The sequence below is a fragment of the Cynocephalus volans genome, chromosome 3 (assembly GCF_027409185.1).
Source record: "Cynocephalus volans isolate mCynVol1 chromosome 3, mCynVol1.pri, whole genome shotgun sequence".
NCBI lineage: Eukaryota > Metazoa > Chordata > Mammalia > Dermoptera > Cynocephalidae > Cynocephalus > Cynocephalus volans.
Genome location: NC_084462.1, coordinates 14,342,191 through 14,414,279, shown reverse-complemented (window position 1 = coordinate 14,414,279; position 72,089 = coordinate 14,342,191). Strand labels below are relative to the sequence as shown.

At 43.0% G+C, this 72,089-nt stretch overlaps 1 protein-coding gene across 3 annotated transcripts; it reads right to left on the bottom strand.

The window, feature by feature from the left end:
- Nucleotides 1–45,876: 45,876 nt before the first annotated feature.
- Nucleotides 45,877–70,634, bottom strand: ZNF274 (zinc finger protein 274). 3 transcript variants are annotated; one of them, XM_063092037.1, is made up of 8 exons: nt 70,613–70,634; nt 70,084–70,161; nt 69,195–69,321; nt 68,363–68,458; nt 54,148–54,630; nt 51,132–51,220; nt 49,795–49,921; nt 45,877–49,278 (listed from the first exon to the last, which is right to left on the bottom strand). In XM_063092037.1, exons 2-8 carry the CDS (start codon nt 70,114–70,116, stop codon nt 48,377–48,379), a joined length of 1,857 nt encoding a protein of 618 aa, XP_062948107.1. In that variant the 5' UTR covers nt 70,117–70,161; nt 70,613–70,634; the 3' UTR covers nt 45,877–48,376. The 3 variants fall into 3 exon arrangements, with proteins under 3 accessions (XP_062948107.1, XP_062948109.1, XP_062948108.1); XM_063092039.1 differs by having other exon boundaries at nt 49,846–49,921; XM_063092038.1 differs by lacking the exon at nt 70,613–70,634 and adding an exon at nt 70,401–70,530.
- Nucleotides 70,635–72,089: the final 1,455 nt, after the last annotated feature.

Sequence of the window (72,089 nt, the reverse complement as noted above, 5' to 3'; positions counted from 1 at the left end):
TATGTGTAGTAAGCCTTTCACTGAATCCTCTTAATTTTTAGAGATCACTTTTTAAATAACCTTGTTTTATAATTATCTAAGACACTTTTGTGGTTCTATGGCTGCTACCACCTCTATTCCTTCCATGTTGGTAACCATTTATATAAATTTTGGATCGTCCTTTCATTTGAAAAATATATAATTTTTTAAAATAAGCAAATACATTCTGCGTGTGTCCCATTCCCCTCTTTCTTAGGTAAAAGTTCACATGTCACACATAGTGCCATGATGCACCTTGTTGTTTTCACTTAACCACGTGTCCAGGATCACTCCCTGGCAGCATGTTGAGATCTCCCTCATTCCTTTTACAGCTGCCTGGAGTGCCATCGTGTAGCAGGACTATAGTTACTTCCACAAGCTCCTATTGATGATATGTAAGCCGTCTCCAGCTTTTTGCTATTACAAGTAGTGCTGCAGTGGATACTCTGTGCATACATAATTTTGTATTTTTGCCAGTGTATGTTTGGAATAAATTCCTAGAAGTGGGATTGGTGGGTCAAAGGTAAATGTATATTAACCAGGTGGATATTCAGTTACCCCTTAATCTGTGTTATTATTGTTTTTATTACCAGCTTCTCTTCCAACTTTCCATAATTTATGAGGGCTAAATAATAAGCAGTAAAGTCCAGAAATATCCTGAAAAAGGAGGGCAACGAGGGAGGGCTAGCCCTACTAAAATAGTAAAATATATTACAAAGCGTCTGTAACTTCAAAACTAATAGTGGCACATGAATAGACCAAAATAACAGAAAAGAAAATCTAGAAATAGACTCAACTGCATGTGGAAATTTAGTGTCTGGTAAAAGGAGCACCTCAAAATAGTTTTTCCCAATTCTTCTTCATTGACATTGTTGTACCTTTTTGCATCCCAGCGACAATGTGTGAGACAGGCTGTTCCCCACAAGCCTTATCAGCAAGGAATCTTTGCCAATCTGGTAGGTAAAAAACAGTATTTCAATGTAAGTTTAATTTGCATTTTTCTAATTGAGTCAGAATTTAACTATGAGCATCTTTTTTTTTTTTTTTTTTTTTTTAATTTTATTTTGTCGATATACATTGTAGCTGATTAATGCTCCCCATCACCAAAACCTCCCTCCCTTCTCCCTCCCCCCCTCCCCCCCAACAATGTCCTTTCTGTTTGCTTGTTGTATCAACTTCAAATAATTGTGGTTGTTATATCTTCTTCCCTCCCCCCCCGATTTGTGTGTGTGTGTGTGTATGTGTGTGTGTGAATTTATATATTAATGTTTAGCTCCCTCCAATAAGTGAGAACATGTGGTATTTCTCTTTCTGTGCCTGACTTGTTTCACTTAATATAATTCTCTCAAGGTCCATCCATGTTGTTGCAAATGGCAGTATTTCATTCGTTTTTATAGCTGAGTAGTATTCCATTGTGTAGATGTACCACATTTTCCGTATCCACTCATCTGATGATGGGCATTTGGGCTGGTTCCAACTCTTGGCTATTGTAAAGAGTGCTGCGATGAACATTGGGGAACAGGTATACCTTCGACTTGATGATTTCCATTCCTCTGGGTATATTCCCAACAGTGGGATGGCTGGGTCGTATGGTAGATCTATTTGCAATTGTTTAAGGAACCTCCATACCATTTTCCATAGAGGCTGCACCATTTTGCAGTCCCACCAACAATGTATGAGAGTTCCTTTTTCTCCGCAGCCTCGCCAGCATTTATCGTTCATAGTCTTTTGGATTTTAGCCATCCTAACTGGGGTTAGATGGTATCTCAATGTGGTTTTGATTTGCATTTCCCGGATGCTGAGTGATGTTGAGCATTTTTTCATATGTCTGTTGGCCATTTGGATATCTTCCTTAGAGAAATGCCTACTTAGCTCTTTTGCCCATTTTTTAATTGGGTTGCTTGTTTTCTTCTTGTAAAGTTGTTTGAGTTCCTTATATATTCTGGATATTAATCCTTTGTCAGATGTATATTTTGCAAATATTTTCTCCCACTCTGTTAGTTGTCTTTTAACTCTTTTAATTGTTTCTTTTGCTGTGCAGAAGCTTTTTAGTTTGATATAATCCCATTTGTTTATTTTTCCTTTGGTTGCCCGTGCTTTTGGGGTCATATTCATGAAGTCTGTGCCCAGTCCTATTTCCTGAAGTGTTTCCCCTATGTTTTCTTTAAGAAGTTTTATTGTCTCAGGGTGTATATTTAAATCCTTAATCCATTTTGAGTTGATTTTAGTATACGGTGAGAGGTATGGATCTAGTTTCATTCTCCTGCATATCGATATCCAGTTATCCCAACACCACTTGCTGAAGAGGCAGTCCCTTCCCCAGTGAATAGGCTTGGTGCCTTTGTCAAAGATCAGATGGCAGTAAGTGTGTGGGTTGATTTCTGGATTCTCTATTCTATTCCATTGGTCAGTGTGTCTGTTTTTATGCCAGTACCATACTGTTTTGGTTATTATAGCTTTGTAGTATAGCTTAAAGTCAGGTAGTGTTATGCCTCCAGCTTTATTTTTTTTGCTGAGCATTGCTTTGGCTATTCGTGGTCTTTTATTGTTCCATATAAATGTCTGAATAGTTTTTTCCATTTCTGAGAAAAATGTCTTTGGAATTTTGATGGGGATTGCATTGAATTTGTATATCACTTTGGGTAGTATGGACATTTTCACTATGTTGATTCTTCCAATCCAAGAGCATGGAATATCTTTCCATCTTCTTGTATCCTCTCTAATTTCTCTCAGCAGTGGTTTGTAGTTCTCATTATAGAGATTTTTCACCTCCTTGGTTAACTCAATTCCTAAGTATTTTATTTTTTTGGTGGCTATTGTAAATGGGCAGGCTTTCTTGATTTCTCGTTCTGCCTGTTCACTATTGGAGAAAAGAAATGCTACTGATTTTTGTGTGTTGATTTTGTATCCTGCTACTGTGCTGAAATCATTTATCAATTCCAACAGTTTTTTTGTAGAGGTTTTAGGCTGTTCGATATATAGGATCATGTCATCTGCAAACAGGGACAGTTTGACTTCATCTTTTCCAATCTGAATGCCCTTTATTTCCTTCTCTTCTCTGATTGCTCTGGCTAGTACTTCCAACACTATGTTGAATAGGAGTGGTGAGAGTGGGCATCCTTGTCTAGTGCCTGTTCTTAAAGGAAAAGCTTTCAGCTTTTCCCCATTCAGGATGATATTGGCAGTGGGTTTGTCATATATGGCTTTAATTATGTTGAGATACTTTCCCTCTATACCTAACTTATAGAGGGTCTTTGTCATGAATGAGTGCTGAACTTTATCAAATGCTTTTTCAGCATCTATAGATATGATCATATGGTCCTTGTGTTTGAGTTTATTAATATGGTGTATCACATTTATTGATTTGCGTATGTTGAACCAACCTTGCATCCCTGGGATGAATCCCACTTGATCGTGATGAATAATTTTTCGTATGTGTTGCTGTATTCTGTTTGCTAGTATTTTAGTGAGGATTTTTGCATCTATATTCATCAAGGATATCGGCCTGTAGTTTTCTTTTTTGGTTATATCTTTACCTGGTTTTGGTATCAGGATGATGTTTGCTTCATAGAATGAGTTTGGGAGATTTGCGTCCGTTTCAATCTTTTGGAATAGTTTGTAAAGAATCGGTGTCAATTCCTCTTTGAATGTTTGGTAAAATTCTGCTGTGAATCCATCTGGTCCTGGGCTTTTCTTTGTTGGGAGCCTTCTGATAACAGCTTCAATCTCCTTTATTGTTATTGGTCTGTTCAAATTTTCTACGTCTTCACGGTTCAGTTTTGGGAGCTTGTGTGTGTCCAGAAATTTATCCATTTCCTCCAGATTTTCAAATTTGTTGGTGTATAGTTGTTTATAGTAGTCTCGAATGATTCCTTGTATTTCAGATGAATCAGTTGTAATATCGCCTTTTTCATTTCTAATTTTTGTTATTTGAGTCTTCTCTCTTCTTTTTTTTGTTAGCCATGCTAATGGTTTGTCAATTTTATTTATCTTTTCAAAAAACCAACTTTTTGATTCGTTGATCTTTTGAATTGTTTTTTGGTTTTCAATTTCATTCAGTTCTGCTCTGATCTTAATGATTTCTTTCCGTCTGCTAACTTTAGGATTGGATTGTTCTTGTTTTTCTAGTTCTTTAAGGTGAAGTGTTAGGTTGTTCACTTGCCATCTTTCCATTCTTCTGAAGTGAGCATTTAATGCAATAAATTTTCCCCTCAATACTGCTTTTGCAGTATCCCACAGGTTTTGGTATGATGTATCATTGTTTTCATTAGTTTCAATAAACTTTTTGATTTCCTGCTTGATTTCTTCTTGGACCCATATGTCATTAAGTAGAATGCTGTTTAATTTCCATGTGTTTGTATAGTTTCCAGAGTTTTGTTTGTTATTAATTTCTAGTTTTAATCCATTGTGGTCTGAGAAGATACATGGGATAATTCCAATTTTTTTGAATTTATTGAGACTTGATTTGTGACCTAATATGTGATCTATCTTGGAGAATGATCCATGTGCTGATGAGAAGAATGAATATTCTGAGGTTGTTGGGTGGAATGTTCTGTAGATATCTGCCAATTCCAATTGGTCTAGAGTCTTGTTTAGATCTTGTGTTTCTCTACTGATTCTTTGCCTAGATGATCTGTCTAATATTGACAGTGGAGTGTTCAGGTCCCCTGCTATTATGGTATTAGTGTCTATTTCCTTCTTTAGGTCTAATAGAGTTTGTTTTATAAATCTGGCTGCTGCAACATTGGGTGCGTACATATTTATGATTGTTATGTCTTCTTGATGGATCAGTCCTTTTATCATTAAGTAGTGTCCCTCATTGTCTCTTTTTATGGTTTTTAGTTTAAAGTCTATTTTGTCAGATATAAGAATAGCCACTCCAGCTCGTTTTTCTTTTCTGTTTGCATGGTAAATCTTTTTCCATCCTTTCACTCTTAGTCTGTGTGAATCTTTATGGGTGAGGTGGGTCTCTTGTAAGCAGCATATAGTTGGGTCCTGCTTTTTGATCCAGTCAGCCAGTCTGTGTCTTTTAATTGGGGAATTTAAGCCTTTAACATTAAGAGTTGTTATTGAAAGGTGTTGATTTATTCCTAGCATTTTATTGGTTGTTTGGTTGTCTTAGGTGTCTTTTGTTCCTTGCTTTCTGATTTACTGTTTGGTTTCTTTGTTTGTTGGTTCCTTAGGTTGTAGATAGTGTTTTTGTTAGCTTGTTTTCTCTTCATGAATGCCATTTTTATTGTACTAGCGGGTTTAGATTTTTCTTAGGTTTTTATGGCAGTGGTAGTTATTTTTCAGGAACCAAACCCAGTACTCCCTTGAGGATTTCTTGTAAGGGTGGTCTTGTGGTAGTGAACTCCCGCAGTTTTTGTTTGTCTGAGAAATATACTATTTGCCCCTCATTTCGGAAGGATAGCCTTGCAGGGTAGAGTATTCTTGGCTGGCAATCTTTGTCTTTTAGTATTTTGAAAATATCATCCCATTCCTTTCTAGCTTTTAGGGTTTGTGATGAGAAGTCTGATGTTAACCTGATTGGGGCTCCCTTATAGGTGATTTGACGCTTCTCTCTTGCAGCTTTTAAGATTCTCTCTTTGTCTCTGAGTTTTGCCAATTTGACTATGACATGTCTTGGAGAAGGCCTTTTTGGGTTGAATACGTTTGGAGATCGTTGAGCTTCCTGGATCTGAAGATTTGTGATTTTTCCTATACCTGGGAAGTTTTCTGCCACTATTTTGTTGAATATGTTTTCAATGGAATCTCCATTTTCCTCCCCTTCTGGAATACCCATGACTCGGATATTTGAGCGCTTGAGGTTGTCTGATATCTCTCTCAGATTTTCTTCCATGTCCTTGATTCTTTTTTCTTTCTTTTTGTCTGCTTGTGTTATTTCAAACAGCCCATCTTCAAGTTCAGAGGTTCTCTCTTCAACTTCGACAAGCCTGCTGGTTAAACTCTCCGTTGTGTTTTTTATTTCGCTGAATAACTTCTTCAGTTCAGCAAGTTCTGCTACATTTTTTTTCAGGACATTGATTTCCTTGTATATTTCCTCTTTCAGATCCTGTATACTTTTCCTCATTTCATCATGATGTCTAGCTGAGTTTTCTTGTATCTCATTCAGTTTCCTTAGAATTATCACTCGAAATTCCTTGTCAGTTATTTCAAGGGCTTCTTGTTCTATAGGATCTAGAGTATGAGATTTATTAACTTTTGGTGGTGTACTTTCTTGATTTTTTGTATTTCTGGTGTCTTTTTTTTGGTGTTTATTCATTGTGGCAGGGGGTTTCACAGTCCACCGGTTTGAGACTAATGACTAACTAGGATGTTGCTGTGGTTGCCAATTTGGTATGGCTCCCGCCGTGACTGCTCAGTTGGCCTCTAGTGTCTTGTGTGTGTGGTTGCCTCAGGTCTTGGGCTTCTCCGGGGATCCACCTTTCTGGTCAGCTTGTACTCTGCTGGGCTGGTGGATCACGTACCACAGGGTGTGTGATCTCTGTTGAGCTTTCACTTCCTGTACAGGACTTCTCCCCGCTCCGTGTGCTCTGGCCCAGGCTGTTAGATCGTGCAGTGGCGACCCCACCGGGTGTGTGGTTTCTGTCGAGTCTCCGCCTCCCTGGCCGCACGTCTCCCCCCTCTGTGCACACTGTGCTGGGCTGGGGAGTGTCTTCTGCACCCCTCGTCTATCAGCTGGGCCTTCAAGACCCTGCTCAGCACCGCCTCGCCCAGGAAGTCTACCAGGTTTCTGCTAGGCACAGACGACCGGTCTCTCTGGGTGCCTTTGTAGCACTGTGTACATCTTTCTCGGGTCTTGTTCACCTTTGTATCCCCCCGGTATAAACCGAGTCTAGTGCCCGCCTGCAGCCTGCTCTCCGGCAGATTCAAGCGGACCTGGGAACTCTCCTACCACACTATTCCCAACCAGAAATTCGTTAGGCTTTTTTCCAAACTGGTGGTCGCAGAGATGTTATCTGCCTCCCAGTAACAGGAAGTTTACCGGGGCCGGAGTCCAGGGTGTGGTGGAGTGACAGTGGGCCCGCCCGTACTTCCTAGCCCTCCCAACACTGGTCGGGACGCCCCACACCCCCAGCCCCGCCAGAGAACCGCGGAGGGAGTGGGAGAGGAGGCCGGCCCGCAGGGTCCGGAAAGCCCCGCGCCAGGCCAAGCAAATGGGCTCAGTGATGGCCGAGCAGGGTGGAGCTGCCCGCACCTGGGAAAATGGAGGCAGCACTGGGGCACTGAGTGGCCTGGTGGTGCAGGCAGGAGCCGCATGGGCATCCACCCCCCGAACAGAGCTGTGCCAGGGATCACTCACAGTGCTGTGCCAGGTCGGGCGCTCGCTCTGTCTCTGGTTTGTTGCCTTCCGTGTTCTTGGCGCTGCCGCCTCGGGCTGTTCAGTCGCGGCGCCGCTCGGGCGCTCCCAGGAATCTTCTTTAATGCCGGCCTGAAACCTCGAATCCTGAATAGGGCAGCTGGCCGCCTTCAGTGCGGCCCCAGCCTCCGGGATCCTGGCTGCATCCACAGCAGCCCTGGCGCCGTGTTCCCTGTTTCAAGACTCGCTTTTGCAGCTAAGAATCAGTTCTTTTCCTGCTCCACACTTCAAAGCTGTTGCCTGTAAATGAGGCAGCCTCTCCTGCCGGGGGCAAAGTGGCGTTGAGCCCCCACGACCGGCCAGCAGCAGCAGTCCTCCCTTAAGAGATGGCCAGAGGAAGGTCCACAAGTTTCCCGGCTGCCTGAGGCCCAGTGGCCACCTTTTCCACCTCAGCTACTCCGCGCCAGCCGCCGCAGCCGCCGCCATCTTGAAACTCCCACTATGAGCATCTTTTAATGCAAAGTTACTTCAAAAAGTCTCTGGAAAAAATAGAATTAAAAGATATGAATCCATAAACTTTTTGAAGTTACCCTTGTATGTTTAAGAGCTATTTCACTTCTCATTCTGTGAACTGTTGATATATTTGCCAATTTTTCTATAGAGTTGTTAATCTTTAGCTTCAGAAGTTTTATTTATGTATTAGGAATATTAATTGAAAATTGCAATTTTTCACAGTTTGTATTCTTTTAATGATGCTGATAGTATTGGTTTTTTTTTTATATGAAAGTTTATTTTTACATCATTAAATTTATTGGTGTTTTCCTTTTTTGCTTCTGGACTTTGATTCATGGATAGGAAATGTTCCTAAGTTATGGGAGAATTTGCCCAAGTTTCTTGTAAAACTTCAAATTTTATTTTTAAATCTTCTATCCACTTGGAGTTCATCCTGGTGTAAGGTGTAATGGAGGCCATATTATTTTTTTCCATATGACTGCAGTTGTACTAACTAATCTAATTTAATAGTCTACCTTTCCCCCACTGTTTTGATTTTTTTCCTTCCCATTTCATGAGTTTTTCAAACCTGCTTTTCAAACCTGCTTTTCTTTCTCTTGATGTTATGAATGGAATTCTGGACTTTGGCCCTCCCCAGTGCAGCTGAAAGAACCCCAGTGAGAGAAGAGTAGGGATATTTATTCACTCTTCCACTAGAGCTGGAGTGGCAGCTACTCTGATGGGGAATGGCCTTGCAGAGGTAAGAAGACTTGACTTCAGATGCTGCTGCTATGTCTTGTGTGAGTAAACACTAACCTCTAAAGACAGTTTCTCATTCTGATTATCTCATTACCAGTGTGTGGCCCTGATGATATACTTCTGTTAATGTCTTTGTTTCCCATAACAATGTTAAACTTTACATAAGCCCTGTATTCCTTGAAAACAGCAAATGGTTAAAGAAATCTACCCATCTTTTGTGTTCCTGGAAATGTCTCACTGCAAAGAACCACCCTTCCCCACTTGACTTAGTTAAGACTTTTGGATAAACCCCTTGTTCACCTAGAATAAGATCTGATACTTTCCCACTCTTTTTCTGCATGATTTGTACACAGGATTAGCTGAACTGTTTGTCCCCACTAATCAATGAGAACAAAATGCTTGTTAACTTGATGCAACCAAACTTTAGTTACTTTTCTCTTCTCCCCACAGGACCCTGAACTTTGATGCACTCTCGTCCTGGGCCAGCATCAGAATGTGGAACAGCTCTTTATTAAGAACCTCTTGGAAAAATTAGCTGACAAAAAAAAAAGTAAAAGTAAAAAGAGGACTTCTGGTCAAGATGGCAGAGCAGATGGTACCCAGCGTCACTCTCTCCCACAATCAAACAATATACAACTATTTAAAAGCAACAACAGCCGAGTCGGGGCCTCTAGAGCCGAGGGGAAGAAAAGGAGAGATCTAGAGAGTTCATGAAGGTGGAAGAAGCTGCAATGAAAGAAAGAAAGGACCGCTCCGACCATTTTGAGCCCCAGCCACTTTGAGTCTGGCCCTGGTAAGCATATGGAGCAAGAGCTGACAAAAGCCGCAGCTGTGCCCTTTGAGTGAAGTTGCTTGAAGGCTGCAGGAGAGAAGAGGGGCCTTGGTGGCCCTCAGCCCAGCTAGACCACTAACAGGTTCCCATAGACCCACAAGAGAGCAAGGGGCAACAGACAACTGGAAAAAGGAGCCTCAACCATGCCCCCTGACGTCTACATCCAGCCCAGCAATGACCAATGAGCCACTGCTGAAGCACCCTGGGCTCCCAAGCCTCAGCCATGTCCCCCTGATGTCCACACCCAGCCCAGCCACGACTGAGCCACCGCCAGAAGCCCCCTGGGCTCCTCTGCCAGAATGAGTGGGGTGCCATGGGACTTGACCACACCCCCCTCACCCTTTCTCATTCTCCCACCCTATTCCCCCTCCCTCTTCTTCTCTCCCCCTCCACCCCAACTGTTCCACAAGAACCTCTTAGAATGTAAAAATAATAATAGTAAGTAAATGTTTAAAAAAGTAAAAAGACATTTCCTAATCAACTGTCTGATCCTTGTTCTTTCTATTATCCCTATAAAAGCAAAATCTTTTTCTGCCCAACCTCTGAGACACTTGCAGATCTTGAGGTCAGAGCCTCCTCTCTATTACAATAGGCTTTTGGAATAAAGTCTCTCCTTATTAAGTACAGATTTGCTTTTATTTGACAAGGTCTTGATCCTGGGGAAGTTTTTTTTGTTAAGCTTCAGAAGAGGATTGCTACCACATCTTATTTCTCCCCCATGCTTGGGTGGAATTACAGGCCTCTGCTAGGTTTCTTTTTAAACTTATATTTTAACTTATATTTAAGTTGTATAACAAAATTTTTTTATATATATACACAGAGTTAAATGATTACTACAGTCAAGCCATCTGCTAGATTTCATATTTAAACAAAGAGTTTGAGAATTCGTGTCTCATTTAAAGTAACACCTAACATGAACCTTGGAGTAGGTGCAGAGAATGTCGTGAAGGGCTTCTTGTTGCTGAGGGTTTGATTTCAGTGAATAACACGATCCTATCAATTTAGTATAGGGAAGAATCTTCTGGTCCTTTCTGGACCTACTAACTGATACCGTGCAGGACAGTAAATGACTCCTCACATCTCCTGATTCTGTCAGTGTTCTTGGTAGCAAATGACAGAAATTGATAATGGCAGATTTGAGCAGAAAAGTGTTCTGTTGGAAAGATTTCAGGCAAGAAAGAGCTAGAGAAGTAGGCTTAGAAAGGGGCTGGAATCAAGAGAGAGATCCTCTGGCCAGGATGTCCTTTTTAGCCTTGTTGTTCCAGACACACCTCCGTATTCTGGACTTGATACTTTAAGAACCTACTGTGATAAGCAGAATAATGCCCCTACACCCCTTATATCCATGTCCTAACTCCTGGGACCTGTGAATATGTTACCTTGTATGACAAAAAGGACTTTTCAGATGTAATCAGAATCTGGAGATGGGCAGATATTCTGGCTTGCTCAGGTAGGCCCAATATAATCACAGGGTCCTTATAACTGAAAGAAGGCAGGAGAATGAGGATCGGAGAAGGAGATGTGGCAATGGAAGTGTTGGAGTGATACGATTGCTGATAGGGGAGGGTACCACAAGTGAAAAATGAGGTGGCCTCTAGAAGCTGGAAAAAGGAAATGGAGTCTCTCCCAGAGCCTCCAAAAAGAATGCAGTCCTGCTGATACCTTGATTTTAGCCCAGTTAAAACCATTATAGATTTCTGACCTACAAAACTATAAGATAACAAATCTATGTTGTTTTAAGTCATAATGTTTGTGGTAATTTGTTACATCAACATATATAAAACTAATACAGGATCTCTAGGAATGGGCCCTTGCATGGATATTTTTCAAGCTCTCCAGGTGATTCCAACGTGCAGGCAAGGTTGCACACCTCTGCAGAAGTCTAAGAAGAGCACTGACTGGCAGAGCCCCCATATTCCGTTGAATGTCTACTGTATCAGACACAGTGCATGCAGTAAATACTTAAGATACCCACAACACCTGGTGAAGAAGTTTTTCTTTTTCTCCACTTTAAATGTTAAGAGGTTGAATTTATTTATTTATGTTTTTGGCAGCTGGTCAGTACCGGAATCCAAACCTGTGACCTCAGTGTTATAAGGCTGCACTCTAACCAACTGAGCTAACCAGCCAGCCAAGAGATTGAATGTAGAGACAGCAAATCCAAAATTGTCCAATTAGGAAGTGTTACTAACAGGATTTGAACTCAGCTGTTTTTGCTTTGCTATACTGAGTCTTAACTCCATTAAACTTTATTTTTCCTTAAATTAATAGGCTTTTTTAAAGAACATTTTTAGATTTACAGAAAAATTGAACACATAATACAGAAAGATCCCATGTTATCCGCCCCCCCCCCCAGTTTCTGTTATATTAACATCTTGCATTAGTGTGGTACATTTGTTAAAATTAAAGAACCAATATTAATACATTTCTATTAACTAAAGTCTGTAGTTTGCATACATAGTTTACAAGGTTCACTCTTCATGTTGTATATTCTGTAGGTTTTGACAAATGTATAATGACAAGTATCCACTATTACAGTATTACACAGAATAGTCTCACCACCCTAAAAATCACCTGTGTTCCACCTATTCGATTTCCTGGGCTGGCCAGTTAATTCAGTTGGTTAGAGTGCAATTTTATAACACCAAGGTCATGGGTTGCATCCTCTACTGGCCAACCAAAAACAAAACAAACAAACAACAACAAAACCCAACAATTTTCTCTCCCTCTCCCTGAAATTCTGGTGACCACTGATCTTTTCAATGTTTCTATAACTTTGCCTTTTCCAGAATGTCTTATAGTTGGAATCAATCATGTAGTATGCAACTTTTCAGACTGGGTTCTTTCACTTAGCAATATGGTTTTAAGGCTCTTCCACGTCTTTTCATGATTTAATAGTTCATTTATTTTCAACACTGAAAAATTCTACTGTACGAGTGTGCCACGGTTTGTTTACCTATTCACCTACTGAAGGACATCTTGGTCATTTCCAAGTTTTGGCAGTTATAGATAAAGCTGCTATAAACACTCGTGTGTTTTTTTGTGTGGACATAAGTTTCAACTCATTTCAGTAAATATCAAGGATCACAATTGTCGGGTTGTGTGATAAGAGTACGTTTAGTTTGTAAGAAACTGCCAAACTGTCTTCCAAAGTGGCTCTACCATTTTGCATTCCCACTAGCAATGAGTGAGAATTCTTGTAGCTCCACATCCTCATCAGCATTTGGTGTTGTCAGTGCTTGGGATTTTAGCCATTCTGATAGGTATGTAGTGATATCTCATTGTTGTGGGGGGTTTTTGTTTTGTTTTTGGCAGCTGGCTGGTACTGGGATCTGAACCCTTGACTTTGGTGTTAAACACCATTCTCTAACCAACTGAGCTAACCAGTCAGCCCTTTTCATTATTGTCTTTATTTGTGGTTGTCTAATAACATGGTGCTGAGCATATTTTCATATGCTTATTTGCCATCTGTCCAAGAGTGAGCTAAGAATATAATGCCCACCAAACCGAGAAGGTATCTTATGACTGAAGAATGAAGCAGGCAACTCTGTATGGTTTACAAGGAGTTTATTATTATTGACAGGTGACTTACTTACAGGGAGTGGATGAGGTGGAGTATCAATCTGGGCACAGCACAGCTGCTTTCTCCACAACCCTGGGTGGGAGAGGAGTTGAAACTTATTAGGGACTTAGAGACAATGGTGGAGCTATGCCAAAGAGGGAAAGTGTGTGGGAGTGGAAGGTTCCCAAGTGCCTTGCTGCCACCTGTTGCTTATCCTTGGTGTTGCTGGCATAACCCTCTTTATCTTACATAAACATAGCATTCTGTTCCTTTCCCTGCCTCAGTTGCTAAGCAACTTGTGCAGGGGAAAGATTGTAACAACCGAAGCCAGATTTTGGAAGGCCATGAGGATAGAGAGAGTTCTGACCAGCATCCCTACAGCCATCTGTATATCTTCTTTGGTGAGATGTCTGTTCAAATCTTGTCCATTTCTTAATTGGGCAAGTGCTCCTCAAGTACTCAACTGCTATAATTTTTATTACTATTTACTTCAAACATCACCCATTCTGGAGCAGTTCTATTTCATTGGCTCTGTGTTTCTGGTTTCTTTTCCTGGGCTCATGGGACCTCGCAGATGAAAAACTGTTTTCCACTGTGCATTCAGTGAAATTCAAGTCTAGTCATTAGAACATCCTTAATAGCTGGAATCTTGCCAGGTGATGAGAGGCAAAGAAGTCTCTTGCCTTTTGAGCCCATGGTACAGTAGTTGTGCTATCGTCCTATTTCTCTGGGTCCACAAAGAACCTCTTTTCTCTCTTGCCACCTTGCACTCTCCCAACCTCAATGGTAGGGAATACCTCAGCTGCTGATTGCACAGACAGGTTTTGATGATATATTATACATGTGGTTTTAAGAATTTAAATGCCTGTAATTTATATTGTTATATGCCTTTTTAGATTAAAAAATCTGAAACCTAAACAAATCACATCTTAATATACACCACCCAAATATGGTTGCATTAAAACCTCAAATTGAGTGAAGTCACACTTATTTAGAAGAGGTTCCAGTCACATCTTGTTCCTGCTACAAATCATCCCAAGTTATTTTACTATAATTTTAATTCTTCTACAGGTGATATAGACCATGTGATCTTTTGTTTTTTACTCATTTGTGTTATCTCTAAAGCCAATGTTCTCCTTTCCCCTAACTACTTCCAGAACTTCCTAATGAAGAAAGGATTATCATAGAAACTACAGTGTTAAGGAAGATAGGAAGGAGGTATAGTGCGGGACTAGAGAGGGAAGGAGAGGAGAGGGAGAAAGCCTCCTAAGATCCAATCCTAGCCCTACCAATGGAGCCAGAACAACTTTCCTTGCTTGCGTCCACCATTTTCCCTGCAAATTTTGATGAATTATCTTAGAACCTGCCCACCTCCTTCCCAGGAATAATTTATTTTAACTTGGGCTTTCTTACCCAATCTTTTGACTTGGAAAGACTCGAGATGGATGGACAGAGCAACTTTAGTCTTGCACTCTGGACCTCTCTGAGATGTTCCAAAGACAATGGCAACCATGTTCCATGTAAAAAAAAAAAAAAAAAAAAAAAAAAAAAACCTGTTTAACACCAAATTACTACTGTTTAGTTTTGCCCCAGTATTACAACAATAAATTTAGCCTACTCTCATTTACCCTGGCCTTTTAGGGTAAGGAAAAGCTGATAAAGTCATGTGGGGTAGGTATGAACCATCCCACAAGAGACCACCCATCCTCTTGCTCCAGGCGTTTCCTGGGATGCACAGCCCTCTGATCCTTGCCTTGGGTTTGGATGCTCCTGTTTCATCAAATACCTACCCCATGAAGAGAATCCTGCAACAGTTCTCTCTTGGGCTTCACCCCATGCAATCTCTGAACAAGTCTCAGCAGCCACCTGGTGAAGGAGTTGTAATTTGGAGATGACTATGGAGAGAAAGGGAGTTGGGTTCCACAAATATTTTGCGGCAGTTGCAGAACATCTGAAATATGGTGGTTCTTACTTCTTTGCTGATGGTATATCATGATTAGGCTATGAATAGTGTCCATAGAAAACACAGCATGGTGTGTGGGAGGTGGGGTTAGATTCCAATTAAGGCAGCAAAAGGGAAGAGATTTCTGGCCAGTTATGAGGAATGCAGGTCATTCCTTTTTGACAGAACATGGATCTGCATAGCTCAAAACATCCAGAAACTGTCTGCCTCACATCTTGAATGTTCCAAGATTTCTTCCTTGGAAATATTTCTCCACTAAGACTTTAAAAAAATAGTGGTCTGTTTTGAGAAGTCTTTTAATCAGGCATTTGCTGACACCATATATCCCAGAATTTTTGTGCACCCCAGGAGGAGGCATTGCAATACAACATCCAATATTTGCAGAGAACTGTGAAACAATAAACCACTCCATAAACCACTAGGGATCAGTGAAACTCAGATTAAGAGCTTCTGTGCTAGGGAAAGCAGAAAGTACCCACCACCAGGAAGGCTACAGCCTAGCTTATGGAGTGGATCCTGCTCTGGTTTCATGTCAGACATTCATGTGATTTAGACTCGGGATGGGATATGGGTTGAAGTTGTTCCCTCCCATTTTGAAGTTTCTTGCATCACTGGACACTCTCTACAGACAGAATGCAGAGGGATGTAAGGAAGTTCTGGGTAAATGGCACTCCTATGTGCAATGTTTTGAGCACACAAACTTCCTGACATACCAAGGCTCTCTCATCCCTGTGAAGGAATTCCCCAATGGCTTTTCCAAGTCACCTCCTTATACACTACTAGGTCCTCAATGGTAAGGTCTCTGGGGAACCCAAGCATGATAGAAAGTGTGGCTGATGTATGCTTGTCTGGAAGTACTTCTCAGAAGGCAGGGAGCATTTAGCTTCTTAGATCCTTCTCCCCATCTTCCTTAAATCCTCAGAAAAAGGAAGTAAATAGCCGAGGGGCTTCTATTTTTCTATTTGATTGTTTTGTGGTCAAGTAGTTATAAAAGGAACATTTAGTTAAATATTTTTTAAATGGGAAAAATAAAGTATTCATTTATTCCACTTCAATTCTTGTCCATGTGCAAACATTTTAGTATGGCAGCACAATTGTGTACAAAATGCATTTCTCACTTTTCATGATAATCATGTCTTACAGAATCTGCATAAAACTGATTAGAAATGACACATATCGCCCCAAATAAAAAAGTCTAAATAAATGAGAACATTGATATTATGTTTCCATCTACTGTTTCAATGTCTGTATCAATAATGTAGTCATATGAGAAAAAGCTATCCCCATATCAGTGTTTATGTTATTAATTTTCTCACCCTCCTAATGAGGGCTCATTGCTATCAAGAAAACTGCCTAAGTTAATCACCTTTTGTAAGACTGTGTCATAGGAGCAAAGATTGACCATATATTGTTATGTTAAAAAATGTTACTTAGGGCCAGCCCCGTGGCTCACTGGGGAGAGTGCGGCGCTGGTAGTGCCAAGACTGTGGGTTCGGATCCTATATAGGGATGGCCAGTGTGCTCACTGGCTGAGCGTGGTGCAGACCATGCCAGGCTGAGGGTTGCGATCCCCTTACCGGTTAAAAAAAAAAAAGTTACTTAATAGTTTTCCTCAAGAATGAGTTCTCCGGTACCCAGCATGGGTAGAGTGCTGCCTGAAAGCCTTTCTGCACTGATTATATGCATCGAGTTTCTCTCCACTATGAATTCGGTGGTGTTCTATAAGGTCAGATGGTCTTCTGAAGGCTTTCAACATTCATTACATTCATGTGGTTTTTTCACCCATATGAATTTTTTGATGCACAATAGGTAAGACCTCCCCCTGAAAGATTTCCCACATTAAATATGTTTCCATGGCTGCTCTCCAGTATGAGTTCTTTGATGTTTAATAAGGTGACAATTCTGGCTGAAGAATTTCCACACTAGTGACATTCATGAGGTTTCTCTCTAATGTGACTTCTCTGATGTCTCATAAGAGCTCCAACTGATCTCCCACAGTCAGGACACTTACACAGTTTCTCTGAAGTATGAATTCTCTGTTGAGCCACAAGGTGAGAACTCCAACTGATTACATTCCCACACTGATCACATTTCCCACACTAATTACATTCACAAGGCTTCTCTCCAGTATCCTTTCTGTGATGCACATTAAAATCAAGGATGAAACTGAAAGATTTCCCACATAGATAACAACAGAACAGATTTTTCTTCAGTGTGAGTTTACTGATGACTGATTAGTTGAGACCTGCTGAAAATTCTCCCACATTCATGACATTCGTGAGGTGGCTCTCCAGTCTGAGCTCTGTCATGTCTAATAAGTTGGGAGCACCAGCTGAAAGACTTTTCACATTGATTATATCCATACAGTTTCTCTTTGGTATAAGTTCTGTCATGTGCAACCTGGTAGGAGCTCCATCTAAAGGCTTTATCACATTGGATATATCCATAGGGCTTCTCTTTAGTATGAGTTCTCCCCTTTTGAGAAAGGCAAGAGCTGTAAAGGAAGTTTTTCTCACATTTGTTAAGATCATATGGATTCTTTTCAAAAGGGATTCTCTGGTGTTCATAGTCATAAGTTTTTCCTCCTGTATGAATTTCTTCTGACCATGGCAGAAAGAATAATCACTGTTGGCATATTTATAGTGTTTATCTTTTGTTTGCTTTTTTATTAGTCAATTAAGGTGAAACCCCTGGCAGAAAGTTGGTGCACACTCACTTTGCACATATTTTTACTTCCATAGTTTCCTGATGATAGTTGAAAATTTATTGATTTTTCAAACTTTTATTCTGTGAGTCAGGTTTATGGAAATGTTTTATAGGATGAATGATCTGGAGTAGAAAAAAGTTGGAACTCAAAAAATAACAGAAGGGCCGGCCTGTGACTCACTTCGGAGAGTGTGGTGCTGATAACATCAAGGCCACGGGTTCGGATCCCATATAGGCATGGCCGGTTGCTCACTGGGTGAGCGTGGTGCTGACAACACCAAGTCAAGGGTTAAGATCTCCTTACTGGTCATCTTTAAAAATAAATAAATAAATAAATAACAGAAAATTCAAGCAGAAGATGATCTAGTCTCCTATCCTGTAATCAAATCAATGTTTTCATTTGTGAATGACTCCATTTAGTTGTTGCCCAAGTGCATACTCAATGTTTACATATTTACAAAAATTTTATTCAAAGAACTTTACATTCCTATTTCGCATTAACTAATTATGGCAGGCTTACCTTTTCATTTTGCTCCAGCTTACTTCTTACCCTCTTCATTTACACCTTCTCTTATGTAAAAACCTAGGATTTATCTTCTACACCTTTCTCCATCTCCAAACACACATAACATAAGCAATGCTGCAGTAAACACTCTTATACATTCATAAGTAGTGCTTTCATTTCTATAGGTCAGAACCCCACAGGTGGGACTGCATGTTGAAGAATAAGGGTATTTTAAACCTTATTAGCTATTGTCAAATTACTTTCCAAAATAGGTTTAACAATTCATATTCCCTCCAGCACTAGGTATTATCAGCTTTTGTTACTTTGCCACTCTTTTGTGTGAAAAGTGACATTTCATTTAATTTGTATCCCCCAGCTACTTGTGATTTGAAGATTTTCTTTTCTTTGTTTTATCTAATTAATATTTTTGGATTTTGGGGGGTGTTTTATAGGTAGGTTACAAAGGTTAACCTTGTATGTCATTTGTGTTACAAATATTTTTCTTAATCTATAATTTATTCTCTTTTCCTTATTTATGGTATTTTCTTTTGGCATACAAAAAATTTCTAACTTTTATGTAGTAAAGTATATGTATCTATTCTTACTTTATAAATAGATTTGAGTTTCCTGTCTTGCTTCAAAATAGTATTCCAATTCATAGATTTCATATTTATGTATTCTCCTAAATTTTCTTTTGCACTTTTTTTTCACATGCAAACCATTAGTCAATCAGGAATTACTTTTGTGTAAGGCGTGATGCGGGTATCAGCTTAAATGGTGAGCTAGAATTCTGCCATAACCATTTACCAAATAAACTATCATTTTTTTCATCACATCAATTTATCAATTTTTATCATAATATCATTCTATTGAGATTATAATAGCATTATAATATATTTGCATATCTGGCAAGTCCAGTCTCTTGACTATTCTTTTGGTCATAATTTTCTTGACAGTTTTTAAGTGTTTATTTTTCCTGTTGAACATTTAGATCATTTTACCTAACAGAAAAAGGAAGCTGTTGGGATTGAGATTGCTTTCATTTACACACTAACTATAGAATTACTACATTTTTATTATTTTAAGTCTGTATATCCAATAATAGACATCTCTATTGTTGTCAACCAGTACCCTGCGGGGAGATGGTGGGAAATGAAGAAAGACATGATCTATTTTATGGGATCAGGAGTACCCTGCAGGCTGCTGGCCTGCAAAGCATCTTAGTTTATTTTAGGTTCCTTTTTATCAGCCAGTGAAAATAACAAATCATACTGATTAAATCAATTATATCTGCTACCAAGCTATTTATAGAACAAAACATTTTCAGCTGCCATGACACTTGAAGATTCATAGCTAACTACTTATCAACAAAATAAGAACGTAAGTTTCTTATTTACAAAGCTTCCAGGGTCCTGGGTTCAATCAAAGGTCAGACCTCAAAGGGAGGGAGAAGGGGAAAGTAGGCAAAAGGGATGCCAGCCTTGCTGGCTTCCCCAGAATAACAAGGACTTTGTCAACTTGCTTATTCAGTACCCCACACTCTATTTATTTAGATTTTGTTTTATAACCATTAGTAAAATTTAAAAAATTCTTTCATGTAGGTACTGTACCTTTCTTGTTAAATTTATCCTAAATATTCTACACTTTTGTTTGCTATTATGAATGCAAAGTCTTTTGAATTTCTATTTGTAGCTGACAATTCAAATATAGAAAAAGCTATTATTTTGTATACTTAGCATGCAATCCAGCCGTCTAGCCAAATTTCCTTATTAATTCTGATGGTTTATTCAATCTGATGAGCTGAGTTTTCTGAGGTTAGATTGTCTTATCCACAAAAATAGTCTGTTTCTTCTTTTTCCAGTATTTATATCCATAATTTTATTTTCTTTTCCTATTGAATTAACTAGAATCTCCAAAATAATTCTGAATAATTATATACCAGGGGAAGGGAAGAAGGGGGCAGCTCTTTCTTCCTTCTAATTTTAATTTGTCCTACACTATATTGTTCAAAAAGTTCTTGAAAGAACAGAATTTAAAAATAATACAAATATTTCCACGAACTTTTTGAAAGAGACCTCGTAGCATGTCATCATTTATCTATTTATTTATTTAGTGACCGGTAAGGGGATCACAACCCTCTGCTTGGTGTCGCCTGCACCACGCTCAGCCAGTGAGCGCAGGATCCGAACCCGCGGCGGGAGCGCTGCTGAGCTCCTAGCGCCGCACTCTCCCAAGTGCGCCACGGGTCCGGCCCAGCATGTCATCATTTAAAACATTATTTTTACTGTTTGTTTTTTATTTAAAATTCTTTATTTCTGGCCATGGGCCTCAGCCCCACCCCTGCCACACATTCAGGCCAGCAACAGAGCCAGCTGATGCCTAGGATCATGAGACAGACGCCAGGCCAGCCCTGCCCCCACCAGCAACCAGATCTTAGACTGTACTTATCACACTGTATTATTAGACTGTACTTAAGACTGTGACTTAACTGCTCATGTCCTTCATCAAATTTCTGCTTAGATTTTTCTAATTCATTTTTAAGAGTTCTTTTTGCAATAAGGATGTTAATCTTCATATGTTCAAAAACAAAACAAAACAAAACAGTAGAGAGTAGAATAATGGTTACCAAAGGCTGGGAGGGGTGGGGATGGGGAGAAGATTAGGGGTGAACTAATGGGGACAAAACTATGCTATCTACCCTAAGTGAATCATTGTGCAGTATATGCATGCATTGAAACAACACACTGTACCTCACAAAAATAACTATAAATAAAATTGAATTAAAAATAAAATAAAATTTTATATTTTTCCTCTATTCTTATTTTACTTAAAAGGTTTTAGTAGGAGTATATCTTATTCATTCTGTGCAGCTATAACAGAATATATAAGACTGGGTAATTTATAAAGAACAGAAGTTTATTTCCTCATAGTTCTGGAGGGTGGGACGTCTAATATCAAGGTGCCTGCATCTTGTGAGGGCCTTCATGCTGCATTATCACATGGCAGAAAGAGAGAGAGAAAGAGAGGTGGAACTCACCCTTTTATAGTGAACCCACTCTTGCGATAATGGCATTAATCCATTCATTAGGGCAGAGCACTAATGGCCTAATAACCTCTTAAATGTCTTGCCTCTTAATATTGTTACAGTGGCAATTAAATTTCAACATGAGTTTTGGAGGGGACAAACATTCAAACCATGGCAAAGTGGCTACTGAATTTTACTAAATGACTTCCAAGCATCTGTTGTTAAAATTACATGGCTTTTCTCTTTAAAATGTTGCTTAAATTTTATTGATAAATTCCCTGTAACTGAAGCATTCTTGCATTCTTGACATGAACTGCATTTGAACATTGTGTCATCCTTTTGTTATATTGCTGAATTTGATTAAAATTTTTATTTTCAGCTGTGTTCATACTCATAGATGAAGCTGAATAGGTGATTTTTTTTTCTTTATACCATTTTTATTTAATTCAGGTATTACATTATCTTCATTTAATACTTTGGAAAGCTGTCCATTTTCTTTTTATGTAAAATTGTTTAACATTTGAAATACTCCTTAAAGGTCTACTCCTTAAAATCTACTCCTTAAAGTTTAGATTCAAACTTAGCCATAAAGTCTCCTGGGCTTTGTGCTGGTGTCTCTTCCACAGTAATTGTTATTTGAGTTTTCTGCTTTTTTCTGAGTCAATTTTGTTCATTTATATTTTGTTAGGAAAATTTGCAGAATTCCACGTAATAGTCTTATAATTCTTTTAATTTTTTCTAAACCTGTGGTTATCTTCTTTCTTATTCATAATGCTTTCATTTTTTCCTTAATCAGTCTTGTGAGGGGTTTATCTATTATCTTAACCTTTTCAGAGAACCAGCTATTGGAGACATTTACAATGTTTCTTTTGTTTATTGTTATGTGTTCCATTTCATTAACTTTGGCTTTTACCTTAATTAAATAATAAATTTCTATTTTATTTTGGTTTGTTGTGCTGTTTTTCCTATTCCATGACATCCAGCGCTGGTGAGAGGGTGTGAATGCAGATATTCCCCCAAATGTCCCCAGGGGTTATATACTAATGCATAGCTTTGAGAGGGAAATTTGACAATACTCATCAAATTTTTAAATGTATAAACTCTGTGATCCAGCAATTAGTTCTACTGTTAAAAATTTTAATGGGTATTGTCACAAAAATACACCAAAATACATGTGAAAGAATGTATAACATTGTTTTTCTTTTTTACAGATGTCATCAAGTTAAAATGTATATAGCATTGTTCTTAATAGCTAACATATGAAAACAACTCACATGCCCATCAATAGGGAAATAGGGAAATAGTAATAAAGAATATCCGTTTACTGGATTTCTATGCATATGTTAAAAAGAACAAGGGGTGTGTGCTAATATGAGAAGATCTAGAATGTGTTGTTTAAAATGATATAAGGTACAGAATACCTTGTCTACTTTGATTCTTTTGACTAAAGAGGACGTATATCGTTATCTATATACAAACATTTTTAGGCATTTGTACAAATCTATTGCTGGCAAGATTAGAAGAAACTATTCACAGGTGTTCTGAGGAGGAGGACATGGAGGGTTGGGTGGGGAGAGGCCATTCTTTTCATTTTATATCATTCTAAACTTTTTTTAAAAAATGATTTTAAAAAATCATTTTTCAAATGATAAGGCGCTGATAGAATGGTAGGCCAGGTAAATTTCTTTTTAAATGTTCTATATTTTAGGGCTACTAACAATTGAAAACAATCCAAACGTCCTTTCAACAAATGAATGGATAAACAAAGCGTGGTACACCCCTACCAAGGAATAGAAAGGAATGAACCACTGATCCATGCGACAAGAGCGTTATCCTGAATGCAAAGAGCCAATCGAAAAGGTCACATACGGTATAATTTTATTTATATAACATTGTTAAATGACAAATTTATAGAGATGAGCAGATTAGTGACTGCCAGAAGATAAGAACAGGTAAAGGGAGGTGATGATGGAAGATGTCTCTGTCTTGATTGCAATGGTGGTCACATGAATCTCACATGTGATGAAATTTCATAGAACTATATAGAATCACACACACATACACAGATGAATTTACATAAAACTAGTGAGATCTGAATAAACTCTGCTCACATCAAATTCCTGGTTGTGATGTTGTACTGTAATTATGCAAGAGGGCACCATTGAGGGACACTGGGTCAAGCGTACACAGACTGCTCTGTACTATTTTATTAACTTCCTGTAAATAAATAATTTTAAAATTAAAAGTTTATAAAAATGCTACTAATGAAAAGTTGCTGGGACAACAAACAAATGTAATACCTTAACCCTGACTGGATCCATATGTGAAATTCAGGGAACAATTGTGGAGCCCTGGTAACACAGGATATTAGGGAGTGCTTGCTGATTTTCATAGGTGTGATAATATTACTGACACCCCACAGGTCCATTTGCTCACCGCTCAATAGCCAATAATTGAGAGATAAGTGCTGGTGTAAGGAAAGGTAGCCTTTAATCAGGAAGGAGGCAGCCTGGGGAAATGGTGGGCTCATGTCTCAAAGACCATCTCTGCCTTTCCAAGATTTGCCAAAGGGTTTTATAGGGACAGGTTGTAGGGGGCTGATTCATGGTGATCTAAGCAGGGACATGCAGGCATCAGATAAACATCAAAGAACTTCTCGGGTGGAAGCTGATTCATGGTGACCATCCTCTTTGAAGTCAAATCACGGATTCAGTTCCTGTTAACCTCAAAAAGATCTAGTTAGTAAGCTAGTAAAGAATGGCCACCTGGGTTAATAATTTCTTCTATAATTATTTTGTGTACAATGTGAGCAAAAATCATTATGTTCTAGCAATCATGTGAACAGGAATCATTGTAATCTAATGTCCAGCTGCAAGCTATGCAGTTCAGGTTGCAAGAGTAAGAACAAAAACCTTTTTTTTTTTTTTTTTTTTTCCCCTAAAGATGACCGGTAAGGGGATCTTAACCCTTGACTTGGTGTTGTCAGCACCACACTCACCCAGTGGGCAAACCGGCCATCCCTATATGGGATCCGAACCCGTGGCCTTGGCGTTATCAGAACCACACTCACCCGAGTGAGCCACGGGCCGGCCCAGAACAAAACCCTTTTTAATTTAGAAGTTTAACAAAATGGAATCACTTCTGTTCAGCCTGTTACGATAACATGAAAAGAACGACCTCGTTCTTAGGAGATGCAGGTTATCATGAGGCCTGTAGCTTCCCTTGAATGGTTAAAAGTGTATCTATACAACATTAGATAAAGTAAAAATGGCAAAATGCTAACAGCTGTTGGAACTACATAGCTGGTATGTGGGTGTTCACTATATTATTGCTTCTCCTTTTCTGTATTGTTGAAAAGAGGAGAAGAAAAGCATTCTGAGAATAAAAAGAATTCTGGGGATAATTGGTAAGGAGGGGAAATCTGGGGCTGAAGCTTGGGTACAGGATCTACTGGTGCAGACCGGCTGTTAGGCAGCAATGCCTCCGTCTGTAAAGGCAGAAAGGGAGTTCAGGCTGTAGTGGCTGGGGCTAAAGGCTGACTACAGGACTTCAGAAGAGAAGGGAAACTAAGGCCCACGAACGTAAAGAAAGGAGAAATAGTTTGGCAGGATAAGAAAGAATGAAATTCTGCCATTCTCAGCAACACAGATGAACATTGAGAAAATTACATGAAGTGAAATGAGCCAGGCACAGAAAGAGAAATACTGCATGTTCTCACTCATAAGTGGGAGCTAAAAAAATACAAACAAATAAAGAAAAAACATAGAAAGAAATATACAACTATCATAATAATACTTTGAACTTTGAAAAGGAAAGAACAAAACTGAGATTACCAGAGGTGGAAAAGCAGGAGAGGGAGGGGAGTAAGAGAGGAATTGATAAAGGGCCATGAAAAATGGTAACTTTGCATAATATTGAATATATTAATTATCCTGATTTCAGCATCACATATTGCATGCAATTCTGTACCCCCACGAAATGTACAATCAATTATGTTTCAATAAAAAAAAGAAAACAAAAATAGTTTGGCAGGGAAAAGTGAAGTATAATGCAAGTGTACTAGTTACCTACTGCTGCTGTAACAAATTACCACATATGTGGTGGTGCAAAACAACACACACAGTATCTTACATTTCTGGAGATCAGAAGTCTGAAATGAGTCTCACTGGTTTAAAGTCGAGGTGTCAGCAAGGCTGTGTTCCCTTCTGGAGGCTCAAAGGGACAATCCTTTTCCTTGCCCTTTCCAGATACTAGAGGCCTGGCTCCCCACATTCAAAGCCAGCAATGGCCGGTTGAGTTTCTCAGGCTGCATCTCTCTCACTCTGGCTCTTCTGTCTCCCTCTTCCCTGTGTAAGGACCTTTGTGATTACACTGGGCCCATATGGATAATCCAACTGACTAACCTGAATTCTACCTGCTGCCTTAATTCTCCTTGTCATATAACCTATCCGGAGGTTCTGGGGATTGGAACATGTCTTGAGGGTAAGGATGGGGGGGCATTATTCTGCTGACCACAATGCGGAAATGCATAAAAAGTGATTCTCTGGAAAATGGGGATGCAGAAGGATTTATCAGGAAAGGAAAGTGGCAAGGGTAGGAGCCCAGAAAACAGCTGGAAAGAAAACCAGTGCAGAAGGACACAGTCCCCACCTCTCCTTGAGATCAAAGGGAACATGAGGAATGATGGAGGCAGAAGTGAATGTGGGCAGCTGTGGAGGAAAGCCCCCTATTGATGGCCAGACCCTTCCTATAGGAACTCTTACCTGCTACAGCTCACTGGGGTTCCCTGCTCCACTGTGACAGCTTTACCCCGTTCACCTGAGGCTTAAAAACATGGCACCATGGTCACAGGGAGGGACACCTGGCTCTGGGTCCTGAGCTGGGGACAGAAAGCCCTCTAGGGGCTATGACTGAGTCCTCAGCCCCCAGTGCTTAAAAGGGACAGGCAGACAGGGTGAGACCCCAGGAGCCATGCATCTTTTCTAAAAATGAGACTTTCAAGTCTGAAACCAAAGCAAAGTTCACTCCATGCCCCAGAAGCCCCAGTTTTTAGGGACTCTGATTTTAATGATGTCAACCAGGTGCCCAAGAGTCTCCAGCATCACCTCCCATTATAGGCTGAGGAAGTCCCAGCCCCACTCCTCCTGGCTGAAGGCCACATCCACATCTTCGAACCTCACCAGCTCCTGAAACATGACACCTATGTTCTCAGCTCAGAGTCATGCCCACTGTGTTCTCAGAAAGAAGAGTGAGTTTGTGCTGACAGGGGAGAGAACTCGGGTGCACTGCGGTTATTCTTAAACATCAGTGCCTCATAGAAGTCACATCCAGTGTTTCCAAACCTCCCAGGGTCACAGCTGGGAACAGATAGACATGCAGATGCTGGACTTGTACCCTCCACTCCAAGGAGGAGCCCCGTGAAAGCTGCTGCGAACAGCCCTCCTGATACTCTGCTCCACTTCCACTACTGCGCCTGTTCAAATCTCCATCTGCAACACCCCCACCAACTTCCCAGAAATCCACAGCTCCAAAGCAAAACTCAGGCACCTCATCAAGGTATATCCATAAAGCACGGTGGCTCCTGGCATGGTGCACATGTGTTTGGTTAACAAACCTTTATTCCCCCCCTAATCTGGAAAGGATGGTTTTCCTCAATGGATTGTTGTGCTATTTTCACAGCTTTCAGAGGGCTGGGCAATAGGGTCAATTTATTTATTTATTTCAGCTTTAATGAGGTATAGTTGACAAATAAAAATTGTACATATTCAAGGTGTGCAACATTATGTTTTCATATACATATACATTGTGAAATGATTACCATAATAAAGCTAATTAGCATATCCATCACCTCACATAGATACCTTTTTTTTGTGGTGAGTGAGAATACTTAAGATCTACTTTCAGCAAATTTGAAGTATACAATACATTATTATTAACTGTAGTCACCATGCTGTATGTTAGATCTCCAGAACTTACTCATATTATAACTGCAAGTTTATACCCTTTGATGAATACCACCCCATTTTTCCTCACATCCCTACCCTCAGACCCCACCCTGGTAGCCATTAGGCCTTATGGCCAGCTTAACATCAGCACAGCCATGTTAAGCAACTTTCCACCCTCTTCCCTCTCCCCTTCCTCTCTTTCTGCCCTGGGAACTGGTCAGCAAAATTCTTCTCCTAGGAATAGGCAAACATGACCGTTATCATCAAAGGAACATCTTGCTCAAGCTCGGTGGCAGTGGCGACACAAACGAGCCTATATCTTAACCAACCAGATGTTATCGGATCACAAAGGCTATGTCCACCTTGCATACCACTGATTTCAAAATAGCCATTACTCTGCCAGAACCCTCCCTCAAGGTCTTAAAAACCCTTGCTTTCCTTTGTTCAGGGGAGCTGATCTGACTTGGTCTCCCCTCCACAATGGTGGAATAAAGCTTCTTGGCTGAAATAGCATCTGGCTCGGGTCTCTCTCTTTTCTCCTTCTCATCGAACCTAACGAACAGTAGCCACTCTTCTTCCTCTCAACAAACCTTTTCAACATGAGCCCCAAAGAGATGCATACTTACCTATGAACACCTCATGTATAAGTACTATGACAGGTTGTGTCTGCTGTAAACACTGGTGCAGGAACACCAGAGGGCAGAGACCTTAGGGTTCCCAGCGTCTGACTCAGAGGGCACTGTTCATCGCCATGCATGCAGGGTGTGACCATCTGCTAACTGATGCTCATAAGAAAGAGCTCAATCCCACAGTTCTCAACACTGGATGGCACCCAGGAGTCCTATGTTCAGAGTTTTCAACTTCATCTGTCTGACTTAATCTCTCCAGGGCAGGACACTCCGAGCATCTCAGGCTATTCCAGTGAGCACTCTAGGGCAGAATAACCCGTTTTCAAGGGAACCGATACTCTACTTCCTGGTTCACTTTAGGGATGTTCAAGCGCAGATGTTCAAGGGACTTCAGAGTATGCCCTGCAGACTGCACCTTACCAGCTGACTTTACAACCTAGCCCCTGTGTGATTCTACTGAATTATTCATTTTGGAAAACAAGTGCCTGAAGGATATAATCTTAAAAAATTTTTTAAAAACCAAAAAAATTTTTATATATAAAAAATGTTAATCCCAAGTTGGTTAAAAGATGTAACCAAAACATCCTACACTGGAGATATAGTTAAAAATGGACAAAAACTTGAGGAAATATTTTGAAGACTTTAAGTCATCTTTTTGAATGATATTTTTCCATTTGAAAATGTTTGTGATAATTAAATTTTCTAATTGGATATTTACAAGTAATGGATGTACAGATAAAACAAGATTTTTAAAAAATCCCTTAGAGCCCCATACCCCAGATAACCAGTTAACCTTCTCATTTTCCCCAGAATATTTCCTATGTGAGCACACACAAACTGCCCTATACAGTGTACAAAAATGGGATCATACTCTAAGTTGTATATTTTTAATGGTCACGGCCTCTGTTATCTATTCTACCAAGCACTTGTGTCAGGTAATAAAGATATTTCTACTTTTCAAACCAGTGCACATTTACCTCAGTCTGCCTGGTGGATGTTTCTTAGGATGAGCCCATGAAAGGGGAACTGCTGGCTCATAGGGCATGAACATTGAAAGTGCCTGGCAATCTCCACCTGACTGCCCCCAGAAAGCTTGTGCCAATTCGTCCTCCCTTCCCAGTGCCACAAAAGAGTCCTTTTCCTACGCCCTCCCTCATCTCAATTTCTTTTCAAATCCCAATTGGAACTTCAGGGGGCAACACCAATACGGAGCCACATTCAGCAGTCTTAGGGGAGGACTTCCCCCCAGTTTTTGTAGGAGGCATTTTTTCCTCCTGAGCACCTTCCAGGGCCCTTCTCCAGGGCAGTAGAGTGACTTCTCTGAATGGTGCACATGGAGAGAACTGATTTAGTTCTGCGGAGCTCCTATCTCCGGCAAGGGAAACCCTTGTTCTGGGGTCAGCACGCAGGCCCATGTGGCTTCCACACCAACCTGTGTCTCAGGAGTGGCCTCAATCAGAGACAGAGATGTTACTGTGGCTGGTTACAGTGCGTTGAATACCATGAAAACTATACAGACTAAAGAGATCTTTATCTGACCAGCAAAAATGTTAAGTTTAAAGATTTTTACAAGGATATGGTATGCATTCATTTTCATTTTTTTAACATATATTCATTTTTTAAAATTTTTATTTTTTTAAGCCCCAAAACATATATATACAAAGGTACTTCAAGAAGATCACAGAAAGATTCATATTGTTTCTCAATTCTATTTTTCCATGAACTTTTTGGTGTTCCCTCATACGTATATATCTTTTTAACAGAGAAAGTTGCAAGGAAACACAATAAGGAAAGAGTAGCTCCTTCCTGGGAGGACAGGGGTAGGCTTCTTTTTCCTGTGGTAACCTGATTGTATTAATGCCCTAATTTTTCACACCTCCTTATATTGATGACCTTTGTTGTACCCTCCATGGTGACTCTGACTTTGGCCATGTGACTTGATTTGACCAACACGACACTAGCAAAAGTGACCAAAGCAGTGGTTTGGAAAGGTGCTTGTGAGTTTCCACTTTCCCTCTCCTGGCTGTCTGCCTCTTTTTAAAGCACATGCCCAGTCCAATCTGCTTGGAAGGATGAGAGACATCCTCTGAGTCATCGCAGGCAAGGTCATTCCAGATCAGCTGACTGACAGCTGAACCCCAAACATGTGAGATAGCCCAGCCAAGATCAATAAAGCCCTCTATGCAACTTGCAGCTGACCTTAAATGCATGAAGGTGCCCAGCTGAGAGAATCAAAGAACCTTCCAGCCAATCTGCAGATTCATGCACAATGACAAATGGTCACTGTTCTAAAACATTCGGGTAGGGTGGTTTGTTATGCATCATTATTGTGACTACAGATAACTGCTATAAGACCTTTTCGTACTTTTCATTTCTACACTATGCACATGTATTTATTACCTATTTAAAAAACACAAACAGTTTATTTTAAACAAAATAATGAGGGTGGTTGATCTTGTGGAAGACTGTACTGAAAGGCTACTGGAAGATAAATGAAGGGTCCCAATTAACAGAAAGAATAGTCTGCAAGTAAAAAACCACAACATTTAGCTCAGGAAATGAAGAAGGGATAAAGAGCTTTAGTGCACTATAACAAAAGTCAGAATATAATGTTTAAAATTAATTGACAAAGTTATCAGTATTTACAAACATGGAGAAGCAGCTAGAAGAGGACAAAGTGTTCACTTCTCGGGAGGAAGACTGGGAGGAGATGGAAAGAAGTAGTGGAGACCATCTACATTTTGTTGTAACCGCCTTTTGATACTATTTAACCTTTTAAACTACATATCCCAATCAATACACACACAAAGAAAAAAGTCTAAAAGATACACAATAATATAAGCTTAGTTGCACACGTTCAAACTATGTGCATGTATACCTTTGATAAGATAAATATCTAAATACATAATAAAGTAGGGTTGGCCAGTAAGATCATTTGGTTATAGTGCGGTGCTGATAACACCACGGTCCACAGTTTGATCCCTGTACTGGCCAGCCACCCCCCCAAAAAAAGTAGAGTTATGTGTATTGACATGAAACTATATCTACAGATATTGAGATGCGCAGATTATCCGGTGAGCCCAATATAATCAAAAGGGTCCTTAAAAGAGGTAGTCAGGAGGGTCAGAGACAGAGAGAAGATGCATTGACAGAAGCTAATGTCAGAGGACAGAAGATTCTATGCTGGTAGCTTTGAAGATGGAGGCCATGAGACCTCTCCAGATCTCTTGTACTCCAAAGTACCCCACCAATCTTGGGAATCAATCCATATCACGTGGATTTATCAATGACAATTAAAGTTGACAGTTTTTCCTTCTTTGATCTAAATTCAAATCTTACCCACCCCAACACTGAAAATGCTTACACTATTATAACTAATGTCTTTGCGTTAGTCCATTTTTGTGTTGCTATAACAGAATACCTGAGACTGGTTAGTTTATAAAGAAAAAAGGTTTGGCTCATGATTCTGAGACAGCTGCAACTGGCACAAACCTCAGGTTACTTCCAGTCATGGCAGAAAGGCAGCCAGCATGTACAGCAACTACATGGAGGGAGAGAGGGAAGGAGAACGAGAGGGAGAGGGAGGGTGCCAGGCTTTTTTTTTTTTTTTTAACAACGAGCCTTCCCATGAACTAACAGTGAGAACTCACTAACCACATCCACAACCACTTCCACCCGCCATCCTCTGCCCCCAGGGAGGGCATTCATCTATTCATGAGGAATTCCCCCTCATGACCCAAACACCTCCTTCTTAGACTCTACCTCCCAACACTGCCACATTGGGTATCAGATTTCAACATGAGCTTTATGGAGACAAACATATCCAAACCATACCAAGCTTTAGTCACCATTTCCCTTCTATTTTGTATTCTTTATGGCAACTCACTCCAAAAAGGAGACTATATAAAAAAGTACTATAGAAAGGGTATAAACAAAAAAACCAAAAAAACAAAAAAACAAACAAACAAAAAAACCGGATGGCAATGAACTGGGATATCGGTTTTCATCCAAATATGCACTAATCACTTGAAAAATCTGATATTATGAATCAAAGACCTGCTGCCCTTTCTCTGCCAAGCCAGCTCCTTCCTTCGCTCTCACTTCTACCTGCCTTTGGAGCCCTTCACTTCTACCTGCCTTTGGAGCCCTCTCTGCACCATCCCTTCAACCACTGTCCTTCCAACACCTCAGCTTCCCACCCTGGGATTCTTCCTCATGGCCCACAATTATAGAGCAATGATGAAGAAAAACACACTACAACTATGACTAGGACCACAAGAAACATTTGGTCTGGCTAAAAATTCTTGGCAGCCAATCCAAATAAAAAATCTAAGTAAAATGGAAATAGAATGACTCTATTCATAAGGTGTCCAAAAGAGGTTACTGAAAACCCAGAATAAGCATCTTGCTAAACTGTGAAATGCTAAAGCCATTTGCATTAAATTCAGACACTGAATGATGGTTATTATCACCAAGATTACTCAATATTACTATGGAAAGTACAGCTAATGCAAAAAGTAGATAAATAAGTAACAATCCACATAAATATTAGAAAAGAAGAATCCTTTACTTGCTGGTAATAAGATTTCTAATTTAGAAAAAGTTTTTTAAAAAATTTCAAAAATTAATAACAACAAAGGTGTTAAAATTTTTTTTTTTTTTTTTTTTGGCAGCTGGCTGGTACAGGGATTGAACCCTGGATAAACAATTTTAAAGTAGTTAGGCAAAAGAAATGAAAAGAAAAATAAAAGACAGAGAGAAAGAAATTCAGTAAGGTTGGAAGATAAAATAAATAAAAATTAACAGCTTTTCTCTCTATGCCCAATTGTTGACTAGAATCGGACACAAATTTTAAAAATAAATAACAGTGACAAGAAAATATAAAACACGCAAGAATACATGTAACAAGAAAGGCTCACGACCATATGAAGAAAGTATTAACATATTACTGAAGGACCAAAACGAGATTTGACCCAAAGTTAGGCGGTGAAAAGTCCCCTGGCCACTCACTTCCCACCTATGCCCGCACCGTGCAAACAACGCAGTTTCTGGTCTTGGGACATAATAAACGGGCAAAACAAGTTACAGAGAAATGCACAGATACAATAGCATTTTGTAAGAAAAAGCAACAAAATTTGGTGTGGGTGCATAAAGCACAACAACAAAACTGTTTTAGGGTATTTGTGACTCGGTAACGACTGAGTGAGAGGCCAGAAGATGCTTAATATTGGAACCTCTGGGGGCAAAGAAAAAGAGAAGAGGAAGAAGAAAAAGAAAAAGGAAAAGAAAGAAAAAAAATGGCAAAAATGAAACACTGACAGTATACTAAGGCAAAGGTGACCCAAATAAAAATTTAACTTTAATATTAACATTAAAAAGTTTTAAAACGGGGCCGGCCTGTGGCTCACTGGGTGAGCGTGGTGCTGACAACACCAAGTCAAGGGTTAGGATCCCCTTACCGGTCATCTTTAAAAAAAAAAAAAGTCTACAGATGGACAGAAGCAAAAGGTAGCTTTTTAACGTTAAATCAGTGATTTCAACTACCTAGCGGTGACTTAGGTCCCGAAGGACTGTGGCCCAATCTTGATCGTAGGTTTCAATTTCAGTATAAACTGGAAAGGGGTAACGGCGGAGGGGTTTGACATCGCTTTGCTGCAACGCCCTCCTCGGCGGGGACTCGAGCACGCTGAGCCCAGGCTCGCGCTGGCCGCCGCCACTCAGCCGCAGGCGCGCCGTAGGGGACGTAGCGGCTTCCATTACCGTCGCCATCGCCGCTTCTCCCGCCGGCGGTTAGTCCAGCTTACCCGCAGCAGACAGCGCCAAAGCCGTCGAACACAACCCGGGGTCTTCCTCAACAAACCGCAACCACCCGCATAAGCGGGGCGGCGGGGGGGGGGGGGGGGGGGGGGGCGGAAGCTTGTCACGCGCCCGGAACTACAACTCCCAGCAACCTCCGCGGCATCTTCTGAGTCGCCGAAGCCGGCTTCCGGCTGTCTGAGGTCCGTAGGGGAAAGCAGTCGCCGGGTGGGTTGGGGGCTCAAGGTGGCGTCGAGGACCCGGGGATGGAGTAGGAGTTCTGGGAGTGCGGCGACGGAGGCTCCAGGGGTGAGGAGGGCGCCCCACAAGTCTCTGTAAAGGCCCTGACTGCGGCCTGACCTTCGGGACACGGCAGACTTCTGGTTTCAGGCTTTCTCCGGAAACGTCTGCAGCTTGATTAACGTAACTCGTGCCCCTCTCATTCAGTTTATTCCTGTTTTATTGAGATTGGTGATGTAAACGGGTTTATTTTCTCCCGTTGAGTCCTAAAATGGATTATTGTTGATATACTGAAGAACAGTGAGTTTATTTTTCTACTCTGTCCCATGCTGACCACCCTTTGTTTGTTCTAAAAGCATTTTATTTCAGTTTCTTGATTTTTAACAGGGACAGAATCATCGTCTACAAATAACAATTTTGACATCTTTTTCTATTTGGTGATTTGCTGCTTTGACTACTTTCCTCAGAACATTGTTAAAGAGCAGGCGTTTGCGCCCAGTGAGTGATGTTAGTGGAAATCTCCATCCACCGCCCTCCCCTCCACCCCCCGCCTGCAGGTCCCTATCTCATTTATGAAGAGACTGCATTTAGAGACTCCCAAGTCTGGTCCAAATCCTTCTCTGAAATAGGAAACAATCAAGTCTGATCCAAATCCTTCTCAGAAATAGGAAACAATGTACAAGTTCAGATGAGCACCTGTTCCTTTGACTAAGGACACTGAGAGCAGAGAATAGTCAGCATGAAGGACCCAGAAACCACCATATCACAGTCAGAACCTAGGGAATGATAGGGATGCTGATGCTGAAGATGAGGGCAGCTGATATTTTATGGACTCTATCTCTGTGTCCTTAAATACACACACTCATTGTATCTCCCTGTTTTCTGTACAGGACCCAAACCTGAGCTGTGTCCTCTCCCATCTCGAGTCCTCCTGGTTCACTCTTTCCATACTGTGAACTCCAGTCCTCTGCTGGGGTGAAGGACAATCATCAACCAGTGTACATGGAGGAGGTCTGAAGGTCTAACTTCACACAGGCTGACAGACTTTTAGCTGACACTTCTGTGTTACCCCCTTGTTACGATACCCAGTACCTCTGATTCCTGAGGATATTTGAGGAGCTAGAGGACAGATGAGGTGGCTTCCAAGCTTTCCCCTCCCCTGGCTGCAGTTTCAGCTCTCTTTAGGCTGCCATATCAGTTGTCCTTGGTCCAACTGCTTTCCAGATGTTGCTATTTTTCTCCTGTCCTATTCCCTTTGCCCTTCTGAGTTTATACCCCCTTTAAAAAATTCACTCTTTAGTCATGTTAGGAAAATACAGAGGTGCAGGAAGAAGTGTAGGTGTTCTGTTAGCCATCCCTTACCCAGAGTCCAGTGTGTGCTTTCCAAACTGCTCACCATCCATTACTACCCCTCAGTCTTGTAACCTCCCCCACCTTGAGGTAATATTTCCTAGTAAAAAGTGGAAAAGGCCTGAAAGGATTTACAGTGAAAAGCCAGCTTCTATCCCACCATTTTCCCATAAACCTCGTTTCCTCCCAGGAGGGAGCTACTGTTCCGTTTCTTATGTGCCTTCTGGATATACGAGTATATCAATCGATACATAAGCCATGTAAATAGACATTTAACATGTTAAACATACACAGTGGCCCATTCTGTACTCTGTTCTTCCCTTTTTTCTCTTAACTGTGTTTCAATATCAGTACATAGAGATTATCCCCATTTTCTGTCATTGTAGGGCAATGTTCCATATTCTTTTTGGGGTGCCAAACTTCTTGGATAGCTAATAAAATAGGGACTGTAACCTGCTCTGCCATCCTTTAAAATGTGGCTTTTGTTCTCATAGCCACAAAATGGCTGCTTGGCTGCTAAGCATCACACACACAGAGAAAAAAGGAAGAAAGGAGAGGCAAAATGGTGAGTGTCAGTTGGTCTGTCCCTTTTCATCAGGAGAACGTTAGCTTGCCTAGATCTCCCATCCATTAGACTTAGGTTTATATCTCATTGGCCAAAACTGGATCACATGACCACTGCTGTGAGGGAGTCTGATGGAGAGAGGTATGTTTTTAACTGGACAAATTGCGTGCTTTACCAAAATGAGGTTTCTGTTAGTAGAGGAAATGAGAGAACAGATATTAGACTTCTGAAGTAGTGCAGGCTCCAGGGAAAATGAGGCAATGTGAATCTACCATTGCCTCTCACGTGAAGTAGGTAAGTACACAGCTTCCAGCTTTTGCATGCAGTACCAAACGGTCATGAAGCTCATATGCATAACTCCATAGGGTTAGGAGGCTCATCTGCAGAACAGTGAATTTTGGTTAAGGTGAAGAATATGTGTAACTAGAAGAGTAGCTACAGCTTTCTGTTAACTCCTGCTGTTCACATATGTAGCTAATTTAGGAGATGGATAAGAATCTAGGTCAACTTCAGCCTCATCTGAGATCCCTCTTTTATTATTGATTTATTTTTTTAAAAAGATGACCAGTAAGGGGATCTTAACCCTTGACTTGGTGTTGTCAGCACCATGCTCTCCCAAGTGAGCCACGGGCTGGCCTGAGATCGCTCTTTAGTTTATTCCCTCCAGAGGAAAGAGATTATGAAAAGAAAATGTGAATCATTCTGCCTAATGAGCAATAAAGAACATTGGGGGAATCAAGATATGATAGATCAAATTGCTGTTAACCAAATGTTTTGATTTTTCTCCTCCTGGTGCCCCCTCCCATGGAAGGATTCTATATAACCTCCCTGTTGAATTTGGCTTGGCCATGTAGCTCACTGTGGCCAATGAAAGGTGGGTGGAAGTGACATGTATCACAGCAAGTGGTCCACTCTGGGTGAACAGCAATGTACCAGATAAAGACTGCTGTCTCAACCCATGTCACGGAATGGGGTCAACATGGAGCAGAGCCATGGCTGACCCAAACATGCACAGTGAACAAGAAATGAGCCTTTGAAATCGGGAATTGTTTGTTATTGCAGCAAAACCTAACATCCTGCCAGAGTCATGAGATTAGAAAGCAGAAAGGAAAGGAGTAAAGTTTGTCAATTTGGAAAACAATATATTGGTTGAAGAGACCTTGCAGAGGTCAGGGAGCAGCAAAGCTGTAGAACACTTATCCTTCCTTCCCTGCAGGAATGAGCAGAGTCAAGAACCCATTTGGAATTTGACCAAAGAGTTAAGGTAAACTGCACACACATCACTCATGGTTGTTTTGGAAAAGAGGCTCCCACTTTATGATACTTACGTTCTAGAAGGATAAAAAGATTAAAGTGAAGAGAGAGAAATGGGTACCACATGGTCTAAGTAGCTTTACTGGGAGGAGAGTTCTGGGCAGGAATCTGAAATGGGTTGAAACCACAAAAGATCTGATGAGTATAATTTTGAGTTCCATATGAAAGAGTTTGGTTGTAGCTGTGAGCTTGGTCTCTTTGGGTATTTTACTTGCTGTTTCTCTGCTGACATAGGCTGTGGTCAGGCTTCAGAATAAACGGTAGATTCACATTGCCTCATTTTCCCTGGAGCCTGCACTACTTCAGTTGCCAACTTGCTGAGCAGGGTTTAGTGGCATCTGCAATGCCCAGCCACACCTGCCTGTCAGGTGGGACCATCACTGGCCCATTCAGACCTCCCATCTTTCTTCGGAGTTCCTGTTGCCAACTAACTAAAAGACACAGCCCCATATCACCTTCTTTCTTCCTGGGAGGATGCTGATTTCCTCAGCCCATGAACTAGGGCTCAGGGAAGGCAGCCCTGTCCCCAGCTCAAGACACCTCCTGATTGGTGTGAGACTATTAGAGTTATCTCATTCCCCAGATTAGCTTTGGAGTCAACTCACAGACCTCTTCTAGCAAGTGAGAAGTGCAGGAAGATCTTCAGGGGGAGATAGAGATAGAGAGGAGAAAAGATACCCTCTTAAAAAAAAAAAAGACAAGGAAGATGAGTCATTTCTGTCAGATGTTGTTATGTCAGGACTTGACATCTGGAACTACAGAAACTATGAGAGAAGCTAGATCAGGGCTGGGAAAGGGGAAAACAGGGAAGACTCTGGGTACTACCTGACATCACTGAGCCACTGAATCACTGACACTGGAGGCGTCTATGTCGGTTAGGAATACTTACAACTGTTAGTCACAGAAAGCCTAATTGCTGGGACTTTAGAGGTTTATTTTTCCAACAGGGAGAGTGGAAGTGGCTGGTTGCTGGTTTTGATTTAGCTATTTAAGACCATCAGCTCCATCTAAGTGATTTTCTATATTTGGTAGTTCTGTAGGTCTTCTCTCCACTATGCGTCCTCATATACACAGGAAGACCCAAGATCTTATTAAAAGCTTTACAACATTCATTAGGATGTATCAAGTTCTCACAAATGATTTCTGAGGGGAGATTTTCTCAGATAATATTCTCATTGATTTTCTTCAAAAGGATATTTGTTAATAAGCTGTGGATAAACTTCCCACATTCTTTATAGGGTTTCCCTCCTCTTGAGTATATAATAAGCAATACCGTGATAGATTTACCACTTCCAGTTTTGTGTGTAGAATATATATTCTCTTAGAGTTCTTTTATAATGAATAAACTGAGTGTTCTGGCAGATAGTTTTTCCACAGTTCTTGTTTTTCCAAGCTCTCTAACTTTCTTGGCCTTTCTGAACATTGTTGAAAACTAAATCATAGGGCCGGCCCGTGGCTCACTCGGGAGAGTGCGGTGCTGATAACACCAGGGCCCCGGGTTCGGATCCCATATAGGGATGGCCGGTTCGCTCGCTGGCTGAGCGTGGTGCTGACAACACCAAGTCAAGGGTTAAGATCCCCTTACCGGTCATCTTTTAAAAAAAAAAAAAAAAAAAAAAAAAAAAAAAGAAAACTAAATCATGTTTGTGGAAATACTTCATGGTGATTAGCATATGGAGTGGAAGGAGGTTGGAGCATGGACTAGTTTCGCCTATATTCGTTATTTTCAGTTTCTCTCCTGCTTAAGTGCTTTGTTTTGAATGAACACCATTTTCTACAAATATCTCTCCTGGCTATTCTGGTAGTTTTTTAACTGGCCCTTAAAATTCAAGATGACCCCTAATGAGGACCAGGAGCCATTTCTGGTGCATCTTTCCATTTTCATACCAGGGGATAGTTGTTCCTCAAATATACTCTCCTTTGAAATTGACTCTTGCCTTCAAAAGGAAGTTTCCCATAGTAAAAATATTTCAGAATACTTCTGAATGCTTTGGGGGAAAGCATGAGGGTGGAACTGGTGGAATGAAGTTTACAACTGGGTATGAAAGAGATACATGGAACAGAATTCTTTTCCACCCACTTCCAGGTTCTCCCCACTTCCACGGTCCCAACAGACACCAACATCTTTTGGAAGCATCCAGTGCTTGAGCTCAGCTGTTATATCCCTATGTCACAATCCTTCAAGGACCACGGTTAGCCTGCCATGATGACAGAAAGGCAGTATGGGTCACTTCCCACAACAAAGGGACTGGGGTCAGGAAGGAGGGAGTTTTCCTGGTGCTATCACTCACTAGTTCTTTCCCTTTAGACAAGTAACTGAGTTCCTCCTTCAAGTCTCAACAATGTAGAGATCGTTGTTTGCTTTGCGGGGTGGCCTCACCATGGTGCCTGGTACCCGCAGTCTCCAGTGTCACGTCTTGATCCAGGGTCCTATGAGCAGGGCCCAGTAGTTCCCACTCCTGGCTCACTAAGCTCATTTGTTGTTACTTATCAAACTTGTTAATGATACAGGTAGCACATGCTTTACTGGGGGTAAGGTTTGGGCAGAAATCTGAAATGGGTTGAGACCACAAGGATATGATGGGAATAATTTTGAGTTCCATTTTCTTGCTGTAGACCTTCAAGGAATATAGCAGTATAAGGAGCAAAAAGAGAAAATGACTTACTATGCCTCACACTCCCTTTCCTTTCCCAAGGTGATTCCCCTATACGGGAAGTCTTTCCAGACATCAGACATACACACATACCTACGTAAGTGTGTATTTCCATAGATACATATATATGGTAGGCAAAGTAATCACCCCCACCCCCTAGTCCCCAGAACTTGTGAATGTTATTTTACATGGCAAGAGGACTCTGCAGATATGATTAAGATTTCAGACCTTGAGATGGGGACAGTATAATCCAGGTGGCTCTGTCTAATCACATGAGTCATTGAAAGTGGAGAACTTGTCCCAGTTGTAGTCAGAGATGTGATGTTGGATGGAGATCCATTGAGGGAGATGCAACCTAGATAGCTTTAAAGATGAGGGATAGGGCCATGAGCCAAGGAGTGTAGGTAGCCTCTAGAAGCTGAAAAAGGCAATACAGATTCTGCTGTAGAGCCTCCAGAAGGAGTGCAGCCCAATCGACACTTTGATTTTAGCCCAGTAATATCTTTCTCAGACTTCTGACCTGCAGAACTGCAAGATAATTTGTGTTAATTTTTAGCCACTAAGTTTGTAGTAATTTGTTACAGCAATGAGAGTACACACACACACAGTTTTGTCAGTTTGTCACAAGTGGAAGTATTCACTAGCACTAGTGCTAAGTTTTTATAAGACAGCAGTTTAAAATATTTCACCTTGAATTTCCTTGATTTCTTGTAAGATTGAACATATTTTCAAATTTAATTGTCCTTTTGTATTTCTTCATATGCAAATAGCCTGTGTTTATCTTTTGCCCATTTTTGTTCTGTTTCCCTTGTTGATTTGTAGGTTCTCTTTATATTCTGAGGGTGTTGTTATATAGATTACAAATATTTTCTCCCATTCTTGTCTTTTAACTTGTAATATAAAAACTAAAGGTTTTTCTGACAATCTTTTTATGACTTCAAGGTTTGATATTCTTAAGAAGATATTCCTATCACAAAGTTGTAAAACTGCTTTATGTCTCCTTTTATTATTTGTATAATTCTTCTTATTTTTTTTTTAAAGATGACCAGTAAGGGGATCTCAACCCTTGGCTTGGTGTTGTCAGCACCATGCTCAGCCAGTGAGCCAACCGGCCATCCCTATATAGGATCCGAACCTGTGGCCTTGGTGTTATCAGCACCGCACTCTCCCGAGTGAGCCACGGGCTGGCCCTCTTATGTTTGTTTTTTAATCTCTCTGAAATTTAACTTTATGGTGTGATTGGGGCATGATTTAATTTCCTTCCAGACAGCTATATACTTTCCCAGCCCCATTTCCTGAAAATCCTCTTTTATGGATGAATGAAAATATCTGCTTTACCATATGTCATATCCTGCAAATGCCATCTTTACATGGTTTTGCTGCATTGATCTGTTCCTGTCTGCTCCAGGGCGACAGTTTTAATTACTTCAGCTTAACAATACACACTTTCATCTTGGTAAGACCCCCACCCCCCATGTTCTTCCTGTTCATAATTATCTTGACTTTTGCCATTTTCTTTTCTAGATGACTTTTAGATCAGCTCATAAATTTTCAGTTTGAAAGATATGCTTGGGATTTTAATGCAATTGCATTGATTTTATAAGTTACTTAGGGGAGCAAAGACTTCTTTAAAATCGTTGAGTCTATCCAGAACCATTGTTTGTCCCTGTAATTTTTTCAAGGCTTTTTCATGTCCTGATGTATTATACAGGCCCTTTACAGATATTATCTCATTTAGCTTTCACCAAATCATGCAAGATAGGGGTTTTTGTTATATACTAATGCAGTCCCTGAGGCCCCCATCCTGATGTCACCTGTCCTACTGGGGCCTTCCACAAGTGCCTACAATTATTCTAGAAACACCCCTCCACCCCCTTGATTAATTCTGAGACAGGTCTCTCTCTGATTCTGGTTCTATCTTCATCACCTTTCACCACTGTGGAGGTTACCCCTGACCTCTGCTCCAGCTATTCCTTCTCCTGGGAATGCCCTTTGATGCATCAGGTCATCTCTCAAAGGCTCTCCCTGACCATTCTGCTCATGTTTTAATCCCTCATCCTGACTTAGCCCCTCACAGCTCTCATAGCTCTGAGGTTACTAATGGAATTACTGTTTACTGTGACCTTCCCCCCACACCCCAACCTGAGCCCCACGAGGGTAGGAATTTGGCTTGGCTGTTCACTACTGCCCCTAACTGTCCCCTCAAGAAATGTTTGCTGTGTGCTCCAGTTAACATGATCTCAAGAACACAAGCATCCCCACCCACCCCCAAGGCCCCTGCCCCCAACCTCCCAATGACCATCCCAAACTCTGGTATTCCACGATGTCTCCAGCCCTCAGTGTGGATGTCAGGATCATCCCCCAGTTTAACTCTTCACAATCACTCCTTGAACCTTGTAGATGAGCCACAAAATCACCTGCAATTCCCATAAATATGACCAAACCTTAAAGCAAGAAAAAGAGTCCCAGTTTTGGATTCCCTTCGTAGATTCCCAATGTCATTAGGAAGAAGGTGTGGGTTTGGTGCTAGCTGGTCTTTAAGCCTCTTAGACTTTGCTAATATACCTTTTTTTTTTTTTTTTTTAAACAAAAAGACAGCAGACTTTTTGGAGCCAACAATATCTGGCTAAAAACAAGCAATATTATTTTGTTTTAACCGAATATATTTAACTCCTGTATTTTGGCAAATAACCAGAAGACCCCTTTTAAATTAGTTTCGAGTTTTAACAAGTGAGTAGATTTAAAGAAATTATTTAGGAAATAAGACTGGACATGGTAAAATCACAAGGATGGGAGCGGAGTCCTAGTTTAGGAAACATTTCTCCAGCAGTCCCTGCCAGGCACGCCCTTAGGGGCATGGTCCCGGGCAGAATTCTTCTCGGCTCTTCCAACCCCGTCCCTGCTGAGCGCCCCCACCTCCATCACCACTACCATTGGCTGAAGCACAACTCGATCCTTCAGCAATCGTCCCTGGCTTGTGTCAGGCGGGCACCGTGAGCAAGGGAAGCTCAGAAGGAGAGGCAATGGCCACGCAAGGCCTCCAGGACGAGGTGAATGCCGGGGTCCCTTCCCTGAAGGCGTGGGTGGGTGAGTGGGTCGACATCACAATCCCTCAAGGTGAAGGGTCTCTGCCACTCACCTGTGGCTGGAAGTCCGCGCCCCGTAGCCAGTCTTGTCTGGCTGAGCCTGAAAAGGACAGGGGGGCAGGAGGTGGGAATGGGGTAGATCCTGGCTGCAGCCTCCAGGCTAACCCGCGCCTAGGACCCGAAGCCCTCGATACGCCCCGGGGACCCCCAGCGCAGTCTGTCTCCCCCTTGCCCTCCCCAACTTAGCCCGAAGACCACCCGCCCCGCGCCCCTTCTCCTCACAGCCCGGAGAACCCAGACTCAGCTAGTGATCCCCCACTTCCCCCCGACCCCGGGGACGGACTCCCAGTTCCCCTTCCCGCCGGAGGAAGCACCAAGTCCGGCTTGACGTCCCCCTTAGCTCCCCGGAGCTCCGGTCTCTCACCTCTCTCCCCTCGCTCTTCTCCTGGCCCTGGACCAGGGACCCTCCCCTCCTCCCAGGGTGTGGAACGGAGCAAGGAGCCGCTGATTGGACAGAACAAAGAGCTGATTGGGTGAGGCTGGGCGCTGATTGGGCAAAGCAAGTTGATTGTGTGGACGAAGCGTGTCCCTGATTGGGCAACATAGGTCGCGGGCTTCCAGCGAGGAGCCAGCCTTGTGGCGTCACAATTTACCGCAGGTCTTCTCGAAGCCGCCGGCAAGGCAGCGGGGTTGGCTCGTCTCAGGGTTGGTAGTGTGGGGTGACTCTTACGGAGAGAAGCCTAAGAGGCCTCCCGGAGCCGTGGGCCCTGGTAGGGCACGACTTCACCAATTAGTCCCTCTGCAAACGTCCCCTGTGGGTCATCCTCCCTTGGAGCCCTGGTCGGCCTCCTCCCGCACCGGCAGCCTTGAAGGCACTTCGCAGCGTAAACCACCGAGGCAGGTGGAGACCCCGGCTTGGCAACCGCACAAGCAAGCCACACCGGAGACCTGTTAAATGACATGGTACTTTCCTCGCACGGGTCGTGATGCTAGAGATGCTTTAATGGCCTGGGGAATTCTCACAGCAGTGAAGGTGAATCGCGAGTCGTTAGGGAAAAGTTGTAAAAATCATACTTAGTGTCAAATACTAAAAACTCGAGTGTGGTTTTACGCTTTGAGAAAAGATTGAAGTCACAATATTAGAAGATAACAGTACTTTTGTGTGGTGGAAGTATCAGTGATTTTTAAAAAATCAAGTCTTCGACTTTGTATGCAGAAGAAAAATACATAAATACATAGGTATGTTGTAAAATTATCTCTCAATGACTGGAAATCCAAGAGGTTTTAGTAAAACCTACTAAAATAAATCAGAATTTGTTCAACTGGCTAGATCCAAGATATATAATAATGTCTGTAGTAAAAATCAACCATAAAGGGACAAAGGGGGAAAAATGACTTTTGAATCCTTCTTGGTAAATAATAGATACGCTTATTGAACAAATAAGTGCATGTGCTGGAATTAACCCATGTACCTCCTGATTGGTGTACTGGACATATGGAACATGGACCTTCAAAGCATTAATGTTTTCTGAAGATCACAGATCCAATGAGGGCCAGAGCCAGGTGTGAATCCACATCTGACATTCACATCCAGCATGTCAGCTTCCACACATGCAGTCCCTCCCTGCTTTCCTCTTCCTGTTTTGGATGCCCAGTAATGGTAAAAGCTGGTATACCCAGAGAGGGCCACTAAGCTCTCCTCCCTTCCCTAACCTGCTATTCTCCTTTCAAGAGATGGAATTTAACTCCCTTCCCATTGAATACGGGCTGGTCTTAGTTACTGGGTTGTAAAGGACAGAATGTGACCTAGGTGACACAGTGTGACCTCCTAGGCTAAGTCAGGAAAGACTGTGCTGCTTCTGCCTGGTCCTTTTGGAACCCTGGCTCTCTGGGCGGTACCTCTTGGAACCCAAGCCACCTCAGCCCAGGTCCCAGCCATGAGATGAAGATGCTACCTTCAAATGGGCCTTCTGGCCCCAGCTGTTCCAAACCCCAACCTTTTCAGTCATCCTAGCTGAGGCCCCAGAAGTCATGGAGCAGAGATGAGCTATTGCAATGGTTCCCTCTGAATTTCTTACCTACAGAATCCAGGAGCATAAACTGGCTGTAGTGTAGCATTGTCACTAAGTTTTGAGGCTGCTTGTTACACAGTACATCTAAGCAAACCACATTCCTCAGTCCCTCAGGTTGGCCTTGCACCTTCTAGCCCTAATTTTGTTTAAGCTCTCCCATAGCCTAGAATGTTTTTCCCCTCCCGTCTGCTCCTAGCTCTGTCATCTCCCCAGACCTAGCTCAAATTATTGCTTCAGTTCCTGCAGCCATCAGTAAGGCCTTCAACTGGCTCCTTAGTCTAGGATTTGGGACCTGGGAGTAAGAGGTTACAGCGTTCTCATCTTAAAGGTTCGCACTCCTTGGTGTATTAAGAGGCAATGTTGTAGAGGTCTGAACAACTCAGGAGGCTACCAGCTGACACATCCCTAGGCAAGTTCTTCAACCCCTGATGTTCTCATCTCTTGAAGAAGCTAACATGGGCCCTGTCGTTGAAATGATTAGAAGCAATGTAGCAGCTACAAGCCCTGTGCCCGACATGCGAAAAGCATAGGGCTGCTGGTGTCCCATCCTCATTCTCCAGGCATGTGGCCTCATGTCTACTCCAGTCCTGTCTCCAAGGGTTGTTCATTTCTTCAGAGAAAGGGCTGAGGTACAGTCATGCCTTCTTGGCATGACCCCAAGGGCTGTTGAAAAGGCCATGAGAGCAGCACTCAACCCATGCCTGTTAAACCTAAGTACTTTTTTTTTGGTGGCTGGCCAGTGCAGGGTTCCCAACCCTTGAGCTAGGTGTTATCAGTTCCCTCCCTTGTGGGAGTCCCATGCTTGCCTGGGATTTCCAGTCCTCTGGGCCTACAATGGTTCCTTCCTGTAGGTTTTCCTTCCCTAACCATACTATCATGATACCCTAAGGAGCAGAATGACCTGCTCAACCCAACTCATGTGAAATCTTAGACCCAAGGTGCTGTGACTTTATGCAGAATCTGCTAGAACTGATAATCGCTTTCCCTTTGTTTTAATGTTGCTTATTTAAAATATCAAATCATTAAAGGTATTTAATTAAATAGGAAGGAAACACATAGATTCTACACAAATATAGAGTTTATTTATCCACATTCTCATTTAGTCCTTGTCCATACACATAAATACTTTATCATGAATATAATATCTGCAGTTTATTTGGTACCCAGCTTTTGAAATTTATTATAAGCATTTTCAGATTTCTTTAATAGCACTTTTAATAACCAAACGAATGAACGAATGGTAACAGCAAATCAACTGACAGGAAAATTAAATTTTTTCCAACCAATATACAAGGGGACTTCAATAAGTTTGCAGAAAGATGGAATTAAAAGATAAAAATAAAATTTATACTTCCTTTTTCAACATAAGCTCCATCAAATTCAAGACACTTTTGTCAGTGATACCACCCATTTAGTCCATCTTTAAAAAACTGAGGGTCCTAGGAATTTAACCATATCAATGCAGTCTTTTTTATATTATTAAGTGAAGAAAAATGGGTGCCCTTTCAAGTTTTTTTTTTTTTTTTTTTTTTTTTTGTGACCGGTAAGGGGATCAGAACCCTTGGCTTGGTGTTGCACGCACCATGCTCAGCCAGTGAGCGCACCGGCCATCCTTGTATAGGATGCGAACCTGCGGCCTCGGCACTCTCAGCGCCGCACTCTCCTGAGTGAGCCACGGGGTCGGTTTTTTTTTTTAAGATGACCGGTAAGGGGATCTTAACCCTTGACTTGGGAGAGCGTGGTGCTGACACCACCAAGTGAGCAACTGGCCATCCCTATATAGGGACCTGAACCCGTGGCTTTGGCACTATCAGCACCATGGTCTCCCAAGTGGGCCATAGGCCAGCCCCCCTTTCAAGATTTCTTTGAGATTAGGAAACAAACTCAGAAGGAGCCAGATGAGGACTGGAAGGTGGACACCTAATAATTTCCCATTGAAATCCTTGCAAAATTGCCCTTGTTTGATGAGAGGAATGAGAAGGAACATTGCCATGGTAAAGGCCTCTCTGGTGAAGCTTTCCCAGGAGTTTTCCTGCTAACACTTAACCTTCTAAAAACACTCTCACAATAAGCATATGGTTATCATTCTTTGGCCCTCCAGAAAGTCAACAAGCAAAATGCCTTGAGTAGCCCAAAAAACTACTGCCATGACCTCTGCTCTTGACCAGTCAGCTTTTGCCTTGACTGGACCACTTCTACCTCTTGGTTTGATTGTGCTTTGTCTTCAGGATTGTACTGGTAAAGCCATGTTTCACCTACTGTTGCAATTCTTTGAAGAAATGCTTCATGATCTTGACCCCATTTGTTTAAAATTTCTACTGAAAGCTACTTATGTCTGCAGCTGATCTAGGTGCAACAGTTTTGACATGGATTGAGTGGAAAGTTTGCTCAACTGTAAGTTTTTAGTCAGAACTGTGCAAGCTGAACCAATTGAGATGTCTATGATGTTGGCTACTATTTCTGCTATTAATCGTTGGTCCTCTTCAATTAGGTCAGAGACAAGATTTTTTCCTCAGAAATTGATGTGGATGGTCTACCACCGCAGGCTTCATCTTCAACATTGTGGAAGGTATTGACCTTAATGAGATAGAAATAAAACACATGTATTTCGCAGGACCAAAGCCTGTAGTTTAGAGGATCAAAGTCCTTGGTTTAGGCCAAAGTCTGTAGCTTAGAAGGACAAAGCCTGTAGTTCAGAGTACCAAAGTCCTGTAGTTTAGGAGGCCAGAGCCTCTACCTTAGGGGGCCAAAGCCCAACCCTTTAGGAAAACACATAGAAATGCTAAGATTAAGAAAGACCAGAAAACTTGCACAGGACTAAAGCCTTTGATGTAAATAAGATAAGTGAAGCACAGCAAAAAGTGATTGCTCTGGGGGCAGTTGCCCTCGGTACACCTAAACCTAGATACTGGGAAAGTATGTAAGCTAAAATCTACAAGCATATTCTGCTAGTTAGTGCTTGGGGGATGTTACACATCTTGCCGTAAGCTGTTTCTCTGAGTTTCTTGCGAGAGGTAACAACATCATTTCATCTCTTCTTAAATCAAGTTATACAGTTGTAAACAGACATTTCTTTAGGCCACTGTCCCCACTGATGTAAAGCATCAATGATTTCATCATTCTTCCACCCAAGCTTCACCATAAATTTGATATTTGTTCTTGCTTCAATTTTAGCAGAATTCATGTTGCTCTAATAGGGGCTCTTCAAACTGATGTATTTTCATTCTTAGTGTCTCAAACTAGATCCTGTTCAGGCATGTTTTAACAAGTTAGTACAAGTTTATTTTGGTGCAAAGGAATTTTGCAATCCATGCAGTTTTTTCATAATACGCATTTTCCAGGGACTTTCTGAAGACCTCTTGTATTCATTGACAACTACTCCTAACCAGTTTTACTTACTCATTATGTGCTGGGCAGTCTCCCTGTTTGTCCTTTGGCCTCAGGAACATCGTTACTTAATGCTTCCCTTCCACATTCAGTCCCAAATCCCAACCAGGCCAATGCACGTTACACTGCAGGATCAAGTTGAAAAGGCAGTATTTCTTCAGCTGGCTTGAGGGCTAAGAGGTTGGGTGGTTCTTCTTGCGCTTCGTCCCACTGTGTGTTCTCTGATGCCCGATAAGGTGTGAGCTTTGGGTGAAGGCCTTTCCGCATTTGTTGCACATGTATGGGCGCTCCCCAGTGTGAGTCCTCTGATGCCTGATGAGGTGGGAGCTCTGGCGGAAGGCTTTTCCGCAGTCCTGACACTGGTAGGGCTTAGCTCCAGTGTGAGTCCTTAGGTGCTGGGAGATGGCTGAGCGATCATTGAAGGTTCTCCCACACACTCTACATTCAAAGGGTCTCTCTCCACTGTGAACTCTTAGATGCTGAGTGAGGGAAGAGCTCTGAACAAATGCTTTCCCACAGTTCTGACATACATAAGGCTTCTCTCCTGTGTGGATTTTTTTATGTACAGAAAAGTATCTTGGGTTCCGGAACATTTTACCACATTCGCTGCATCGGCAAGCTTGGCTCCCCTTGTGAATTCTTATGAATGTAATCTGATGAGCACTCCGACCGAAGGTTTTCCTATAACCATTCCTCTCCCTGGCCTTTTCACTTTCACAGCTCTTCTGATGAATTTTTGCATGTGAATTATATGTCATGTTTTTAACCCGTGAACCACGTTTGCTCAAACGTTTTCTAGAAGGAACTTTCTGGAGCAAAACTTGCCTTGTGTCTAGACCAGTGTTTGCTTGGGATTCAGGGTTTTCACAGTGTTCCTTCTGAGGGAGGATTTTTTCCTGAGCAAACCTGACTTCTTTCAATGTTGTATCTGGGACTTCTGGGACCCCACCCTGCAAGACATCGTTGGAGGTGGAGGACTGGGTATAATCCCTTGAGAATTCTTGCCCTTTCAGGCTGTGGGCTGGTTCTTCCTCTGGAATGTCAGACTTTGCAGTTTCCAGTGTAGTGTCCCACCCTGAAAGAAATCAAAAGGTGTGGATACCATAGACAGAATGTGCTAGGAAGTGCTGACTGTACAACACACATAACCAAATATTCAAAAGTCAGAAATTACTTTTCCAAGTACAGTCATGCAACCTGGGGGAACTGTGAAAAACAATGAAGCAGCAAAGAGGGGAAGCAGAGTCCTGCAACTTGGAGACAGACTGTGAATAACAATGAAGCAGCAAAGAGAACAACACTAAGCTTGGTAAACAAGGGATGGGGAGAGGGTAGGGAGTGTTCTTCTAGCTCTCCAAGTTCCTGTCCTCAGGTGGATGGTAAATCAGTCTTTCATGGGGTCTCACGCTCTCTGTCTATCCAGTGCTCCCACCCTCCAGGTCCACAGTTCCAGTTAAGCCCTGGATGGAGCAAGGGACCCCTGAGGACATGCCCAGTCCTAATGCTGGGCCCAGAGAAGGTAAGAGCCCCAACCTGGGGCCCCTGTGGCATACCAGCCCCGGGAGGGGTGGAAGAGTGGGTGTGGCCTTACCCACAGATACCAGGTGCCCGAAGGTCTCCAGCATCACGTCGTGGTACTCACTCCTCTCTGTTGGGCCCAGCAGCCCCCACTCCTCCCGGGTGAAGTCCACGGCCACATCCTGGAAGGTCACTGGCTCCTGTAACATCATACATGTCTGCTCAGTAGAAGGGTCAGGAAGTTGTCAACAGAGACAGAAGGCCAGCTGGGACACTCCCACAGAGCTCACTGTGCTAAGGATGCTCCTGCTTTGAGGATTTGCCCAGAAACACTGACTCAAGGCCCTTAAAAGATCCCCTGGGTCCATGCTCACAAACTGGAGTCTGGGGCCCAGGCTGGGAGGCAGAGCCCCTATTTCACAAAGGGTTACAGGTGAAACAAGCAAACCACCTCCATTCTACCCACACCCATATCTACCCTGCCCTTTACTGACAACTTCATGAGAGCCTTCTCCTTTTATGAACAGTGCCTCCCCACTTGGTGAAACTGAAGACCAAACCCCTAACTTTGTGGACAGGGGTGACCTGGGGTGGGGCAGTCACCCTGGCTGTGCCATGAGTGGTCCTTTGTGGGGCGTTAACCAGGACTCTGGGAAGAAGAGGTCCCCCCAACCCCACTTTACCTGGGTCTGAGAGGCAATCTGCCCATATGGGGCCAGAACCTGCCTAAGAAAAATGGGAGAAAGAAAAGCCACAAGACTCGAGTTGGTCAGAGAGATTCTTCCCATCTCCTGGGAGCACCTGGATGTAGCCTTGCCTGAAGCCTACCCCAACTACATTAGAGCCAATAAATTAAGTTCTATGCTTGAGCCAGTATAAGTCACTCATAGTGCAAACAGCCCTGACCAATGCCACATACACACCATTGCCCCAGTGGTCTGCAAGACAGGGCCAGTCCTGTCTCATCCACACCCCAGTTCTGGGTTATTGTGAAGCAAATCCAGATTCTATTGTTTCATTCATAAACACCTAACTATGTATTTCTGAAGGATGAGGGCTCTCTTGTTCTAAATGAATATAAACGTGGTCCACATGCCCCTGGCTGTGGTTGTTTCACTTAAGTGTCTGTAAATACTTGGTTGGGCCCTTCCCTCTTGCTTTGTGCCTTCTCAACTCCCAGGTCATGGTGCCCCATTTCCAATAATGCCATGGTGGCTAGAGAACAGGGCTGTTCTACACGCTCAGGTTGCTTCAGAGCCCACCACAATACCAAGAGCTCAGATGCTTGGAATGGCCTGGCCTGTGGGAAGCCTCAGGGATATCCGGGGTAGAGGAAGACACCTCAGGGGTGAGCTTGCCTCACTGGGGATGCTGTGACCAGAAAATGAAAGGGTAACGCTGCCCACTCACCTCAGGCAGCATCACCACTGGCCAGATGGCTGCATCCTCCTCCTTCTCCTCTTGCTGAGCAGTAACCTCAGGGCCCTGAGCAGGCAGCACTGAGAGGAGACAACAGCATGAGGGGATCAGTGGGTGTGGTGACCCCTTGGGCAAGGCGAGGTCAACCTGTCTTTGCAACCCATGGGGCCATCGCACATCTGCATCCTGCTGTGGCCTTGTGATGGTCACTGCTCCTGCCCTTTCTTCTCACCAGTTCAGCTCCACCTACCTCTGGTTCCTCCTCACAGCATGTACCCAGATACCCACACTTGGACAGTCCAGGATGTGTCACCCTGAAGCGCACAGGGCACTGGTGTCACCACTGCTGAGAACCCTGGTCCCACTCCTTTCCTCTCCAAGGACTGTCTCGGGTTCTAGCCCCTCCTGTGAGGCAGCTCCTGCCTCCTCCCCAATAGCAAAGCCCTCATTTCTGGCCTCCGATCTTTGCACCTGCCTGTTTGGACACCTACTTCTTTCCTCCCTCCCTCTCACTGCTGCATGGAGAGTGGGACTTCCCTCCACCCCAGAACATGCATCCATGTTGATGTGACCTTTATCAAATCTCCTCCACCTCAGAAAACAACAGGCCTGTCCAGTCCCATGGCCCCTCCCAACCATAGGTCCTTTACATCTGCCTTTCCTCACGTGTCCCCCCACATGCTCCACAGGCTTCCATAATGTTGACCCCCACCCTATCAAGGGGTGCACATGACATGACCCAGGCTGGCCCACCAGGCCAGTGATTGGATCTGGGAAGAACGCGGGCCCATAGCCAGACATTCAAAGCTATTTTAAAAAAAATTTTTTTAAAGATGACTGGTAAGGGGATCTTAACCCCTGACTTGGAGTTGTCAGCACCACACTCTCCCAAGTGAGCCACAGGCCAGCGAAAGCCAATGATACTTTTGTTAAAAAACTTGGGAAGCAGAAATTTCACACTGGAAGGCCTCACAGCAAGACAGCCTGCCTATGAGTGAAGCCAATGGAGGGCAACAGAGGTAAGATATGGGAGAGAGGAGTTCTGAGGACAGTATTGCAGCTCCTGGGTCTAGCTGTACCTGAAACTAGTTCACGCTACAGCTTTTTCAATAAATTCTCCTTTTCCTTCAAGTGATTCTGTGCAAGACTTCGTGGCAGTCACACCCAAGAGTCTCAACTAACACACTGACCACAAAATGCAGAATTCTCTGGAAGACCTTGTCCTGTTGTCCTGTGTGATACTAATTGATTTCACTCATCTCTGAGATGTTAAAAATACAGGATCAATCACTGACTTCCATCTCATGAGCTCAACTGTCTCCTTGGCACCTGTATTAGTTTCCTATTGCTGCTGTAACAAATTGCCACAAACTCAGTGGTGCAAATTAACAGAAATTTATTATCATATGGTTCTGGAGATCAGAAGTCTGGTATGTACCCTCACTGGTCTAAAAGCGAGGTGTCAGCAGGGCTGTGTTCCTTTTGGAACCTCTAGGGGAGAACCCATTACTTGCCTTTACCAGCTTCTAGAAGCCATCCAGAATATTTGGCTCATGGCCCCTTCCCTATATCATTACATCTGTCATTATGTCTCCATCTCTGACTTTGATCCTGATGCTTCTCATAAGAATTTGTGATTACAACAGACCCACTCAATCCAGGATAATCTCCCCATTTCAAAATCCTTAATCACATCTGCAATCACATCCTTTTTGCCACATAAGGTAACATATTCACAGGGTCCAGGAATTAGAGCATGGACACCCTTGGGAACAAGTATTCTGCCAATCACAGCGCCACAGATTCAGTGCATCTGAAACAGAAAATTTGTGCTATTATCTGCCCCACTCCCTCCCCACACCTGCTTCTTCAGGAAGCCCTGTTCTCTTAGAATTCCACCACCCACCTGCAGGATTCCTTCCCTTTCCCCTCTTCAATCTCAAACATCAACCACTCAATCGTTCTTTCCCTCCAGAAACACCTAGGCACTCACTCATCAGCAAGGAAAATGTAGGTGAGCAATGCAGTAGCATCCATGCTCCATGAAACTCAGCCTGACAAAGAAATCAAGTTTCCTGGAGACTCACTTCCAAATATACATCCCATATGTGTGTTCTCTCCCCAGCCTGCCACAACTGTCACTCCAACCCAAGCTGCCACCCCTCTCAGTGGGCGTGGCAACAGCTCCAAGGTGGCCAATGTGCTTCTGGTCTTTCCCTGTCCTCTGTTCACCATCCACTGCATGCTCAGCCTGATGAGTCATTAAAGCTCAAATCAGATTGTGCCATCTGCTCCTAGAACTCAGAGACCAATTCCCACTGCTTTAGAATAACACTCTGTTGCTTTAGGACAACACACAAATCCCTACGAGGGTCCCTATGGGCTGTGCCCCTGCCCTCTGCTCCCTTCTACCATAAACCCACCCAATTTCTGATTTTTGCATGTACTGTGATCCCTTCCATCTTAGGCCCTCATAGATGATGCTCCCTCTGCTTAGCACATCCCTCCGCCCCCTTTCTTCACTTGGCCAAGTTCCACTCCATACCAGACATCAGCTGCAGCAGCGACTCAACCTCCATAAGCCCTACCAGCAGCCTTGATCTCTTCTCAGCCCCAGCACGGTCACATGCATATTCATTTGTCAAATCCTCTTCCCGCTGGACTGCAGGCTCTGTGAGCTCAGGAGTCCCATCTATCTTAGTTACCACTTTATTTATGGCCCGTACCATGTGCTAGAAGGCTCATGGTACAATAGGGATCCCAAAGGAATAAAAAATGAAGCACTTTATTTCTGAGCTCACTAAAGAATGCAGTGCTATACCCCACCTGGGGGTTTCAGCAGCTTGGACTCAGGAACACTTGGGGGATATAGATGTTCTTGGTCTGGCCAGAGTGGTGGCACAATCTTTCCCCCATCCTCCCAGGAAGCCTGGAGCTCTCCCCCTCCAGCCCCCCAACCAGGGCAGCATCTTCCAAGACACCCTCATGGAGCTTCCACTGCACTCACCTTCCTCCTCAGATATCCAGGTCACATCCTCCACCAGGGCCACTGCCTTCTGGCAGTCCTCTGGGTGCTGCGACTCCACCCATGTCCGGAGCTTCCCAGGCAGTCCACCCAGGAATTGCTCCAGCACCAGCAGCTCCAGGATCTGCTCCTTGGAGTGAGCCTCGGGCTGTAGCCACTGATGACACAGCTCTCGAAGTTGGGCCAAGGCCTCCTGGGGACTCATCATCTCCTCATAACGGAACTGCCGGAATCTCTGGTGAGCGGCCTCAGGATCAACCATATACTTGTCCAGCTGTTGGGTTGGTTCTCCAAGGATGTCTGGACTCACGCCTCCACCTGCAGCATAAAGGGCCTTGATCTGGGCATTCCGAGGACCAGCCACCTCCTGGTTCAGTGTGAGGACCTCAACAACCTTGATCTTCATCAGGGGATTCTCAGCTGGAAGAGGATCCAACTGAGGTTCCAGCTGAGTCCCAAGACATTCTGTAAGTCAAAAACAGAGAAACACAAATGGCCAATAAGCACATGAGAAAATTCTCAACATCGTTACCTGCCAAGTAAATGCAGATCAAAACCACAATGAAATACCACTTCACACCCACTAGAATGGCTATTATCAAAGATAGATGTAACAAGTGAGGACGTGGAAAACTATAACTCTCATACACTGCTCATGGGAATACAGAATGTTGTACCACTTAATACAGTCTGGCAACTCTCCCAAAAGTTTAAACATAGAGTTACCATATAACACAGGAATCCCCCTTCTAGAAACATACAGTCATGTGTTGCTTGATAACAGGGGATACATTTTGAGAAATGTGCCATTAGTTGATTCTGTCGCTGTGCAATCATTATAGAGTGTACTTACACAAACCTAGACGGTACAGCCTATCACACACCTAGGCTGTGTGGTATAGCCTATTGCTCCTGGCCAGCATTAGTACAAACACGTAACATGTTATGCTACGATGCTACAATGGCTACGACATCACTAGGCAATAGAAATTTCTCAGCTCCATTATAACCTTATGGGACCACATTCGTATGTGCAGTCCATCACTGACAGAAACATACAGTGCATGACTGTATGTCTAAAAGAATTGAAAGCATACGCCCACAAAAACTTGTATAAAAATGTTTATGTAGCATTATTCATAACAGCTAAAAAGCACAAATAATTCAAATGTCCATCATCTGAGGAATGTATACACAAATTGTGGTTACCTATACAACAAAATATTATCCAGCAATAGAAAGGAATGAAGTACTAATACATGCTACAACATGTGAACCTTGAAAACATCATGCCAAATGAAGAAAGCCAGACACAAAAAAGTACACATTAGTACACTTATATTAAATGTTCAGAATCCATAGAGAAAGAAAGTAGATTAGTAGTTGCCAGGAGATGGAGAAATTGAGGGAATTGGGGGGTGATGGCTGATGGGTATGGGATTTGTTTTTGGGGTGATGAAAATGTTCTGGGATTTGATAGTGGTGATAGCTGCACAACCTTGCTAATATATTGAAAACCACCAAATTATATCCTTTAAGATGAGTTCTATGGTACATGAATTATACATCCACATAGGTGTTTAAAAAAAAAAAAAGAGCAAGAGACAATGAAGGTTGAGAAGGAATCTGTGACACTGCATGTGCACAGGCAGCCATAAGGGGAAAAGAGCCCATTCCCACCTCCATAGGAGCCAAGAACAAGGATGTCTGGGAAAGGTGGTTCTGGATCCTGGCACAGAGTCCATAAGAGCACATCTGCTGAACTAAACTCCCGGATGGCCTTGAAATGCTAAAGAGGGAGTGCGAAGCAATAGGGGGAAACAAGAAAGCTCTCTAAAATCCGAAGGGAAAAAATGCTAATTCTGAATGACAACTGAGAATTTAAAAAGTAAATAGAAAAACATAAATAACCACGTTATTACTTCTGATTATATTTGCAATGTTTAATGACATGGCCGATGTCAACAGCAAACCGACACTTTCACCTTACTGTTATGAGTGTAATTGATTAGTAAAATTCTGCCTGAAAAGGTTGTCAGCATAGCAGCAAGAAGAAAAAAATTCTACCTGGAAAGGAAATCAGTATGAACTTGAAGCCCCAGCAACAAATGCCCCCATGCTTCCACCCAGCTAATCTACTCCTGGTGAGGGAACTATGCAGAGATGAAGACAGATATTAATACAATGAATATACAGACAATGGCCAGACCAAATATATAATAGAACTTTGACTCACTACATCTGTGGCAACAAGCCCAAAAGGTCAGGACTTGGTTAATGATTGCCAGTGTCCTTTTTTATTGGCCACCTCCCAGCCAATAACCTCCAGTCAGAACCTTCCCTTATAAATGTATAAATCTCCCCACTCTCTAATTGCCTCTAAGTCTTAACAAAACACAAAGGGCAGTATCTAACTCCCTTGCTATGGCCGGCTGTAAGTAAACCTCCACCTGTCCTTATTTGGGTGGTCTCTATTTCCACAACATACAACCCCTGAACAACGTGGTGTATGTTGGCACAGTACCGGAAATACAAGAAGTGTCAGAAACACAGTTCAAAAAAGTTGTGAAGAACTCTGATGTAGGCAGTAAAACCTATATTTGTTTTAGTGTGATTATTACAACATAGAAAAGTTCCAGCCACGTAAAGAAATAAGAAACAGGGCAAGCAATTACTAATGTTGAGTAACTGCAGCTGTACTAAAGAAAAAAAAATTCAATAAAAAGCGCCAGCTGCTTGCACAACCAACGTATCTGGATTTTTCTCGGTGGTGCATCCTTCCAAAAACCTGCTAAATTTGTCATTACTTGCACTTATTAAACAGCGCTCCGAGGCTGGACTTCCAGACATCGCGTTCCAGGGGTTAGGTTATGGCTGGGGTGGCCGATTCCTCTCGTTAGCGCTTTCTACGCATGCTTCGCTTTCCCTACCAGCGACAAGGCGGAAACAGTTCCAACTTCCCCATAGCCATGCCCTGGCCCCTCCGAGCCCCGGAAAGGCGCAGGGACGACTTCCGGCCAGGTCCGGAAGTACGTCACGCGCCCACCAAACTACATCTCCCAAGATCCTCCGCGGCGAGACTTCCGGCGACGCCATGTTGAGGCCGTATGGACTGCCCCAGCTTGGCACCGACGGCAGCCGCCACGCAAGTAGCTGGGCGCTCAGTCCGGTTTCCTCCGCTCTCTCCCCCCCGCGGCGGTGGATACGTCCTGGGTCGCGTCAGGAAAGGGTGCGGCGCAGGTGGAGCCCAAGCTGCAAGTCTCCTTGCAACACGCGGGGTGGGGAAAGCGCCGTCCTTAGCGTTTAGTCCAAAAGCCAAGAGCATTCGGATTCCTAATCCCTTTCGTCCCCCAGTTTCTAAATTCCTCCCCTACTGCCTTAGGATACGTCCCCACCCCCTTTCCTGTGTTAGTTACAAGGCTTGGCTCCTCTGCGGTTTCCTGTTTATAGACCTAACAGGTGTTGCAAACTGCTGGCGCCTGACTGGAGAAGTGAGTCAGCTCACAAGTGAGTCAGCTCGGGGTAAGGAGTGGCCCAGGGCCGGGTGAGGCCACGCGTGCAGCCCCAGGCAGACCAGGGGCACACTGGAGTTACAAAATATAGCTGCTGTGTTACGCTTTTGATTCTCGGCCATTGCTAGTCACACTTTTTCTACGTTTAAAGTGATTTTTCTCCTTGATAAGATTGGGGGACGTTCAAGCACCTGTTTCCAACCTCTTCCCCCCAAGTAAGCTTTTGTATTATTTTCATTTTGGGGGCTTGTCCTCCCTAACTCATTTATATGTGCCCTTATCTACAGTATTTAATTCCCTTCCTTTTTCTTAGGAAGTCTGGGAGTTTACTTCCCCCCTGATAATTTTTGACTTGAAAGCAGTTTATTTTCTTTCAGTTAAAAGCTCTGAATGCTTGAAATTTTCCTGAGAATAACTCAGGAAGCTAGGGATGGGAATTTACTGGAGGCCCACCAGCACGGGACTGTGTCTAGTATGTGGGACGTGCACCAAGTGAGCCTTTACTTCCTGTGGGCTGACAGCTAACTACTGAACCGTAGACACCATTTTAACTAATCATGCATCACACTTAAAAACATTTCTCCATAGCTTCCTAATTTCTAAAATTCTTTTTGTGTTTCCTTGAGATTTTTATTTCATGCTCCCCCCTCGGAAAACAGCTGTTGGGTTATTTTTATTCTACCCCACCCCCATCCCGCTAATTTACTTCTCCTTTAAACTTGATCATGTATTTACTTCCTTCTCTTCTCCTTGGGGGCACCGAGATGCTTTCTCAGAGTCTCGCATTGAGTGCTCACTCAAAAATGTTAACTTTCTGTTTTAAGCTTTAGAGCCTTTCTCTGAGTCTTGGGTTTGGACATCAGGGATTCTGTGGCTCTGTCATATAGGGCACTGAGAGCCCGGCCCCAAATCTACCCCCCTGCAGCCCGTCTGTCCCACACACGTTCTGTACATAGTTATAAAGCACCTACTGAGTGCTATGCAACCAAGGACACTGCAGTGAATGAGACTCACCACAAGCCCAGAAACCGATAGGGAAATGATTGTCCAAGTCATTCTATGCACTTCAGTTCTCTAAATCTCAACCCATGGACCACTCCCGAGCCCTTTAAGGTAATCTTTACCACTGTTTGTTTAGGAAATTATTTGCTCCACTTCAAGGAGGAGAAAATTGAAGCTTTTAAGTTCATTAGTGGCCAGAGGTGGAACTGGATTCTCACACCACCCAGGCCACAGCTGTGCTTGACTCACCCATGTGGCACTGCATAATAATCCCTATCGGCTGGGGATCCAAGTACAGGCTTTCACCTCAGCAGCTGAATTACCATGGGACAGTGTGTCCCCTCACCTGCAACTCCCTATTCTATCTCCCTGCTCTCACACCCTTTCTCCTCTCTTCCCCTCACTTCCTTCTTAGCTCTGCTGAGCACCCATTGGATTGCCTTCTAAGTCAGTCTCCCCCACTGGACCACTGAGCCTTCCAACTAGGTCTTGTGCATTCAAAACCCCAAAGTAGGGCCTAGAGGAGGATATGCCAAAGACTGTTGACCATCTTTAAGTCATTCCCCCCCACTTTTTTTTGGCAGCTGGCTGGTATGAATCCAAACCCTTGACCTTGGTGTTATCAGTACCACGCTCTCCCAAGTGAGCTAACTGGCCAATCCAGTCTTTGAATCAGTGACAGTAGCTACTATTCCATGAAGGCCTCTCAAGACCTTGGGTTTTACACCACCAGTCCCAGTGAGCGTCCAACCTTTCCTTACACAAAAGAAATCCATACTGGGAGAGGGAGAAGCTAGGAACCCTGTCCAAAGCAAGGGTGGCTGAGGTCCCCACACTGGAGAACAAAGGAGCTAGATTCCAAACTGTTCTTTCATGCTCCTTACACCAAAGGGGGCTTCCCAAAGCCACCATCTTTTCCTCAGATATACCCTCACATCCAGAGATATTCACACTTGCCACCCTCCTGCCTGATAAGTCTTCCCCTAACATCTTCACCTAGTTCACCTTCCCCATCCAGCCCTCAGCTCAAATGTCACTTCCTCAGAGCCACCTAGCTGCCAAGTTCTAAACTACTGCTGCCCACTCATATCTCCCCAGTCCCTCTAGTTAGAAACACTCACTTGCCCGAGGCAGTAGTGAGATGCAGTTGGTCAATCTGTGCTAAAAATGTTAATTTTAACATTTCCCCTAGGACCAATTTTGGCAACATAAAAACTTTTCCAGAAATCTTTCATTTTCTTTGTAGCGATGATTGCCATCTCAAAGTATCTGGTTCATTAATTTACTTATCACCTCTCTCACCCTCTCTAGAGTAGCACTGTCCAGTGGAACTTTCTGTGAAGGAAATGTTCTAGATCTGCACTGTTCAACTTAGCACTAGCTTCAGGTGGCCAATGAGCAATTTAAAGGTGGCCAGTGCAACTGAGAAATTGAACTGGTAAATTCATCAGCCACACATGCTAATGGCTGCTCTCGAATGAGTGTAGGTCCAACAAGAGCAGGGGCCTTACTGCCCTGTTCATTGCTGTGATCCAGCCCTAGTACCTGGCATCATGTCAGGTGCTTAAGCAATAACTCAACACAGCTTCTAAGTGACTTGGTGAAGGAAAATTTCTTCATCAAGACATTTGGGCCTTTTTAGCCTTCTGTCTGGACTTTCCCATATTTACCAAATTTGACGAAATCTCATTGGCATTGTAATTGTATCCTATCTATAAATTATCATGGGAGGATTGCTTCCACTACAAAGTTCCCAGCTCCCACTTGGGAGCCTGAGCAGTGGCTGGGAGTGCAGGCCGTGGGGTGAGAACACATGTGGTTTGCACCTCCACCTGCTTCTCTCCAGCCTGGTCCAGGTAAGGGAGTCGCATTCCTGATCCCACTGGTAAAATGGCTCCAGCAGCATTTCTCCAGAGGCTGATGGCTGGGACTTAAGAAAGGGACTTAAGTATGTCTAGTCCTCCACATCCCAGCAACTGATAATTTTCTTCAAACAGGGATTTGTTTTTGTTTTTTAAAGATGGCTAATTGTTATAAGCTACAAATATTTCCTTCTTTTCATTATCACTCTCATTTTGTGCTTTGGTGAGAACAATGCTACATATAAGAAAGAACCTGTCAACATTCCAGCCTGTGTTCTGTTATTGAACCGTTCATGTACCATGAAAACAATCTATTAATAGGAAGTTCGAAACACTTACTGCCCAACACTAAGATGGAGTTGGTCAATTTGTTCTAAAAAAGTAAATATTAACATTTCTCCTAGGACCAATTTGGACAACTTAGAACTTTTCCAAAAATCTTTTTATTTATTCATTCCTATACTCAACAAGTAATTACTGAGCACCTATGCTGTGTCAGGAACTGGACCAGACAGCAGTGACACAGCAGGAAGGAGACAGCAATTTCCACTTTATGTGCACAGTTATGGGCAGCACCTCTAAAAATTAATATAAAATTCTGAAGGAACAGAAGGAACACATAGTGAAAACAAAGTCAACCTCCTACCCAGTTTCCCTCCCGGGAAGCAATCAACATCCTTCCAGTGATGATCAACTGACAACCATATTTATGTGCTCATGTATGAATACGTTTTTAAGAAATACAGTTTATATATATCCTTATATATTGACACATATCATGTATTTTAAGAAATACACAGATTGTTTCATATCAGTACACAAAGAGCTGGCTTATTCTTTGTAACAACTGTGGAAAGTACTATAATTAAAACAACTACATGTGTTGCCGAATATACAGTTTTTTTCCTGTACAGGTTTTTAGCTTGCTTTTAATTTACTCACTGTTTAATCATTGTTGTTGTGTTTTGTCTACCCAGAAAATGAGCTCTTGGAATAATTTTTGTTCTCTATTTCTGATTCATTTATATCTGCTTTTGTAAAAAACTCATTTTTTTCTTTCCATAGAACTTCTGGAGGTCTCCCCCCCCCCCAAAAAAAAATTGCTTCAGAAGCTTAGTTCATTTGTTTTCCTTCTTACTCAATTAATAATTAAGGCATTTCAGGTTTTGAAATTAACCCTGGGCACCATGTATGAATGCAAAGGAAAGCTGTCCCTAGATAACAGGATCAACATTTACACAGGCCCTAGACAGCAAATATGAGGATACTTCAAAAAGTTTGTGGAAAATTGGAATTAAAAGATAATACTAATCATTCCAAGAACTTTCTGAAGTACCCTTATATGCGGGAGGTGACAGAGAATGTAAAGTGTTCTTGAATAAAAGATCGCAAAGCATGTGACCACACTCTGCTACACTGTATTCCAGCTAAAATGTGTTTGATAGCCACTCAGGATTCCAGACTCTCAGCCTAGTCCTCAAGGATGTGAGCCACTCAGACTTCTCTCCCTTTACCATCCCTTACCCACCCTCTTATCTCAAAGCCTGGCCCTGTCTTCAAAGTTTCCTCGTTGAAGACACATTCATGTGCAATTTCTTCAACCATTTATTGACTCAACAATAGTTTACTGAACTCCTAGTAATTTAGTCATTGTGCTAGCAAATGGGGATGAACAGGAGAACTAAGGATGCCTGCTCTCACCCATATTAATATTTGTTCTAGACATTCAGGTCAGATAATAGACACAACTCAGAAAAAAAAAAAAAAAAGAAAACCTGTTTTGCTACATTTATATACTTATGTTATCAAAGTTTTATGTAGGGTTTGCCTTTTGCACGACATCTGATGTAAAAATAGTATAAGATATTTCATTTTTACTATCCAACGGGGTTCTTCCCAGTGTAAGTTTTCTTCATTCTGTCAAATAAAGTGAGAGCTAAGGCTCATGGTTTCCCTGTACAGATTATTCAGAGGGTCCTCACCCATATGAGTCCTCTGATGTTGAACACGAGGACTCCTACTGAAGGGTTTCCCATGCTTTGTTCACAGGGCTCCTTACCAGTGTGTTCTGTAATACCTGGAGCCTTCCCAGCACTGATTACATTCTTAGGCTATCTCTATCATGACTTCTCTGATGCCAAATAAGAGATCTATGTATGAAACCTTTTCCACAGCAATCACATTCTCATTGTTCATGGAATTCTCAGATGTAATTATTTGGTGTAAGAACTTTTCCAAATCCTACACAACTGGAATTATTTTCGTCCAGTATGAATTCTCTCAAGACTGAGACCAGAAGCCTTTCCTGCTGTGATTATATTCCTGAGACGTCTTCCTTGTGTGAGTTCTCAGACATTTGAAAACTCACGAAAAGGACTTCCTCCATTCATGGTCTTTTCAGGTTCATTTCCTGTGTGAGCCTTCTCTTAGTTAAAAAGGGCTGAGCTGAAAGTGGACTTCTCACACCAAGCACATTTATTCCATCTTGTTACTGGATGAATTATCTTTTATATAAACGATTGTGTTCTATTAATTTCCTAAATTCCCCATACAGGTTCACACTATAGCCCATGTAAATCCTCTCAGGCCTACACAAAGGATGAAATCTAGAGAAGGATTTGCCTCTCTTTCCCTCAATAAAACAATCTCCTTCGAATTTCTTTTTCTGCTAACTTTGTTCTTTGTTTGAAAGAGTTGCCAAGTTCAATTTTGTAGGGCTCATTTCCTGCTTAATTTCTTGACAAGTCAAAAATGTTCCATGTCCTACAGGCTTTCCTATAGTCGCGACCTTCGTAACAGTCTCTGCATTGCTTTCCTAATGATTAAATTTAGCTTACGTCTCAAGTATTCCACCAGAGCCACACATATGGCAATGCTTTCTCAAAGGGACATTAAATGACAGCTGAAGATTTGAGTAACATCTAATTGATCTTCCCACATTCCTTATCTTCACAGCATCTTTCCCAATTCAGTGCTTTCTTGAGTTTGAATGTCATTTGTCTTAGCATTTACCCAGTTTGCCCTCTACTTCAACAACCAGAGCCTATGCTGTTATTCTTACTATCATAAAAAGCTGAAAAGGCCCACAAGTTGAGTTGTCAGAAAAGCCCAGCTTTGCACTCAATTGCAGCTCTGTGCATTAATGAGAGGCACAGCCACACCAGTGTTGGCAGAGAGACCACTGCAGAGGATGGTTGTCTCATCTAACAGTAAAGCTGTCATTCCAAACACCTATGACTCCCATGATTTCATGTGCTTCCTGAACCGCCTTCTGAGGTCCAAACACGTGCATTCAAATGACTTTGCAAACCTCTTTGGATGTCTCTATGGTCCCCTCTTACTCATACTTCATTAACAGAACCAGTCAAGACATGGGACAGCTCAAAAACTTGAATCGAAGTGAAAGCTATTAGAATTCTTTTTACTGTAACCATAAGTTTCTGTTTAAAATTTTTTCACCATAAAAAGTAGAGGGAAAAAAACCTTGTATTTCTTATTCTCAAAAAAGTCTGTGCCTTTATCAGACTTCTCCATGTCATTAGCTAATACCAAAAGTTCAGGAGTACTATTTCTCCTTTATTGTATTTTTTTTTTTTTTTTGGTAGCTGGTGGGTACAGAGATCAAACCCTGGATCTTGGTGTTATCAACATCCCACTCTAACCAACTGAGCTAACCTGCCAGTCCCTTTAAAATTAAAACAAGACATTGATACATGCAAAAAGAATGTACAGTTGGCCCTCCATATCCATGGGTTCTGCATTCATGGATTCAAGCAACTGTGGGTCAAAAATACTTGGGAAATAGCTGGCTGGTTAGCTCAGTTGGTTAGAGTGTGGTGCTGATAACACCAAGGCTCAAGGTTCAATCCCTGTGCCAGCCAGCTGCCAAAATACCAGAAAATTTATGGGAAAGATAAAAAGGATGGTTGTGTCTGTGCTAAAGAAGCACAGACTTTTTTTTCCTGTCATTACTTCCTAAACAATAGAGTATAACAACTATTTACATAGCATTTACACTGTATTAGGTACTATAAGTACTCGAGAAGTGACTTAAAGTATGTGAGAGGATGTGTATAGGTTATGTCCAAATACTGCAGCATTTTATATAAAGGAGTTGAGCATCCACGTATTTTGGTTCCCATGGTGGGGAAGGGGGCGTCCTAGAACCAACCCTCCACAGATACCAAGGGCCACCTGTATGTAGTGAAGAGTCATGTGTTGCTTAACAACAGGGATACATCCTGAGAAATGTGTGGTTAGGTGATACTATGGTTGTGCAAACATCCTAAGAGTGTACTTACAGAAACCTAGATGGCATTTCCTACTATACACCTAGACAACAGAATAAAAACCATTGTATATGTGGTCTGTCATTGACAGAAATGTTATGTGGTACATGACTGTATACACAAAGAACAGTTACAGGAGATCACTTAAGTCTTCCCTTCACCTATGAGTAATTCTGTGAAGCTTCCTTTCTTTTGTCCCTTTCAGCCAATGACTTACCTAGGCCCAATGAATATTCCTAATCACTCACACCTGCTTCTCCCCAACCCTGCAGCTCTTTTCTCAGGTTAGGTATTATTGCCTCTTCCTTGGATGCTTCAGCCCCAATTGCCTCCATCTGTGCCCTACAACAGTTCCTTCTTCACAATCCACCCAAAGTGAGCTGTGAAAAGCCATGTCACACTCCTGCTCAAGAATGAAAATCAAATTCCCCTCACAGCTTAATGAGGTCCTATGTGCTCTGCCAAACTTAACTTGCATGTCTTTACACCTGTTATCTACTCCTAGCCCACTGGGCAACTTTCTGTTCTTTGAATGTGCCAAGCAGTTTCCAATCTCATGGTCACCCCAAAGGGTGTTTCCGAGCCTGAAAGCTCTCCTCACCACACTTACATGTCTGCAGACTTCTTTTCCTTCAGAAGTTAGCTTAAATCTCATGCCAGCAGTGTCCCGCAACTACCTTCTCTAGAGTAATTCCCCATCACTCCCCTCTTTACACCATGTTCTTTTCCTTCTCAGTACTTACCACAATTTATCGTTATATCAATATAACCTGTTTGTAAAAAGCCTTCATCTATTATACTATGAAGTCTATGATGGCGGGGATTATCACCCAAGTCTTTAATATACTGCATGGGACAGAAGAGGTCCTCTGTAAATATTCGTGAGGTCAGAGAAGGAGAGGGAGGGGAAGAAATCTCAAAAAAGGGACTCTTTGTGACAGCAGAGATGAGTTGGGCACCCATCACTGCAGGCCTAGTCTACAAGACAGCTTCCTGAGGAGCCTCCCTCACATAGCCTCTTGGACTGGAACACTACCCCTGAATCTCCTGTCACCTGTGGAGCCAGCTCTCCCCGGATGTGCAGAACCACAGGCACCCACAGTGCCCCCCACAGCAACTGGATTTGTGGAACTACTAGATCATCCAGAAGTGCATGGCTGGGAGGTTTGCCTATGCAGGGCAATGGACTTGAGGGAAGATGAGACACAAACCTGTCATAGCCAGAGTACATCCAGAGCCACAATGAGCAGAAGGGACATTAGGAAGCTGAATGGAGGAGAGCAACCAGGAAGCAGAGAAACCACCATAGGCAGATACAAAAGCATTTGCATTGCTAAAGACCTCTCAGGTGAGGTATGGTTTAGTGACCTGTGCTAACTATCAGAAAGGAGATTTTCAATAAAGGGAATGGAAGGAAGAACTTTGAATGTGGAAAAGAAAAACACAAAACATTAATTCCGAGCCATCAAGCTGAAATATGGAGAGACCAGAAACAAGGTCCAGAAAAAGGAAGCAAGGAGTTATGGAGACTCCAGTCCCTCCATCCTGTGATGAACAGGTAATCACCAAATCACAGGTGCTGATTTCACACCTGGATACTGCCAGAAACAGGTAGTTCCAATGCCACTTCCATTAGAGCACAGAGACCAATGAGGAGGGTAGGCATCCAGTGTGCTTCGTAGCCAGCACATTCCAACAGAAAAGCTGACAGACAGCAAATACATGAAGAAAAATGTCACCTCCCCACAACAGTGAAAATAGACATAAAAATCCTAAAAAAAAAAAAAAGCCCCAACAGACTTCAGCTACACATTACAAAAAGGGCACTTCTATGTCTTTTATGTCACCAAGTTAACTGTTCAAACAGAAAATCTCTGTGATGATCTTGGTAGGTGCTGGAAGGGAAATTGGGGATGTTACTGGTTTTCATTCATTAGAAAAGGCTAGATGACTATTTTTTATCCAGATAAAAGTTGACTTGAATCAAAGCAGAATCCAGCATCGTGTTCATCAAAACCTAAAAAGTTTCCCATTTAAGTCAGAGACTAGGCTCTCATTCTTTATGCTCCCAGCTTCACAAGGTTTTGGAAGTACTACCTATGATGAATGCAATTACATTATTGCCCAAAAAAAGTAAAAAAGAAAAAAATTAATACAACTGCTTCCTCCTTTATACTGGCTGGTAAAATGACTTTTTACTGGGAAAATTAGTGAGAATCTACTGCAACTATTACAAATGATAAGAGGATTTAGTAGCATGACAAGTTCATGTAGAACAACTACTCAAGACTATGAAGGAGGATTAACTCATGCAGAGAACAGCAACAATGAAAGCCTAATCAAATGTAATACACATCCTGACAGGATTTTAATGAACACTGACAAGCTAATGATAAAGTTCATCTGGAGAACTAAATAGCTGAGGACAGCTGAAAAATTTTTTTAATTAGAGAAACTACCATTTATCCAACTTTGTTATAACCATGTAACAAATACAGAAACATGGTGTTTACTGAGAGACAGAACAGATCAAGGGACCACAAGGGAGAGCCCAGAAAGATGCCAGCACTAAGAAAGGGGAATTTTAGTCCATGAGAAAGATGGTGTTTCCAATGAACAGAGGCAGAACCTAGTCAGAAAATGGTGTTGAAAGAACTTGTGTCCTACGCCACATGCAAGAGAAAATTCCAGATAAACAAAAAAACAAAATACTAGAATACACAAAAGTATATGGATAATCTGCCTCCATATGATACAAAAATCCATTGATGGACTAATGGGCAATTACAAAAATGGCTTTATAAGGAGAAGACAGCTCATGAACACATTTGCGTTCTAGCCATGTGATGCCCTGAGCTGCTTCAGGACTCTGCCGAGTCCCCACCAGTAAAAAGACCTTCACCAGATGCACCCCCTTGACCTGGGACTTCCCAGCTTCCAAAACTGTAAGAAATTTCACTTCTTTATAAATTACCCAGTTTCAGGTATTCTGTTATAAGCAACAGAAAACAGACTAAGCAACACAAATAAACCCATATAAAAAAATTCTGGCTGAAGGGCCAGCCCGTGGCTCACTTGGGAGAGTGCGGTGCTGATAACACCAAGGCCACAGGTTCAGATCCTATATAGGGATGGCCGGTTAGCTCACTGGCTGAGCATGGTGCTGACAACACTAAGTCAAGGGTTAAGATCCCCTTACAGGTCATCTTTAAAAAAAAAAAAAAAAAATTCTGGCTGAAAACATACACAGAGTTACCAATGAATTCATGAGGGGATGGCAGTAGACAATGAGTGGAATGGGGTGAGGGAGCCCCTGCCGTCAAAACACAGGAGTACACCACATGACACCAGCAACAGGTTCACTTTCAACCACGCAACTGGAAATTTGGAGCCTGGTTCTGCATGTCTGCAGTTTGCTTATGACAGTACTCTCCTGGGGTCTCCCATTCTCCATTTATTTTCCAAAGACACCAGTCCCTGACTAACCAGTTGGCCCATTCCCTTGAGGGACTCCCATGTGCCTAGTTCTCACCTGGAAAAGTGTCTTGAAGAATTCCTCTCTCCGTCAGCCAGAACTCTTCCGTCTCCTCTAACTGAGATACCACATCTGGCTTGGAAAGCTGATGTTCTGCTCAAAGGAAAAGAGATAAAGCTTGGAGGTCTGCATCTGAGAGAAAATGCTGTCCTGTTGCAGCACAAGCTGTCCCTGCCTTCTCCCCTGCTAGGACATAATATGACTTCTGGCCTAGGGCAGTGACAGTAACCCCATCCATCCCATTTGTTGGCTTTCCTGGACTCCCTTGCCAGTAGAGGTGTGGGGCCCAGCTGTGGCTGGTGAGACACAAAGAAAGATTGGTCAGCTGGTGGGCCTTCATGGAAAACTTTTGCTCTCTTGCTAAACATAACAGCTGTGAAATATAGCTGGCCAGGGCTGCCCTCTCCTCGTTTCTGCCATGAATAGAGACAAAATGCTTAGAGCCAAAGCCACATTAGAGGTTCACAATAACCAGAAAGATAGGAGATCAGGGTCTCTGATGATACTCCTGAGTTGACGGACACCGACACCAACCACATCCCCTTGAATTCTTGTTACAAAAACAATAAGCACCCATTACTGCAGCTGAAAACATTCTTGACAGACCCACCTCCCTAGACTCTGAGGAACGGATTAGATGAAGCTTCAAAAGTTGTGCTAAGAAGTTGACCTTTTCCTGTGGGTGCAAAGTAAAGCCCTGCCCTTGGGCTCCAGAGCTTTATCACTTCCACTCTGATCCCTGCAGCCGGAGCCCAAGGAGACACACACTTCAGAGGTATCATTTGTGCTGCAAAGTGCAAATCTTTACTGACATGGAGTCCAGCCTTACCCACTGAGACCAGGTTCCTGTAGTTCTCCAAAATCACTTCCCTGTACAGGGTCTTCTGTTTGAGGTCCAGCAGTCCCCACTCCTCTGGGGCAAAACCGAGTGTTACATCTTCGAAGGTCACTGGTTCCTAAAAATCCACAGGTTCTTGTTCAGCCAGGGCCCGTCCTCATCCATGATGACAGAAAGAGGTGGGAGGCTGACAGAGCCCATGAAGGCACAGGATAGTCTACAAGATGACCCTAGAACATTCTGGGCGCCTTATCTTGAGTTCCTACCTTTGTCTGAAACCCTGGGCAAGCCCAAGCTTGACCCTCTACAGGTCACAGTAAGAAGTACAACACCTGAGACCTCTCAGACTATGAAAGCCTGCCCATTTCTTATTAATTTGAGGATTCTGATTCTGGGATTGGTGTATATACCTCCTAAGAAATTTTCCTTAACTGAATCATCACATGGAAGCCTTCACCACCCACCATGGCCCCTGCTACTTCTACCTGCTTCACCTGTCAGGGATCCACCCCTATCTCTCTTATTTCCTTGTTACTGAATCCAGCTGATATCATCTCTTGCTTTATGCCAAAGCACCTGTTGAAATTTAAGCATAAGCCTAATCCCGGTTTAGACCTGTCATTTTCTCCTCCCAGTACAAGGATACACTCAAGGGCCTTATCCTGGCCCTCAGAATCCTCCATGATCTGGCCTCTGTTCTCACCATCTCCTTGGAAAGCGAAGTAACCTGCTCTTCCATCACGTAGGGTCTCTCATGCCCAGTCAATCCCTGCCCCCTCTGCGAGGTGCCTGGGGCGGCGGGGTGTGGAGGAGGGGCGCTCTGAGGCACCCCCTTCAGATGCAGGACTAGACTCAAAAGCTGAAAGAAGCCTCTACTCACACAGGACCAGGCGGTCGGAAGCCTGGAAACCATAATTTCCTCCTCCTCAGTGTCTCTCTTGTGGGATTGGGCAGAGTCCTGAGAAGACCGAATTTGGGGGGGAAGGAGTTGTAAGGACTATACCAAGGTGCTTCCCCAGCCTCTGCCCGAAAACTGCTCCATCAGCGGGAAATGACAAGTCCACCTCGACATCGCAAGTCCAAGTCACTCCCCACCCGCAACACGACTGGAGAAGACCGGTTTCCTCTAACCGAGAGGAAAACCTTTCTTCCTCCTCCCACACGCCCAAAGGGTCGTCTGCCTTTCCCAAACCCTACATGCCCGGAGGGGCTTGTCTGTCAATCATCAGCGTCCCGGGTCCCCGACTACACCGCCCCTTCCGGCCGTGCGGCAGAGAACGGGCAGGCAAGGCTGGCTTCTCGCTCCCGAGATTGGCGGGGAAGGGACCGAGGCTGCACTCGACCCAGGCAGTGGCTCAGGACCGACCCCCAGCAGCCCCCGACGGGCGCGGCTTTCGCGCCGAACTCACCCAGCGCGCGCCGCACAATGGCGCCCGTAGGCCGGCGGCGAAGTACGTCAGTGCGTAGGCTGGACTACAACTCCCAGAAGCCCCGTGGCGCGCGCCATTCGGCCTCACCCGTGCGGCGGCCATCTTGTCCAGCCCGTTTGGGGCGGCAGGCGAAGCCAGGTTAGCCAGAAAAGTGCCCTCACGGGGTCCCTTGGAGGCCCTCCTGGGCAGGGGGGGGGGTTTGGTGGGGGACGCCAAGCCGCGGGGCCCCAACACTTCGTTGGGCAGCAACCCAGGCCTGGAGAGAGTCGTGACCCGCCACGTGGGTGGCCTCGCGTGGGACGGGCCGGAAGCTGGAGCAAGGAAAGGCGCGTGGGGGAGGGCTTGGGCCGGAAGTACTGATTGAGTTAGGCTTGGTGGGGGGCGGGGCTAATTACATTCGTTTGGGGGAGGAGGAAGGGCGGGAAGGACCGGAAGTATGGGGGCGGGCCTAGAAATGGGAGCAGAGGAGACAGGGCGAGAGTAAGGGGCGGAGCTAAAGTCCACCGAAGTTCAGGAGAGAGGGAGGGATCACAGGGTGAGTGGAAGTATGGGGGGATGGTGGTGGTGGGGCTAAAGATGCACCCATATCAAAGCAGAGGAAGAAAGGGCAAGACTGGGAGGACAGAAAGTGTGCAGGAGTTGAGGCTAAAATTCCCAAGTTTCTGATAGAAAATGGGTGGACCTGCCTGGAAATATGGAGTTAAGTATCCAGTCAATGTCTGGGGAGGAGAGGAGAGTTTTGGCAGACCGGAAGTGTGCAGAAGGTTAGGCTAAATGTCCACTCTAGTTCTGGAGAGAAGGGTCAAGGAGGGCCAGAGGTGTTCAAGGGGAGGGGCTAAGTGCCCCCCCCCCCCCCCCCCCCCCGCATCCCAGGGAGGTTAGGCCTAAATATTCACCCAAGTTCTGGTGAGAAAAGCAGGGTTAATTGTACTTCAGACATGGGGTGAGGGGAGGAGTGGGCAGGGCAGGATCCTCTGCCCAATGTGTTCCTGTGATCAAGTTTTGGGAACTGAGGCACCCGTGTGTAGGAACAGGAAACTGAGGTCTGTCGCAGCCCATGACATGGTGTGTAATCTTCCTCTTTGGGCGCCTAGGACAACTAAGTGATCTCTTGTTTTCCTCAGAGACCAGTTTCTGGTGTTCTCTTGTGGACCTGAACCCCTTCCCCCACCCTTGAATATTAACTGACTAGCTTTTCTGCTTCTGTAATTAGCTTGCGCAAGGTTTTACAAGCCCCTGCGGGTGGGACTTTCTGGTAAGGGCAGATAAAGGACTTCCCAAACCGTCCAAAGTTCACCCAGTTCCGGGAAGGGCCTAACCACACAAGGGGTGGGCTGTTGGGCAATTCCCCAGTTCCTCGTCTGTATACCACCCCACTGAAAGCCACCAATGAATTTAAAAGTCACCTCAGGTGACCAATAAGCTGTATACAACTCATCCTGTTGCCAAAGTCTGC

What these genes read in the sequence shown, in the direction of transcription:
- ZNF274 (XM_063092037.1), bottom strand. Translation starts at nt 70,116, where the DNA reads ATGGTTTCCAGGCTTCCGACCGCCTGGTCCTGT. An exon ending in CAGTGGTGATGCTGCCTGAG is followed by an intron (nt 49,922 to 51,131) that starts GTGAGTGGGCAG and finishes ATGATGTTACAG; the next exon opens with GAGCCAGTGACCTTCCAGGA. An exon ending in CGGGCACCTGGTATCTGTGG is followed by an intron (nt 49,279 to 49,794) that starts GTAAGGCCACAC and finishes GATTTCTTTCAG; the next exon opens with GGTGGGACACTACACTGGAA.